We start from the raw sequence: 72,089 nt of genomic DNA on the forward strand, positions 1-72,089 counted from the left end.
TGTTATAATGATGTGAATAATAAGATTTGAATCCTTTAACATATTTGAACTCTTCATGTTCAGAAGATTTTTTATAAAACATAACCTAAATCCTTTGGTAAAAATCATTCCAGCTGTGTGTGGTGGCGCACGCCTTTAATCCCAACACTTGGGAGGCAGAGGTAGGAGGATCACTGTGAGTTCAAGGGCACTTTGAGACTACATAGTGAATTCCAAGTCAGCCTGGGCTAGAGCAAAACCCTACCTCAAACAAATAAAAAATAAAAAATGAAACCTTATTCCAGGCTGAGGAGATGGCCCAGTAGTTCAGAGCACTTGCCACTTAAGTGTGAGGCATTGGGGGACTGGAGGTTTCTAAAGTGAACCCTACAACCCCTGTAAATTCGGGACATGGCCACGGACTCGGTCTGTGGAGGTGGGTGTGGGGGATGCACAGACTAGAGGATAAACAGGGTTTCGCTCCTGCAAACAAGCTCATCGTCTAAGGAGCGATCCCAGCTCCAGGAACTAAATGGATGAGCAATAGAGAAGGGCACTGAAAGCTCTCCTCTGGCCTTCACATACATGCACACAGTATATACCCATCTGCACACATACCCATGCTATACACAGTAAGCCATAGAACCAGCATGCATAACTGTACACACACACACATACACACACACACACACACACACACACACACACACACACACACACATTCAGACACCACATTCAAACAAAGCAATCATCTTTTCAAATCCTATGATGATGTTTAGTTACTCATTATAGATTATCCAAGTCCTATACTCTATGTTTTATTGCCTGTGACATATTTAAACTTGTATCTCTTAAGCTCAATGGCTTTCCATACTAATACAAATGGTATCAATTTGTTTTATATTTGAAACCCTGACTTTCACTCAGATATTTTCATTTTGTGTAAAAACTTTTGCTCTCCATAAACTACAGTTAAAACATTCATATTTGAGATTGAAAATGTGTTTACTGGGATAGGTAGATTGCTTAGCACTTAAGGTACTTGCCTGCAAAGCCAAAGGACCCAGGTTTGATTTTCCAGTGTCCAAGTAAAGCCAAATGCACAAGATGGCATATGCATCTGGAGTTTGTTTGCAGTGGCTAATGGCCCTAGTGCATCCATTCTCACTTTCTGTTTATCTCTTTTTCTCTGCCTTTCCCTCTCTTCAATAAATCAATAATTAAAATAAAGAGAAATATGAAATATGTTTGTTAAATTTTCAAATTTGTAAGCTATAAATCCAAATCCAAGATGGGATGATACCATATGAGCTCTCATGAGTATAGCATTGTAGAAGATATCACAATAATGCAGATGTACATGTGTGTGTGTGTGTGTGTGTGTGTGTGTGTGTGTGTAAGAGAACACATGGTTAGATAGGAGACCACAAAGATTAAGAGACCAGTATTACCATTTTTATAAACTCCAAGTTTCATAGAAACACCATGTCTTTCATGGATGATATCCTTGCTGACCTAGTCATCCCTCATTCTTCACTGTCCTTTTACAATCTCACACTTTCATCCTGAACACCAATTTTCTATCATGTGACACTTTGAGTCACACACACACACACACACACACACACACACACACACACTATACCAATAATCTTGGCTCTTCAGATATTTACTTCTCATGTTTTTTTTGTCCATTTTATTTATTTGAAAGTGACAGAGAGAGAGAGAGAGACAGAGACAGAGAGCGATAGAATGGGCACACCAAGGCTTCCAGCCACTGTAAATAAACTCCAGATGCATGTGCCACCTTGTGCATCTGACTAATGTGGGTCCTGGGGAATTGAGCCTCAAATCAGGGTCCTTAGGCTTCACAGGCAAGCACTTAACTGCTAAGCCACCTCTCCAGCCCGACTCATATGGTTTTATATTAAACTTTTCCATAATATTTTCTTCATATCTTTTTAAATGCTTAAAACCATTTGTTACATATTTGTACATTTATATATTAGGATTTTATTTATTTATTTATTTGAAGGAATGAGAGTTAGAGAAAGAGACGGAGAGAGAATGGATGCACCATGGCCTCTAGCCACTGCAAAAGACTGGACACATGAGCCACTTGTGCATCTGGCCTTACATGGGTATTGGGGAAGCGAACTTGGGTCCGTAGGCATTGCAGGCAAGTGCCTTAAATACTTAACAATCTGTCCAGCCCTGTATATTATAATTATAACCTGAATCATTCTTTGCACTAAATATATTTAAAGAAAGAATCAAGATTTTCTATCAAAGGAGTAAATAAATATTTCTTCATTTTAAAGTAATATTTAACATATCACACAATTTTGAACTGAATATCTTAGCTTGCTCTTTCTGCAGATCAAAACCATCATTACATTAAGTATAAAGACAAAGCAGTTTTCCAAATTTTTAAAAAAATCCTTGTAATGTGACCTAAACAATCACATGGTTTCCATGGTTTTAAAATAAATGAGAGCATTTTGATGGGCTGGTAGATTGTAGCTTGATATTTCTGTTGTGATTGCAGTAACAAGATGCACAGACTTAACAATTCTCATGACAGTTGGACTCCATCCATCACTGGCTAAGTGGGTACAAAAAAAGTTACTTTTTACTCTGTCTCCCCTTTGTAAATTGTGATTTTTTTTTTTTTGTAAAATCTTACTGTGATGGAGGGAAGTTTGCTATAGGCTATGTGCATGTGAAGTGTTTATCATATATTTCACATCTGACATATCTCTTCTGTGAGTATCATTAATTCCTACTAGGACAATTTGTCCATCTCAGAATTATGGAAATGAGATTCACTTCAGAGAAAAAGGGGTTTACCTTCTCCAGAGAGGCAACATGCAATATTCTATGTATGCCTATAGGGATTTAAGAAAATTCCCTATTGGTATGCTGTTTATTTATAGAAATGAAGAGTTCATTCGAAAATAAACCATGAGTTTAAGTTAAATGTCAATTTTGAGAGAAGTACTAAATGCCTTCTTATGAAAAACAACCAAGATTTTATTCTCAAATGTTGTAAATGTGAAGAGATAAAATTATAACATTAAGTAGAAGTCTGTTCCACTGCTAAAGCTTCACTATCACTGAAATATATAAGAAATGAACATTGCCATCCCTTAACAAACTTGACTAGCTGCTATTTTAAAAATAATTATCTGCTCTACTTCAGATTACAATATAAGGAAAATCTTTAACATTTAGTTACTTAATTTTCATTTACGTATGTTACATCCAATTTGGGGGAAGCATATGCTCATTAATTACTTTAAAATCTGGCTCTGGCTCAAAGAATCTAAGGCATATGGATCAGAACTGAGAGCCTGACTCTGTAGTGCTCTTCACATGACAGAACTTGGATCAATATGCTTGGAAGTTTTAATTCACATCATCCATATTCTTCCTGCCAGCTGAGTACTTGTGAATATTCAGAATAGTATGGACATTATTATTAATTTTTTGAACATGGGCATTTTTGCTGAGGAAGGAGAATTTATACTGTGTGTTTTGACATTATGTTAAAATCCTCTAGCAATCATAGAAATAATTATGCCTAAATCTGTCTCCATCTTATGATTAGTGGCACACACAATGAGAAGTACATATAGTCACATTTACAATATATTTTTCTTTTTTATTAATTATGGACATACTCAGTATGTAAACAGCACATGTTTGTACCATTCTTTCCCTCATCCCTGCCTCCCTCTAACAAAAGGACCCTCCTCATTGGGGATGCCAGTCAATCCGGTGAGGATCGTGGGTCATGGGTTGTGGTGGCCGGAGGCAGTTTTGGGGAAGAGGCAATGTCTCTGTGATATTGTCCCAACTTGTGGCTCGAACAATCCTTTTGGCACACTTCTGCAAAATTCTCTGGGCCATGTTTGGTACATTTTAAGTCTACTTCAATGATGGGCTCATAGAAGCCTATGCAACTCTGGTTTGGTAGGTGTTGAGTGTCCTCACTGTCTATCTCCTTCATCCTTGTGCTCATATCTGGTTCACTGAGAAAGCAGCAGTCTTGCTCATTTCCCCCTTTCTCCATGGTTTCAGCTGGGTCCCTGGTGAAGTGTGAAGGATCAATTCTCTCAGGTCCACTTCTGTCTAAAAAAGAGAAGCAGATTCTCCAATGGCGAATAAAATCAGCACAGGTAAAATGGGATAACCATTACTAGTTTAGAAATAATTTAATGGTTGTAGACCCTCTTGTAGCCCCAAATTAGTAGAAGCTGGATATTGAAAAGCAAACTCATTATGTGGATATGATTCTGGCTTGTTCCAGAGATAGGTTCTTTTCCACTGAGCATATCTGTTAGCCAATCCAAGAGCAGCTGATTACCCACCATGGCTGTGTGCCACTACTGCACTTGTGTGAGCATCACATCAGGTTGTTTGCTCCTGAGTAGCTTAGACCTCCAGCTGCTAGGACAGATTGCTTCCACTTTCCCCTGGTAGCTCATGTAACACCTTCTAGCACTAGAAGGGCTATCTGTCCTTCTGATTCCATGTTCCATACTGACAGCATATGGTACCTTCAGCAGTAGGGTCTTACTATTAATCTCTGTTGATAATTAAGTGCTCTGACAGAAGTCTGCCTTGTTTTAGGAAACCTTGTAGGTCTCTCCTCTGATCAACAGCTCATTGTGGGTATTAACCGCTTTCTGCTACTGGGAATTACAGGCCAGTGCCAAGGGAAGAGGAAGAAGAAGAAGAAAGAAAAAAGAAGGAAGGAAGGAAGGAAAAGTAGAAATTTGAGGTTAGACTTCATCTCACCCTCTCCAGGGCTCTTCAATTCAGATTCTCCCCCTGCGGTCCTGTTTAGGGTTCAACCTTTTAGACTGTCTTCCAGGATACAGGATTCTCTGGTACCCATTCCATTTGGGTTCAGTTTTGTGTCCCTCCGTCCACCCTTACCCTCTCCTCAATCCTTACCTTCCCTATTGTCCAGGCTTCGGGATGCCTATTAGATGTGTCAGCATCTTGGGCTGATCCAGGTTAAGAGCCACAGTGAGTGAGACCATGCAAAAATTATCTTTCTGTGACTGTGTGTTTGCTGAGTTATCTGTTTCAAGTTTGACCACTTTCCTACAAATTTCATAGTGTCATTTTTTTTTCTAACTGCTGAGTAGAGTTCCGTAGTATAGATAAAGCACATCTTCATTAGCAATTCATCCAATGATGGGCACCTGGGTTGATTGTAGTTCTTAGCTATTACGAATTGAACAGCTAAAAACATGGTTGAGCAAATGTCTCTGAACTGAGGCATGGAGCTTTTATGGTAAATGCCCAGTAAGGAAAAAACTGTGTGTATTGCTCACTCTATAGTCAACCTTTTAGGAGTCTCCATGCTGCTTTCCATAATGGTTGTGGCATCGTATATTCCTACCAACAGGGCATGGAGGTTCCTATCTCTCCACATTCTCTGCAACATTTATTTTTATGTGATTTTTCAATGTTTTCTATCCTTACTGGGGTAAGGTTGAATCTCATAGATGTTTTTCTTTGCATTTCCATCATGGTTAGGGATTTGTACATTTTCTTAAGTATGTGTTCGCTATTTGTAATTCTTCTGAAAAGTTCTCTGCCTCACTTTGTGAATGGGTTGTTTGATTTTTTTTTTTATTGTTTAGGTTTTTGTGTTCTTTGTAGATTCTAAAATTTAGGCCTCTGTTAGTTGTATAGCCAGAAAAAAATTTTCTCTTCTATGGATAATCTATTGGCTCTACTTATTGTATGTTGGTCTATGCAAAAGCTTTTTAATCACTTCTCAAGTTCGTTGTTCTACTAAGAATCTAGCCATGAATCAGAGCACTATATTTGTATTGCTTGGTTTCTTTTTTTTTGAACTTTGTAAGTATGCAATTTTTTTATATATTATTATTCTGTGTATCATTTTGTATGCTTTCCACTGTTTCTTCAGTACTATTTTACTCCCTCCCCTCTACTCTGGCATTATTTGCACAATTGTAATGTGCAGTTTCACATTACTTCACATCCTTAAGGATTTGTTAATATTCTCATTTTTTCTTTATGTTTTCCTTGATTAATAATGAGAAGTACTCTACATTTATTTAACAAGTGCATATAAAAACTCAGAGTTTCAAATTTTAGATAGGGTTTTAGAATTTAGATCCTTATTATTTAGTTATAATTCTTTAAGTTATTTGTTGTGTTTTATTTATTTTTTTGCATATGCGCTTGTGTGTGTAAAGTAGAGCATGTGTAAAATAGTATGCAAAGTCTATATAGCTTATGCACAGATGTGTGCCCTTTGTAGATGCATTTAGACAAGAATGTCAGAGGCCCTCTTTTTTTTCTTTGTTTTGTTTTGTTTTGTTTTGATTTTCAAGGTAGGGTCCCATTCTAGCCCAGGCTGACCTGGAATTCACTATGGAGTCTCAGGGTGGCCTTGAATTCACAGCGCTCTGACTACCTCTGCCTCCCGAGTACTGGGATTAAAGGCATGCGCCACCACGCCTGGCTCTGAGGCCCTCTTTTATCATTGCGTATCCATATATTCTGTGGGATGAAGTTGCTCACTCATGCGGAAGCTACTGTTTTCAGAAAGTGAAGGCAGGCCGGGCGTGGTGGCACACGCCTTTAATCCCAGCACTCGGAGGCAGAGGTAGGAGGATCGCCATGAGTTCAAGGCCAACCTGAGACTACAGAGTTAATTCCATGTCAGCCTGGACCAGAGTGAGACCCTACCTCGAAAAACCAAAAAAAAAAAAAAAAAAAAAAAGAAAGTGAAGGCAGAAAGATTCTCTGGTCTTCACCAGCTGCAGAACTAGGGTTACAGAAGTGTGTGGGGAATCAAACTCAGGCATCTCAGACACTCTGCTTGATGCAAGTGTCCCTCAACCCCAGGCTCTGCTTTATGTCTTAAATGATCTTTTTTGATGCCCCAGAGGTAATCTTGACTTAATTGACATCCCTTTTCTACTTGCTTCTTCGATGAATACTAAAATAGTAATTTAGTACTCTAGACTAACAGCCTGAATGTCTATTTGTTTTTGGCTAGACAGTATTAATGTATCTTCTTGATATTTTATATTATAGACAATGTTGGACAACACACTCAATTTTATGAATATTAAGATATGTAATTGAGATGTTTATTAGTATTCTATGACAAATGTCATTACTATCTTTGTCCTTTGCCAATACTTTTTCCTCTGGGCTTGAATGATAAACTGTAGTCTTAGGGAGGGCAGCTCTAATCTCATTACTTTTTTTTTTAATCATTAACTGAGAATTTCTAGTTGTCTTTTAAATAGACTGTGTTTCTAAGATCATACATAGAAAACAGTACTTTCTTTCTGGGATTACCCCTATGCTGAAGACCAGCAATCACCTAATTGTGGGGATTCATGCCAAATTGTGAGTGGATTCTATTTACTTGTGTGTTTTTAAGATGATAACCTGATAATTGAAAGTTGCTTATGGAGCTTATACATTTTATAGTGATTTCTCCATTTATGGTGTTTTCTAATGTATACTACAGCTGGCATATTTATTTTTTTTGGTACTAGAGATTTATCTGAATATCTTATACACATTAAGTAAGCATTTTACAACTGAGCCACATCCTGCACCCTGGGGTAGTATACTTGTTGTGTTTTCATCTCTTTATCACCTTTTAACTTGGAAGTAGGTGCATTTTCCCTGATTGTTTATTTGTGTCTTACTTTGCAAGTTAGAAGTAGTAAATTATTTAGGGGGAAATTACATCATATATTAGACAAATTTCTCTTCTGAAACTATCCATAGGCTAATATTTTATCTCTTTATTCATTTTATTTACATAGGCTTAGATTCTACCTCAGTTCTTTCTTTTCATTTTTCATATTTTTTTGTTAGGCAAGCTCAACAGACTGGCTTTTTATGTGAGACAGAGAGGACAGGGAAGGAGAAAGGATGAGAAAGTGAGAGAATTGGTACACTAGGGCCTCTAGCCACTGTAGTCAAACTCCAGATGTGTGCACACTCTTTGTTGAATATGCAACACTGTGTGCTTTTCTCACTGTGATTCTGGTTTATGTGGGACTTGGAGAGTTGAACATGAGTCCTTAAGCTTGGTAGGCAAGTACCTTAACCACTAAGCCATCTCTCCAGCCCATCCTCATTGGTTTCATAGCCAAAGATGACCCTGCTTCATATTCTGAACTTCTACTATCCAGTATTAGGTATTAGCACATGGCCTTAGGAAGAAAATGGAAGTGAATAGTAGGGAGAGTTACAGCATTGCATTCTTTTTCTTTTAAGCCTGTAAAGATTATATTAGTGGGTGACTTTTGATTTCCTTTTGGACATTCCATATATAATGCACTTGTAGCTGTCATAAAAATCAGATATGTGAATTTCGAGAATGGTTCTACACTTTTGTTTTTAGGTAAATGTCATTGAAACACTTCACTTTGATATGAACCAAAGGACAAAAATAAGATGAGTTTTGAGTTTTACAAGTACTAGTGCTAAATTGTAAATTATTTACTATCCAGCAGCATACAATAAAACTGCACTTAGACTTAAATAGCTAGTAAAGGGAAATATTTCTGTTATTATACAGCAGAAAACATTTCCCATGGGCAGTTTATTCTGAAGAACATAAAAGATAAAGTTTATTTGAGGGCATATGTTCTTATTCACAACACTTCATAAGCTAAGAAAATTAAAAACACTCATTTTAGAACTGTATAGTACAAAACACTATTTTGAAGAGTGTACAGATAAATGGCAAAAGGTTATCCCACAGTGAAAATAATTGGATGCCCCAAAGGTTAGTATGTTTTTTTTTCTATTTTTGAACTGATATGTACTTATCTTATTCTTAGCCTATCTCTAAAACCCTCTTCAAAATAAAATTATCAGCACTGTGATTTTAAGGAAAAAAATAAGTTTAAAGAGAATGTGTGTAAACTAAGTAAAAGGTCATTATAGTTTTACTGGTCTCTGTATTTTTTTTCTCTTACTTTTTGGAATGTGATCATTTGATGAAAAAGTAAAATGTTTTGGGCTAGAGAAATGGCTCAGCAGTTAAGGCACTTGCCTATAAAACCTAATGACATTGGTTCAGTTGCCCAGTACCCATGTAAAGCCAGAAGTACAAAGTGGTATGTGCACCTGGAGTTCATTTGCAGTGGCTAGAAGCCATAAAAATCCTATTTTCTGCCCCCCCCCTCAATTTTTCTATTTGTCCTTGCCAATACAATCTAATTAAAAAAAATCTTGTCATTTTTTATTATTTGAGATAGGGAGAGAACAAAAGAGGCAAATACTGAGAGATTGGGCATCCCAGAGCCTCTATTCACTGCAAATGAACTGCAAATGCTTGTGCCACCATATGTATCTGAATTACATGGGTACTAAGGAATTGAACCTGGGTCCTTAGGCTTTGCAAACACATGGCAAAACCATTGAGCCATTTCTGCAGCACTTTAAAATTTTTTATTTATTTATTTGTGTGTGTGTGAGAGAGAAAGAGAGACAGCGAGGAACATCAGTAACTTTTGCAACTATAAAAATATCCATATGCGTGTGCCACTTTCTGCATAATTGCCCTTATATTTAATAAAGAAGAAAAATTTGCTACTGGACACATACAACCATCCTATGCATTCCAGAGCATTTAAAAAATGCACTGCATTCATTTACTATTACAAACTTATGTTTTATAACATGACTCTAGGCTACTACAATCTTGGACTACCAAAATACACTTAGGATAATAAATCAAGTATTTTTTTTATAAGTATCATTATCTTCCCAGGCTAGTGGGGTGGCTTCTGCCAAGTACTCCCATGAGTATTCTATGCCAAAACAGGAAACATAAGGAATCAGTTCTTATTGTCATTCTAGAAAAGTATTAGCATATATTCATTGCTGAAGTCTTATCTGTTCCTTAGAGTTATTTTTAAATGATTTGATGGTCTGCAGAGATAATTTAGCTATTAAGGCCCTTAGCTACAAAACCAGAGGACCCAGGTTTGGTTTCCTTGTACCCAGTTAATCCAGATGTATAAGGGGGTTCTTGTGTCTGGAGTTTGTTTACAGTGGCTACAGTCTCTGGCATACCAATTCTCTCTCCCTCTCTCTATCTGCCCCCAATAAATAAATAAATAAATAAATAAATAAATAAATAAATAATACAAATTAAATGATTTCATGATATAAGTCTTTCATAGGGGCTTATTATATGCTCATGAATCTGGAGCTATAAATGCAAATATTTTAGTGTGAGCTATTGGTTCAGGCTTGGTGATGCATGCCTTTAATCCCAGGACTCGGGAAGCAGAGTTTGGAGGATCGCTGTGAGTTCAAGGCCACCCTGAGAGTATATAGTGAATTCCAGGTCAGCCTAAGCTAGTGTGAAACCCTACATTAAAAAAGAAATTACAGACTTACTAGGTGTTTTCTGGCTATCATATTTCTAGATTTCTTTCCCCCCATCCCCAATCTGATTTCATAGTTTTATAGGATAAAACTGTTAGAAATTGTGAAACATTATATTTTTATTTGTAAGTGAAGAATGAACTAAAGATGTTTTTCTGTCTTTGTTAATTTGGTATGCCACAATTCTTCATTAATGTGAAATGCATAATGACCATTTCCAAATAGTGAGACTAAATGAAAAGTTAATGTTTACATTTGCCATATTCATTGAACAAGAGCTCAGGATGAGGGGGCTGGAGAGATGGCCCAGCATTTAAGGTGCTTTCCTGTAAAGAATAATGTTCAAAGTTTGATTCCCAAGTACCCACATAAAGCTAGATGCAGAAAAGTGAATGCTTTTGGAGCTCATTTACAGCAGATGGTGGCCCTGAAGAGCCCATTCTCCAGCTCTCTCCCCACTCCCCTTTGCAAATAAACAAAAAATAATAAAAAAGAGGCCAAAATGATAAGTACACCTTTTATATTCAAAACCTACTTGGTCAGGCAATTTGTCCCAGTAACCCGAAGTACCTACAATATTATCAATAACTTCAGTTATTCTCAGTGAGGAATAATTTTACTTCCATTTGTCAATGTCTATTTCCATTTTCCTTCATCAGAACTAGGGAAGAGAATGCTACTGTCATCTTGCTGGTCTGGGTACAAATCGCATTACACATTTGAGAATGTGAGGTTATTCCTACACAGCAAGAATTATCTGTTACAAAGCACATAGAGTTATCAACACAGACAGGGAGAAATAATGTCATACAAGCTTCTCCTTCATCAAAGCACTGTCAATGTAGACATTTTTCAGATTTATCTGGCTTCAGTAGAGCAGTGTCCTGAAGACAAAGGATTCCATTATTATGAGAAAGGCCAGTGTGCAGTGTTTGAATGTGGTAATCCCATGACCCTGTCCTTGTCAATGCAGAAACATGGAAAACTAGTAGCTACTACAGTGAAAAACTTACTGCTGTTTTCTATCACAGAAAATGATAAATAAAGCATGGTTCTGTCATAAACTGAAAACATGTGAAGATCTTACATAGGAAAAAAGATAAGACAATTTAAAAATGATACCTGGAAGTTTCAATACTCCTCTTTCAACAATAGATAAAATGCACACATGAACACTAAAGAATTTAGAAGGTCTGAACAACACTATAAACTATCTGTGCTTAAGTAAACCTGCAACAACTCAACTTAAAAGCTTCAGAAAATATGAATAACTCAATATAAGATGTATTTGAGACCAAAATTATTGGAATACATTTATAGTGATTATAATCAAATATGATGTGCTGTCCTGAAGGTTATAGAAGTGAAAGTCAGTAAAACATGTTTTTTTGGTAAATTCACATGTATTTGGAAAATAAACCACATATCAGAGAAGAAATCATGTGGAATATGTTTTTAATTCACAATATAATTCATAAGGGTACATCAGGTGTTCATTTCTTCTTTTCCCTCATAAGAACTCATCACTGAAGTAGATCTAAAACCCACCAAATATGTTTCAGGGAATGTTGCAAAAGAGGGGAAGAAGAGGTAAAAACAATGTAAGAGCCACAGGTGAAACAACATGCCTAGAGCCATTCCTTCCCCACTCAAAATAAAAAGAGAATTTTTTCTTGAAAAAAAAAAAAAAAGGCAATGACCCACATACTTCAACAAGGAGGGGTCAGAGGAGGGGGTAGGACATGGATGAGCCTAACAATGGTACCAACTTGACTGTATTCACTGAGTACAAAATTAATTAATAAAAAATAAATTAATAAAAATAAAATAGAATTTTTAAAAAGTCAATGAAAGGGAATAAGTCATCAGCTGAATGGAATTGTGGCTCTTGAAAATGATCCTATGTTCTTCACTTTCATTGATGTGAAATGTCCGTAACTGGTGAACTCCTGACAACAGAGAGCACACCAGTGGTGAAAGGCTGTGGAGAAGAGAGAACTTGGAATGACTCCTGAATATTGGATTTCTTTTGTGATAAGGTAAGTGATCTTAACTTCAGGTGAGAGTCGCACAACTCTATGAGTACGTCTTAAGGTTGAAATTTTTGTGTATATTGATTTTACATCAATAAAGCTATTATTTTCAATGTCCACAGTACCAGAACTGAGACACCGTCATTTATTTTATGAGAGCGCCTGAAGACATTTTCACAAAAGTGACATGTGAGTTGATACTTGCTATTATAAAACTCCTTACAGATTTTTGAATTAGATCATAGATCAAAGAGAAAGAGAAATGGGTGGAAGAAGAGATAACATAAAATAAAACATAAAACTACATTTTCATGCTGTTTGTTCTGTTTTATTTACTATCTGTCATAGTCAACTCCAGGCTGCTTGGATGAATCTCCAAACTGATATAGTTTATGGGAGGAAGGGATTTATTTGAAGCATACAGATACAGGGGAAGTTTCTTAATGGAGTCAAAAGCTGACCTCCTTTTCACAGATCCATGCACACAGAGAAGACACCGCTACCAGCAACACCAAAAGCATGCACACTCCATGATCCCCAAGCAGAGTTTAAGCACTGTGCATACATTTAGGCTAGAAACAGTTCTGCCCCGGTAGCATCTTATGGCTAGACCCTCTGGATCCCCCCACAGAGACACCTTTTCCACTCAGGTGGCTGAAATCCAAGTTACAGCTTTAATAAAACATTTGGGTCTGTTGGGGGGACATAAATTCAAACTACCATATTACCTAACCTGATTGAAGAAAATTACTAGTTCTCTATTGTTGAGGTTTAGAAATGTGAAAAGACATATCAGAATCTCAGAAATATTAAATGTTAGAGCATGAGGTAATGCTAAAGTGTTTATTTCCAGTGCCACATTTGTAATTGAGTAGAGACTGAGTGGGTTGTCTCTGAAGACGGTAGATTTGAAAGGTAGTTTGAGGACAGCAGATGGCAATGCACTGCAGTTAACCAGCTCCTTCTCCATTTGAGTAAAAGAGTGGGAGAGGAAGAAGGGATGTTAGTTGAGGCATGTAGGATTTCAGCAGGGTTAATATTCCTTCATTTAGTTATTGTGCTTAATTTCTCATTCTTATAATAAAGAATTATATTGCTTAATATGTAAATATGCATTACTTAATATACATATCAGACACTATAATCAATGCATAGGTATGTATGTGTATACACACACACACACACACACACACACACACACACACACACACACATATATATATTATATATATCCTTTTGTTAATTTTTTAAAATTTATTTGAGGAGAAAGACAAAGAAAACAGACATATGGCCGTGCCAAGGCCACTGAAAACTTTAGATGCATGAGCTACCTTGTGCATCTGATTTTTATTGAGTCTTGGGGAATTGAATCTGGGTCCTTTGGCTTTGCCAGCAAGGACCTTAACTGCTAAGCCATCTGTCTAGCCATGTATGTATGTATGTATGTATGTATGTATGTATGTATGTATGTGTGTATACATATATATAAAATTTTATAAAATTTATATATATATATATGTATATATATATATAATTTATTTTTATTTTGAGGGAAAGAATGGGCATTTCAGGAACTTCAGCCACTCCAAACACCTCCAGATGTGTGTACCACCTTGTGCAAATATGCAATATTGTGTGCTTGTGTCACTGTGTGTCTGGCTACTTGGGGCATGGTGATTTGAACATGAGTTCTTAGGTTTTGCAGGCAAGCAAATTGACCACTAAACCATCTCTGCAGCTATATATATATTTTTATGGGAGTTTGCATCAGCAAGACATGTGATATACCATCAATGCTAATGCCATCTAGATACATCTGACTCATGGAGGGTAAGCTACAAATCACAGTCATTTCAGATTTCCCAGATCAAAATAATTTTACTTTATTGTTATTTGAATCAATATATATATAGTTTGACAATAGAGCCAGTTTATGGTGGTTATTGCAGGAGGATAGCTGTGGCATGGTGAATATTTTTGATTGTAGTAAATAGGGATAGTCAGCAAGTTTGAAAAATGCTTTGGAAGGAGATATTTGGTAGATAAGGTATTTCTAAGGTCAAGAATAAATCAAAAATGACTGTGACTATTTTTGCTGAGACATGGTTATAACCATAAAACTGTTCATTGTAGTCTTCTGATAAAGAAAATAATGAGCATGGTTATAACTGTGTTAGATTCAAGTGTCCACTGTACATACATGTGCAGATATCATGCAGACTGCCAAAAAAGATGAAGAAAATGAAAACATATAGATATTAACTTTCCCAGATTTCTACAGGTACTTTAATTTTTTATTAATTTTCTTTTTATTGATTACTTGGCCGTATAACTTAGCTCATAATATACCTTATGACATTTGTTATTCCATATTGTATATATCTGAATATATTTTATTTTAAATGGCCTACTTTGTGAGTATGATCTTGTTATGTTATCATGTTTTCTTAAAACATAAAACTGTCATCTTATTACTGATCTATTTCAGTTAATATGGTTGATTTGTCACTATAAAAATGAAAATATATTAAGCCCATAATGCCAAAAATATCTCTACTAGTTTTCTCAGGGAACTTTGTGGAAGAGGGGGCGGAAAGGTTGTTAGAGCCACAGGTTGGGACATTATACACGGAGACTGCTTCTTCCCATACCTGATGGCTAACCTCACAATGCACGACCCACATTCCCCAGTAAGTAGGGTGCCTTTAGAGCGGGGGACAGGAAGGAGGCCAACGATGGAACCAACATGGCTGTATTCAGACTGCGTACATAACGAATAAAAAAATCTCTGCTAGTTTTCTGAAGTAGAAAAATCTCTCGTCTGTAGTTTTCTGTGCCTCTTCTTTTGAGAAATTTGGGATTGCTCCACCATAATTTATGTCAATGTTTGGCAATGTGCTATTATTTCAAAAGTCTTGTAAATGACCTTGAAAGTTTACACTGTTCCTTCAATTAAATGATGATCACAAGCATCCTAGAGATAGTGACAATGCATTTATAATAACTGTGACTGATGTTCCAACTCTTGATAATTTTTTAAACTGAACTCTCCATAATACTCTGATTAAAGACATGGAATTTGAGGACATGCCAGAATACAAATGTGAAATGCTTCCAATGCTATACTTTTCTATGAAAGAGTAAAATATTTACTTTAGCAAAACTAAACACCATTTTTTCAATATTATTTATTGTACTCATTTTGTAGCTTCTAGTTATGCATTTGTTTTACTGATCTCTCTCTCTCTCTCTCTCTCTCTCTGTGTGTGTGTGTGTGTGTGTGTGTGTGTGTGTTGTTGTATATGTGTATAGGTGCATGGGTGCACATGTGAATGTCAGACAACCTGAAATGTCAGTTCTCATCTTCCACACCATTTTGTGTCAGGCTCTCTTCAACACTGCATGGGCTAGATTCCTGGCCTGCCAGCTTGCAGGGCTACTCTGGTCATCATCTCCCATTTCATCCTAGGAGGACTAAGACTGGAGGCTTACTCCTGCGACCAGCTTTCATGGGTGTTCTGGGATGCGTACTTGGGTGTCATGCTCAGGAAGAACTCACTTTCACCGATTTAGCCATTTCCCTAGATCCAAGCTAGATATTTAAAATTTCATTTGTTTTCAAAGAGAAGGGAGAGAAAGACAGACAGACAGAGAGAGAGAGAGAGAGAGAGAGAGAGAGAGAGAGAGAGGGAGAGATATTCCAGATTCATGAGCCACTTTTATGCATCTGACTTCTTGTATGTACTGGAGAATTGAATCTGAATCAACAGGCTTTGCAAATAAGTGCTTTAAGTAAGAGCAACCTCTCTATCCCCTATGTTAGATTTTTTTTAAAAAAATGTTCATTTATTATTATTATGATGATGATTATGATGATGAAGATGAAGATGTTTGGTGTGGATACATCATGTGTTGATACCCTCCTTTTCCTCATCCCTGTGCCCATTGGGCTGGGGACGCTCCTCACTGGGGTTGCAGGTATCCGTATGGGACTGTAGGATATGTATTGTGGGAACAGCAGCCAGTTTTGTATGGGAGGCAATGACTCTGGGCATGATGTCTCAGCCTGTGGCTCTTGCAACCTTTCTGTTCTCTCTTCCATAAACTTTCCTGAGCCATGGTGGGGAGTTTTAAGTCTACTTAAGTGATGAGCTCTTAGGAATCTCTGGATCTCTATAGATTTTGAGTATCCTTGGGGTCTGTCTGCAACACCCTGGCACTGATTATGTGGAACAAAATGGAAGCAGCACTCTTGCTCATCTCCCCATTCCTATGTGGATTCAGCTGTGGCTTGGCTGAAGTGCCAGGGGTAGTTTATCTTCTCTGACATCCCGACCTTTGGGACCTGATATCCCAGAAACTGGGAGAAGCCCAGCACATCAGGTATCTGGCCTACTCACCCCAGGCCTGCTGAGTGCACCCCTGTGCTAGATTTCTAATGTGAACAATCAGTAAATATAGAATAGCTTATACCTAGAATGTATACAAACTAACGGAAATCAATAGCGTACACAATTTACTTGAGATTTCATTATGATATAGTCATGACCTATCTTTGTAAAAGATTCAGCTAGTAACGTACTAGAAACGCAGAATGAAACAGACACACACACACACGTTGTATACTGGAAAAAAATAATAAAACAGGTGAATTCTATGCATCTCATTCCAGGTAAAATAAGCTCAATAAAAATATGGGATAAAAACTTTTAAAGTTCTTTACAATTTATTCCCCCATTAATTAGATTACATGATTGTCATGTGTCCTTAAATATCTTTCAAAACATGAAGTAATGCTAGTCCATTGTGATAGTGCCTTAAGGTGCTCATTCTGTTGATGTGGATGCCTATTGTATAATCTGTAATGGTCCTTATTAACACTGAATACCATATGCTTTGGCTGAGGTACAAGGGAATTGATCCTAAATCATACCTTAAGGTATATCCTATGCAAAGATAAGCAGATACCACCTGCAGATCCACAGATGGTAGCTTTAAGTGTGATGAACAGTCTTGTTACCCATGCAGCAAACAACATCACAAATAACTAACTTAAATGAAGAAATGAAGTTGCTCTCAAAAATGCTAACATTAGAGATGACAGAAACAGCATCAAGCTAAAACAGATAAATAACTTCATGGCCTTTCAGCATCTAACTACTGGACACAAGGAGGAACTCCAAGCAGAGGCTCTGTGTCTTTCCACTAATAGGTCCCTCTGTGACCATACAGGGCATGCATACTGGGGAGTGAACTGTAGATAAGTCATTTTCCTGCTCTGTCCACATACCCTGCATTGCTTTGTTGGTCCACAATTGCCAAAGCATTCTCTCATACTTCTAGATATTGCATCCCTCAGGGACTGGAGCATAACACAACACAAAAATAGTTGTACTTGATGGAAATAACTTCCTTTTTTTCAAGAAATAGTAAGACAAAAATTCAATAAGACAGTGGGATGATCATACTAGAAAGAGTATATGCCATCTCATATCTAATACTATACAAGGATGTTTTAAAAATTCATGATGTTCTTTGGGAGATGAGTAAAAAATAACAATAAAAACTTATAAATAATAAAATAAACTCAATAGAATTTATGTAAATATTTGACTAGCTTTGTACACACACTACCCAGACCTAATGTTCATAGTTCCGGAGGGCAGGCATCTTCCATATGTATCTAGCACGGTATTTTATTTCAGTATGCTCTGTGACCTTTGAGATAGGTACATTTGATGCTTTAGCAACATGAAATGTCAGCATCTATAACTTGGAGACATTAGAATATCTGAGACCTGCCAGCTATGGTGGCACACACCTTTAATCTCCACACTTGGGAGGCAGAGGTAGGAGGATTGCTACAAGTTCAAGGCCAGCCTGGAACTACAGAGTGAGTTCCAGGTCAGCCTGTGCTATAACGAGACCCTACCTAGGAAAACACACACACACAAAAAAAAAGCAAAAACAATCTAAAATCTACATTTATTATATACAAAGTCAGAAGATAGAAGACACCAAGTAAGGAGATATAGGAAGGAACACTAAACATAGCAAGCTGCATGTACAGTACTATTTGTCTCCTGCAAACTATGAAGTTGTGAATGTGAAATTAAGGCACAATAATTTGATCACTTCAAGCTGAAACATATGCATACATACCATCATAACATGTGGATTGTAGGGAAACAAAAAGAGTCCATCATTACTCTCTGTGTACATCATGAAACACTTTTTAAAATAAATATTTTATTTTTATTTATTTATTAGAGATTGAGGAGAGAATGGACACATAAGGCCTCCAGCTCCTGCAAATGAACTCCAGATACATGTACATCTGGCTTAAGTGGGTCCTGGTGAGTGCCATCTCTCCAGCCCATGAAACACTTTTGATGGCACTGCTGTCAAAGTGCTGAAAATAGCATGTTAGAATGTTACTGGGGCATGGGCTTGTATAATATATATTGGATGTTTTATAAAATGTGAGTTTCAAGTGGAAAATATATTTTGTATGTATGCTTCAGCTTTGAAGAATTCTGAGAAATAGGTAGATAGCTCAATTGAAAGTTTAACTTCTTGTTGGTTTGGAGGAAATTATAGAATTTATGTGAATTGATTGGTATTGGTATTTTAAATAATATTCTTCATCTTTAATAATTTACAGAAACATTTTAAAATGTTCTAAATATGCACGATTCCTACACGTTATGACTTGTTAATTGAGTGATAGTCAATTGCTTTTTGTGTTCAAAATATTTAAAAAATGCTAGTAATAATAACAAATGTGAATGTTGTGGATATGGATAACTCCCACAAAAGCAATGTGGATTTACAAATATGTAGTTTATGTAATACTATGTGACTACTCCAAAAGAATGTGTGTTGTTGTTATTTCTGGGTAATCTTTGCTTAAACCTCACAACACCCAGACCGTGCTCCTTCCTGGCACTCCTCCAGCTCGTCAGAAGCAGATCTGCATCTTTTATTTGAGGGTTAGTACAAGATATCATTATGTAACTTGCAGTGGCATTGCGCTCACCACCCTGCAGCTTTAGCTTCTCGTCAGCAGTTTTAAAAGTGCCACTCCTCATACTGGCTTTATTTTCTTCATAATGCTCACCACTTTTAAGTATTTCATACGGATTTATTTTCCTCTCACTGTCCATTTTGTTTCCGGCTACATCCGCCCTCATGGAATAGAACCAGAATATAATTGACAAGTCTGTAGCAGCTCATTACACTTGTATCTGTGCAGACCATGCCCTCGTCTGTCTCTCTCTCTCTCTCCCTATCATTCACCTGCTAGACTGTTCTTTTGGGAACATCTTAAGTTTTTCTCCATTTTTCATAATATCACTACCCTTTCCTCTAGTGTGAGAAGACAGGACACAAGTCCCTTTAGGTATTTCTTACAAACCAAAATTAAAACAACAGTATCTGATAGATTCTCTGGTACTGTTGGTTTAATCTTCAAGAAATATCTCTCTTCTTAAATTTCTTAAAATAAGCTAGTTTGACCTTTAACTGAATGATATAACTTATGACAAATATTTTAAGTCTTTTTAAGTCAATTATTGATACTTATTATTATATTTTTAAAATTCTAAGAATACAGTGGATGTGTGACCAAATTTGTCAGTCTATGCTCCCACTTAAAATTTTCTACAACAATCACATTTTATAGAATTACTGTCACAGATTTTTTTTTTTTTTTGAAGACAATTTAACTAGTGCCAGGTTTGTTTGAAACTGTGAAACTAGATACATGGCCTCAGGCAACATTCTAATGATTTCAGATTTTAAATGACGCTTCCACTTTATAATACTCACTATAACTTCTTAAAAATCTACTACATTCCCCTAGCACCATTATTTCATCCACCACTTCATGAAATTATGCTTGCCTTTAATTACCTCAAAGCTTGATGGAAATCAATGTCTACATTTTAAAAATATGGGCTTGCAAATCAATAAGAGATCTAGAATGATATTTACCCTGACTAAAAGCACTATTAAAGATATAAAAGGGAGATTTAGGGCAAGAAATGTCTTTCATTTTGTCTGCTGTCTCATTGCTATGACAGCAGTGTCACTGGACTCTGATATGCACTGGCACTGATCTGTGGACATGCCATGACTGTACCCCAAACAACCTCCAGCTTTTCAGAAAATTAGATTTGTCACCACTATTGAGTTGTGTGCCAGGGTGCATAGCAGATGAGAATGAAATATTATAAGTTAGGTTCTTAATGTCCTCTAGAGGAATTATTATTTAAGTCCATGAGGCATACACTTTCCCAAGTGTGTGCTCAGAATGCTATTGCTATATTATTTATAAATGGATTATGATGTATCACGTTTACGTTTTTAACTTTTCTTTCAGGCAAGAACAAAATATGCTTAGAGATTTTGGAAGCATGGTTATTATAAGAAGGAATTTGTGAATTCATATTCAAAAAATATCGTTTAAAACAGGAATCCTGGCAGCAGACTAGTGATCTATTGTAGAACCGGCAAAACATGTCATGCATTTGACACTGGCTTTAGATTCAGCTTAATAATAATTTTCAAGGTGGAAATGATATTCAGCACTGTATTGCTTACAATATTGATGGAGATAATTCATCATATTATTGCTAATTGATTTCATATTGGTGAAAGTTAATTGAGGCAATATCTAGTGAAATAAGTAGTATGCGAATGTCAGTTATGTGAACTGTTATAGACATTCTAAATTCTACAAGTCTGTTGGGTCACAAAAAATAGGCATAGTTACTATATTGTAATATTAAATAATAGGTATCATGCATTATACATTAACATAAATATGAATATTTATGTGTGAATAGACATGTTTCTGGTTGGTATATGTATATATATAATACATATCATGACAAACAAAGGTGAGAGCTCATGAAATAAAATTTCCTCCTGACTTAATATTAAATACAGCCTAACTGTTTCATTTGGAAACTTGATAGAGTGTAGAGCTTATTAAAGGGTGAATTTTTACTATCATTATGGAGACTAAATTTTATTGCACACACACACACACACATATACTGATTGTATATTTATTTTTTTTAAATATTTTTTTAATATTTTATTTATTTATTTGAGAGCAACAGAGACAGAGAGAAAGCTAGATAGAGGGAGAGAGAGAGAGAATGGGCGTGCCAGGGCTTCCAGCCTCTGCAAACGAACTCCAGACGCATGCGCCCCCTTGTGCATCTGGCTAACATGGGACCTGGGGAACCGAGCCTCGAACCGGGGTCCTTAGGCTTCACAGGCGAGCGCTTAACCGCTAAGCCATCTCTCCAGCCCCCTGATTGTATATTTAAACTACTTTAAGTATGCTATTTTTTTATCAAGCCAACAGTACATAAGATAAGTAGCATTTGGAACAATACATATTAAAGAAGCACATATATAAAATATTAACTGCTTAATAACTATATTTTCATAGTTTGGGGGAATTAAATATATAAACATATTGTAAATTGGTTTAATTTCCATAGAGTTTTCCTATATTCACTTTCTCCTGCTATAATTTCATTGAGGGTCATCCTCAGTGGGGTTATTGATAATGGCTGTGGGGTCATGAATGTAGCAGTCACTTTTTGTGGGGAGGACAATGCCTGAACTTATCTTTCCATCCTGTTGTTCTGACATTTTTTCTGCCCCTTCCTTCATTATGTTCCCAAAGTCTCAATGCGTGTATTATAAGTCTCCTTTAGTGTTACATTCTCAGCTGCCTCTTATTTTCTACTTTGATAGGTTTTCAGTCTCTTCAGTATGTACCACCATCTTTATGAGGAAGTTTCTCTAACTAGCAGTGAGAGCAGCACTCATATTTAATATGCAACTCTCTTAGTAATGTTCCCTGGACCTTGAAAATGTAATAGAGATGACTTGTCCAGTGCTAGACAGTCAGATTTCTCTTCTTGTCATTTTGATGAGTCTTGGGTCTCTCTAGCATTCAAAGTCTTTTGTAAAAGGCAGGTTCTCTAATGATGAATAAGAGCAGAATTATTCAAAAATGGTAAACATATGCATATGGAAGGCCTTTAGATGGCCATAATTTTCCATTTTCTCTTATCATGTAACTTAATATTACTAAGTCCGCATTTGAATATGGCAGCGTGAATAATGATTTATTATCTGTATATCCACTCCTTGTATTTGACAAGACCTATCTTTTATGCACTACTCGTGGCTCCTCCACCACTGGTACATTTTCTAGTACATACTATACAATGTCCAGGGTATCTTGTATTTTATTACCTCTGCTGCTTTCATGGAACAATTGAGGATGTGAATCTTGGGCATTTGTAACTTGAATCCTACAGCCAGTTTCTGCTGATACATCACAGATTTTGAGATTTTATAATATTCTACCATCAATGTTATGAAGGACATATGTTCAGTATCTTGATCTTCACAGATATTACAAGAAAATAATCTAAATGGGTGGCTCATACAACTGATTGCTTTCTCTTATTTTTATAAGATACAAATCAAAGATTAAGGATGTGACCTTAGTCAGAGGGTCCTTTTCTTTTTAACCATCCAGCTGTATCCATAAATGAAGGGCGGGAAGGATGAGGAGAGGGGGGAATGACAGGCCCAGTGAATATAAATAAAAGTAATCATGACTGCCATATCATTTTGTGCTCATCTAAACCCTAAAACCCTCCAAAGGAGACCATCTTTAAAATATTATCCACTGGTGTATAAAAGCACAACATTAGTTTTGGGGGATACTGATGCTCTACCACACACACACACACACACACACACACACACATAGTCCTGAAACCATGGTATGACAGACCTTTTTATAATGTAACTAATTAAAGTTCAATTTGAAAACAAATAACTGAATTGCTCATTTTTCTAACTTGTCTGGCATGTCTTGAATACCAGGAGTAACCACCAAAATAAAAACAGTAAAGTATGTCTTTGAAGTTTGTGCAATAATCTACATTATGCTTGAACTACATACTGACTGACAGTAAAGTGGGTAGTGTTTCCTAGAAGGCCAGGTTCAGAAAGAGCCTTATACATTGTTCCCTGATTTATTTGCTGTTGATGTAACTAAAACAGCATAGACTTGGTGACAAACTATTTTTTCCACAGTTGTAAATACTGAAAGTTTTAGATATAGATTCTGGAATATTCAAATTCTTTGCGAAGCTGTGTTTCTTGATTTATAGTTATGCAATTGCCTTTTTGTCATACCTTTATATGTTGTAGAAAGCACATAGAAAATCTAAACACTTAGGTCTCTCTTTATATGTATATTAATAATATTCTTGAGCATGGTATGTTCATGAATAAATTATATTCAAACATTGCATCTCCTACTACTATAAAAATTTGTATGAGATTTTCATCATAGGAATTTTGGAGAGAAATAAATATTCAATCTGTTATACCCCTTATATTGCCCATAGAAGTAATGTAGGGTGATGAATCCTAATAGAACAAATGTAGAGTTTCACTTATATTGTTGTGGTGCATATGATCGCTACATGATAGGTGGAAGAATGCAGCGTTTCTAGAGTTACTTAGAAAAGGTGAAGAATCGTTAATTGTTAAATGGTGACGAGTCCACAAATCAGGGATTGTGCTGTGCAGAATCCTGTACTCCTCAGTTCTTACATTGGCCTCCTAGATCACCTTACCTGCCACAATCTTTTCACTTTGGCCAACCAAACTAATTCTGATAAGAATGAAGTCTTATAGTACTTTGTTTATTCAATGAAATTAGTCTAACTGGGAGCTGTTTTAATAGGAAGCCCTTAAGTGGTTGCTGTTTTTGTTGTTGTTGTTTTGTTTTGTTTGAAGAGGATGATTGAAAAATGTTCCATGAGGGCTGGAGAGATGGCTTAGAAGTTAAGGCATTTGTCTGCAAAGCCTAACAACCTGGGTTTGATTCCCTACTAACCACATAAAGTCAGATGCACAATGTAGTTCATGCATTTGGAGTTTATTTGCAGGGGCTAGGAGCCCTGGCATTCCCATTCCCTCTCTCTCTCTCTCTCTCTCTCTCTCTCTCTCTCTCTCTCTCTCTCTCTCTGTCTCTCCCCACACCTGCCCCTCCCTCTCTTCTCTCTGCCTGAAAATAAATAAATAAATGAATATAATATTTTTAAATGACAACACGTTTCTTTTAAATGGTGTATCACAGTGTCTTGTTGTGTGCTTATGCAAATATGAGCATCTGTTGAAGGGTGGGGAGATCTATGAGCACCTTCTCCTGTGGTCTGATGGTCTTTTCTCCTGCGATGCCCCCTGTATGCTCCTTTCCTTTGCTAGGTCCCAGAGCTCTCATTTCCAAGAACCCCCAGTCCCCCATGTCACTGCTTCTACTTCCAGTGACCATTTCCTGGATCTGTTTTTGCCAGTAACTTCTAATAGTTTAAAGAGAAGAATATTTCCTTTTCCTTGAGAAGGCAACAAGACCACACAGATTTCTCCCATTTCACATTCCTTCTCATTCATTTCGAACTTGTTTCTGCAGTATATTTTCAGAAAGCCTATGGACATATCTTACCACTAGTATTAAAAAAAAAAAAAACAAACAAACAAAAAAAAAAAACCTACTTACAAAGTTAGAAAAAAAAAAAAACTGCTTCTGTGCCAATTCCATTTAATTCTTCCTAAGTCTTAAAGTATAGGCATATACATATATGTGAGTGTGCACATGGGTGTGTATGTACTTTTTCTATTCCTTATAGCATTTTTCATACTGTACCTCATATATAAGTTTGAGGGTATTCCAGAAGTTTAGCAAGACTGTTTTCAAGGCACCAAATCACTGTTGTGGGATTGCTTGTACTTATTTAAATTTAAATATTGCAGCAACTCTCACACTGATTAAATTGAAACATTTTAGCAGTCCTTTAAATTACTGTAGCATCCCATGGTTTATCACCACTCTACAGAGATTTTTCTGCTCATATTCAAATTGCTTACAAAACACAGACATGCACACACACACACTGGTTATACTCTCTTATCCCCTCACCCCTGCTCACATTTCTCTGGGGCCCTCCTCAGTTGGGTTATAATATTCACTGTGGGGCTATAAAAAGTCTCAGTCAGTCTGTGGCTCTTACAGTCTTTCTTCCCCCTCTTTTTCCAGTGTTCTCTGGGCCATGGCAAGTCTGTTGGCAGTCTGATTTAATGTTGACTACTCTGTAACCTCTGGATTTCTGCTTTGTTAGGTTTTGATTGATTATGTGTCTGTCACCATCACCTTGGAGCTGACTGTCAGGCTAGAAGTAAGATCAGTATTCATGTTGTTGCTTCCTCTGCAATTTTCCTTGACCCTAGAAGCTCTTGTAGAAGTGGCACATCTTATGGTGGACAGTCAGCTACCTTCGTGCCATATCAATGGATCTTGGTTCTCCTCTGTTTTCTCTGTCATCTGTAAAATAAAACAGATTGTCCAAGCAAGAGTGAGAGTGGTTTGGGTTAAAGGGGATATGCAAAGCTATTTGAGAGACCTTCAGGTGTGCAAGGCCACTCTTGTTCTTCAGAGAGAAGTGGGAGCCATTCCCTGAAGTCTTTATGTTTCCTGACCATGGGATTCTGACTTGGTTTCCAGTGCCAGATTTGAGTTTACTCCCATTGAGTGGGTCAGAGAGCAGGTGGTTACATGCAGGGGCTGTGTGTCACTATTGCACAAGTGTGCACTTCTTGTCTGGCTGGTTGATTTCATAGTATGCAGGGTACCTTGCTTATTTGCACTGCTGGTGACCACTGTCTTCCAGCAGCTCCCACAGGGCTCTCCAGAACTATGAGGCTAGCCAGGATGGAGCTACTGCCCCTTTCCATTCCAGAATGTCATTGTGTCCCCTGATGACAGTCTGTGGTGTCTTCAGCAAAAGGGTCTGACCTTTTAGCTCTGACAGGTAATCAGGTGTTTTGTTAATGACCTGTGTTGTTTTTAGGACCTCATGGGTCTCTCTGGCCAACAGCTACCTGTGGGGTTAACCTAATTCTTCTTTGCAAACAGTGGCTATTCTCTGGGCTCAAAATGACCCTTCATTTTTATTTCATCTCAGGGAGACCTCTATTGATAATTTTTAATGTGGCAAAATCACAACCAAAATTAATTCCCTGATTTTGATTTATAATAATATATACATCACAGTGTGTATATGAGTGATGGACAGAGAAACTAAGCAGAGTCAGGAACAATAAAAAAGGCTATAGTTAGGTCATGGGATCAAACAACATAAAGGAACTCCACGATTCTTCCCTGTTCTGACACTCTACCAGCTGCCAGGTCCCCTGGCCTCTGATTTTCCCAGACTCCTCAAAGGAATTGGGGGAAATCAATTGGGGTGGTGCATCAACTAAAAGTACCATTAAAGACATTAACTGACTAGAGAGAAGAGACGATCCTGTCTCCCTATATAACTACCTTAAGCCAAAGCCCACCCTGAAGACTCCCTGCTCAGGGGCCCTTCAATCCCAGCCTGAGATTTTGCTTTGTTTTTGTTGTTGTTGTTTTTGTTTTGTTTATTTGAACTTTACTTAAATAAAATATGCTTGTTTTACTCTTATCTCCTATACTCTAACTTATCATTGTACTGGAAGGGCCAGGTGATTTCTATACCAGGATTTTCTGCAACATACACACACTCAAAACTGACTGCATTACATATCTTCTTAGCTATGTCACAGGTACCCCATTTTTAATACTTGAAACATTCTTGGTGACTATGTTCTTAAATTTAAATTTTTTCAATGTTATCAGAATCCATTCATTCTGTAACCTTTCCTAACATTCTAATGAAGAAAGTGTTTTTCTCTATAATCCATCCAAAATCCAAATCCCCAAATCAAAAAATGAGAATATCTATGTTACTTTATTTATGTACAGCTCTTTCATCCACTAGAAAATTCTGTTTTCTTAGAAAAAACCAGTGCCCACAATTTAAAAAGTCACAACTTAACTATCTAATTAACCAACTAAGTAAAATAAACTAAGTAATTAACAGCAAACTCTATAAAAACATTAATTGTAGCTTCTTGTGCCCATACCTTACTCCAGTTTGTTGGACATAATAAATTACTGAGACAAATTATCCAAGGTAACATTACATGGAAAGGTTTATGTTAGCTAATGGTTTCAGGGTTTTCATTCCAAGACTGGCTGTGTTACCTTATTTGTGGACAGTGGGAGATAGTACATCACAACAGAGAAGTGTGTGTCAGTGGAGAGGGTTCAACACATGGCAGGAAAAGTGGCAAGAATGCCAAAATGTGTCTCATTGGCAAACTTCATTTATTTACCCAAACAGTTGTTACTGCTATTGTTATTACTTATTTTTATTTTGGCTTTTCAAGGTAGAGTGTTGCTCTAGCCCAGGCTGACCTAAAATTCACTATGTAGTCTCAGGGTGGCCCCGAAGTCACAGTGCTCCTCCTACCTCTGCCTTCTGAGGGCTGAGATTAAAGGCATGCGCCACCACACCTAGCCTTATTTTGCTTTTTACTTCTATGAATTTACGTTTCATGTTCCACATGTAGGTTCCAGTGCTGTATTTGTCTTCTGTTGCCTGGCCTACTTGTATAACATAATTGTATTTACTCCAAATTCATCCATGCTATTAAAAAAGTCAAGATTTCCCTTTCTATTTAAAGCTAATACTTCATCATAAATATAATACACATTATATCTGTTCCCCCATTCATAGACAGATATGAATCTCATGTCTTAGCTAAAGTGAATAATTCTGTCATGATGCTTTCAATGTGCATGTCTTCTCAATATTTATTTCATCTCCTATAGCTTTATGCCCAATAGTGGGATATCATTGTTTAGCTTTTTATTTTTTATTAGTTATGGTCATACTTAGTATGTAAATAGCATATGTCGATACCATCCTTGCCCTCATCCCAGCCACTTTTCTGAAGGGACACACCTCATTGGGGATGCCGGTCACCCCAGGGGATTGTGGGTCATGGATTATAGGAGCAGCCATCAGTTATGTGGAAGAGGCAATGGCTCTGTGCATATGTCCCAACTAGTGGCCCTAACACTCTTTCTACCCCCTCCTCTGCAAAATTCTCTGAGCCATGTTGCGTTCGTTTTGAGTCTGCTTCAGTGATGGGCTCTTAGGAGCCTTTGGATCTCTGGTTTGGTAAGTGTTGAGTGTCCTTGGTGTTTATCTCCTTCACCCTTGTGCTGATTTCAGGTTCACTGAGAAAGCAGCCCTCTTGCTCATTTCCCCAATCTTTTGTGGTTTCAGCTGAGGCCATGGTGAAGTGCAGTGGATGGTTTCTCTCCTCAAGTCCAGCTCCCATATGAAAAAGAGAAGCAGATTCTCCAATGGAGAGTACAGTCAGTACAGGGTGCAGGTTAAATGGTATAACTGCTGGGTGTGGTGGTGCACACCTTTAATCCCAGCACTTGGGAGACAAAGGTAAGAGGAGCACTATCACTTTGAGGCCATGCTGAGACTAATTCCAGGTCAGCCTGAGCTAGAGTGAAGCCCTACCTCAAATATATATATAGTGGATATATGTATATATGTATATCCATTATTGGTTTAGGGAAAATTTAATGGGTGTATACCTTCCTGTGGCCCAAGATTAGAGGAAGCTTGATAATGGAAAGCAAAATCATTTTCTGGATATGATTCTGACTTGTTTCCCAGTTCCAGATATGGATTATTTTCCACTGAGTAGATATGTTAGCCAATCAAGAGCAGTTGGTTACTCACCATGACTGTGTGTCACAATTGCACTTGTGTGATCATCATGTCAGGTTGTTTCCTCCTGAGTAGCTTAGACCATGAGTTGCTCAGAAAGATGTTGGCCACTTTCACCTGGTAGCTCATGTAGCGCCTTCCAACATTAGATGGGCTGTTTGGGGACTGGCTCTCTTCCAGATTCCAGCCAGTTCTCTCCATGTTCCATACCAACAGCATATGGGATCTTCAGCAGTAGGATCTTACCATTAACCATTTAAATTTCCATAGAATGTCAGGATCTTCATTCCTTTTGCCCTTTCCAGTTGAAGTGATCTTTCATCTTTTTCTATAGTCATCCTGGCAGGTATGAGGTAACATCTTTACTTTTACATTGTTAATACCCCCAAAATTAAATTTCATTATCACACTTTCAACCATTTTATGGAGGTTTCCTCCTTCTTACTTCCCTGGTGCTATTCCCTCTACATAATCTTATTGTTGATTCAACTTGCATGTCCATGTTTGATAGTGGTGTGATGATTACTTTTCATGCATCTATTCTGATATTTGCATATATATTTTCAGAACAGTTTGCACATGTTCATTGTCCATAAATCAGACAACTCATTTTATTTATATTCTGTTATTTGTTTTCCCTATATATTTATAATATTAACTCATCATTATATATATGGGTTACAGATACTTTTCCCATTCTATAAATGCTCTCAACACTGTTGAAAGTTATTTTCTGACACAGAACTTTTTAGTTTAATGTCATCCTATTTGCCCTTTGTTGCTCCTGTTTCCTGTACTTGGCATTATGTAAAATAATAATAATAATAACAATAATAATAATAATTCTCACAGTATACCCATTCCACTGTTTTCCACTATGTTTTGTATCTTTATATCTTACAGTTGTTTATTTGTCAAATGCTGATTAGATTTTTTTTTATGTGATGTGAGATAAGGGACCATCTTCATTCTTCAAGAGGGTAGCAGTTTGCTTAGCACTACTTACTGAAAAGACTATCTTTACCTCATGGTGCTTTCCTGACACCTGTTTCAACAATCAGTTGAAACTAAATGCATGGATTTGCTCTTTTGGCAATGTAACATCATTGTTTGTGCAGTTGAACAAGTATACTTTTCCAAACTTTCCACACCATCTTTATCTGAGAAATCTTCTCAACACTCAGCCTATGTCTAGACAGAACACTGGCATGATCCGTGAGTACTGCTCGAGTCTTTTATACGTTGCCTGATACCGACGTCAGCAGGTGAATAGAACTGTGTGGGTGAAATAGAAGCTTTGATCTATCATAATGGACTTATTTAGTCAGTGTGAGTAGTTCTGGAGCCTTGGGCCATATTGGCCATTTGGATATTGTCTTTATAAGCCCTCCCACCAATCCCCAGTCTGTAGTCTGCAGGGACTTCCCAGGTTCAGGAGGAATGCTGGTCCTGGGCATAAGGAACTGTCCAGGCACCAAGAATCAATATGAAGTGGACCCAATGGGTTGTTCGTGAAATCTGCACTCACTGTTACTGAGCTAATGTCAACCCATAAATGAGATTAGGTTCTGTGTCCACTGTGACTGGCCCATGGCTAGGGTGTTGAGATGATCTTGAAATCATAGTTTTGTTTGGTATTTCCAGCACTACTATCTCCTTCTTTGTGCCTGTACCTTGTGCCCACTGAACACCAGGATCAGAGAAACTGACTAGAGGTCTGGAGATGGATGGAATACGTGAGAAGAGTGGGTTCAAAGAGGCTAAACTGGAGCTTAGGACTGCAGGTGCTGTAGTAGTGCCTGCAGCTGAAAAAGCTTCCTTGGAACTTGAATCTACAGTGATTTCTTGTCAGATGAGTAGACAGGTTCTCACCTGGAGACTGAATTTATTTGTGCTGGTCTAGAACTTTCTCCTCCTTGTCCTTCTACTTTTTTGAGAGAGAGAGAGAGAGAGAGAGAGAGAGAGAGAGAGAGAGAGAGGAATTGGTGCACCAGGGCTTCAGCCACTGAAATAGAACTCCAGACACTTGTACCACCTAATGGGCATGTGAACTTGCACTAGCCTTACTTTTGTGCGTCTGGCTTATTTGATCTGGAGAGTCGAACATGGGTTCTCAGCTTCACAGGCAAGTGCCACAATCACTAAGCCATATGGCAGCCCTAGTCTAGAACTTTCAGTCCACAAGAGAAACATGCTTGGGGACAGTATGAACTATAGTCATGTATCTGATCCATAGGTCTGATGCATTGCGAGCTGTTCTGGACACATTCTAATGAAGGTTGCTATGTCTGATGTGACACATGATTGTTCTGGAACCTGAACATGATGGGGGTTAGCTTATAAATATTCTGTAGCTTCTTAGTTGATGGTAAAAGCTGGTGTATCTAGAGCGGTGCTGACTGTGGTGACTGGAGTCTGAGTATATGTGGACAGGTATGCCACTGTGTCAACCATATCTTGGGATCACTGAAAGGAGCTTGGAAAATGAGTTTACCAGGTGTGTCTGGGACATGTAGGTACTGAGTTAAGCATGTTGTAGGCACGGGGGCAGAGCTTCTGTTGGGAGCATTACCAACAGCACCAGGTTTTAGGATGGTAAATGCAGTGTTGCTGTTGCAAACAAAGATGGTACTCACTTCTCTTTTTTTTTTTTTTTCTGCCACACAAACAGGTGACTCTTATTCCACTGTGCCGATCAGGCAATGGTGTTGCAGCTAATGTAAAACTACCTTCCCTACCTTCGTTGATGTGACGTTGCTTACTTGCTACAGAAGATGATATAAATTCTCATGTGGTTTTGTTAACCGTAGTGGGGTTATATTCGCATGAAACCATTATAATGAGCATAGAAAGTTCCTACTCAATCATTGCCAATACAATGAAATGCTTTCCATAGCCTCATGTTTGTGATTAAATCTCATACTTAACCTCAAGCAGATGGAGACTTTTTGAGGTGGAGACATGCCGGAAATGGAGTTTCACTGGATGTGCCCTTGGGATTTTATACTCCAGCCTCACTCTTCAATGCTAGTGAGCTCACGCTTGCTGTTTCCTACCAGTTACACGCTAAGATGTGATGTCCTGCTGTCTTTTTCTAGCCATGCTTTCACTGCCACGATGAAGCATCTCCTAGAAACTGCGATCCAAAGTAAAACCCTCCCCTTCTTTAAGTGGCTTCTAGTAAGGTGTGTTTTTTTAATATTTAATTTTTATTTATTTGACAGAGAAAGAGGGAGAGAGAGAGAGCCCACTAGGGCCTCAATCCACTTCAAATGAACTCCAGACGTGTGTACCCCCTTGTGCATCTGGCTAAAATGGGTCTTGGGTAATTGAACCTGGGTCCTCTGGCTTTGTAGGCAAATGCCTTAACTTCTAAGCCATCTCTCCAGCCCCCCAGTGAGGTGTTTTGTCCAACCAATGAGGAAGTAACTAGTACACTATGTAGCTTCTATCCCAGTGACACACATTCCTTTTCTATGAATATAAGCATTTTCTTGAGAAAAAAGGTTCTTATTCATTTCATAAGAACATATGTTATTGATAATGCATAAAATAATTGCTTTTAATTATTAAATTGTCACCAGCATGCATTAATAGCAAAAGAAATTTATATGTTATAAATGGAATTGCAAACTTAACCACTCTGGCTAGTATTTTCTGATGGAAAATCATTATTTTGAAAAGTGGGAAATTCTGGGTGTTGTGACAATGTGTGGAGTGAACTCTCTGCCTTGGTTGAAGCTAGGATTTGTGGCAGTGTTTGACTTTCCAGGGATCATGGAAGTGCCAGTCTCAGCTCATTAGCACCTCTTACTTCATGCTAGTGTGGCTTTATTTCGATTGTCACTGAAAAAAGGATTCATTAAACTGGAAAGGAGTACTTATACTAATGAAGATAGAAGGGATCGGCACTAATAAAAACTAAAATAAATAAAATCATATATAAGTAAGTAGTAGTTAAATTGTGGGAAACATAGAATTTAATGAAATTTAGAGCAAAAGTGTAATGACAGTGTCTATTTTTCTATGGTTTTCTTAAATTGAGTATGCATTCATCTGAGTAATAAAAGGTATCTTCATAACTTAGTGACTTATAGCTCACCATGGATACATTCATTTTCCACTTATTGCATGAAAGGTTAAATGTTTCTCTCATATTAAACCTAGGTTGACATTTTATGATATTTCTTTAAAAAGAGGGAAGTTGGAAATAGTGCATTAATGCAGTGTTTATGTTCAAGATTCATGTGATTTAATCCTCCCCCAGTTGCTTTTATATAATTTTGTTTCTATAAAATTGCTGTAACATGCTAGCCAAAATAGAATCTTATAAAATTGTAAAGTGTAGGTCATTTTTCTTTTAACCTAACTATAGTTATATAATTGCTGCTAATGTAAACAATCTAATTAAGTTTCCATGTGAATTATACTATTAAACACTTTATATTTTTAATTTTGACTTTTGATTGGTAATATAGAAGTTCACGTTACATTTTGTAAAGCATTGTTTTTCTTCTTTTCAAGATTATTAACCATTATTTCCTGAAACCTGGTGTATGTCTGTATGTCTGTCTGTCTGTCTGTCTCTCTCTCTCTCCATATATGTATGTATGTATGTATGTATGTATGTATATATATATATATATATATATATATATATATATATATATATATATCACTATTGGATGATAACTTCTTTTATGCCATTGAATAAGATTTTGTTTTAAAATTTGTATTGTGTATTCAAAATAATGTCCTTTTCATTATGGGAATTTGTTGAAGTCTAAATGAGTAAATATTATGAAAGCAAACTTCATAAAGAAATGGTAGATTTGGGCTGGAGAGATGGCTTAGCGGTTAAGTGCTTGCCTGTGAAGCCTAAGGACCCTGGTTCGAGGCTTGATTCTCCAGGTCCCACGTTAGCCAGATGCACAAGGGGTGCATGTGTCTGGATTTCATTTGCAGTGGCTGGAGGCTCTGGCGTACCCATTCTCTCTCTATCTCTATCTCTATCTCTATCTCTATCTCTATCTCTATCTCTATCTCTATCTCTATCTCTATCTCTATCTCTATCTGCCTCTTTCTCTCTCTATTACTCTGAAAGAAAGAAAGAAAGAAAGAAAGAAAGAAAGAAAGAAAGAAAGAAAGAAAGAAAGAAAGTAAGTTAGGAAGGAAGAAAGAAATAGTAGATTTAATACAACTGAAACATAAAATGATAGATTAAATTTAATTACAGCATAGTTACTTCAAGAGTTAAGTTTAATGGTAATAATACCAGGGTCTGAGAAAACAAAATTTACATGTTGTATATGATTTATAGAGTGATTTATCTCACAATATCAATGCAAGACAGAGATTCTGGAGACCCGTAACCATTTATTTCAATTTTAAAATTAGAAACTGAAATTAGTGAGGTTAAAACATTTGTCATGTTTTACTGTGGGCAAAAAATATTTGGGAATAATTAGAATTTAGATTTTCTGGTAAGTAATATGCCTCATATTTCTCATCAAGAATGAATATTTATTAAATTTTAAGTTAGTTTCTTTGTATATGATGTGATAGAGTAATACTCATAATTTTCCACAAGGATCATATTCAAAGGCACAAATGAAATTTTCATGTCATTTTAATTAACAGATACATTAAATATTATTCAACCAAGAAGTTATACTATTATACATTTATTCTCTATTTTAATACATATAAACTATCAATAGCATGGGGTATCAAGACGAAAGAAAAGTAGAGCAAATTGAATGTGAGGGAAATCACAGTAAAACAGGTAAAATTGCAACATTGGGAAAAGGATGGCATGTAAATAAAAAAATTGCCATATTAAAGAAAGAAATCACAGTTATATCTAAAAGGTTACCCAACATTCTTTTTATAATTTGTAGTGCAGTTCTTAATAAGTATATTAGATAATGGTCATAACTGGTACTAAAAGTTAAAAATTCTAAAAATCTTTCTGTTAGTATTATACCAAAAATCATTTACATTGGTCCTATTTTATTTCAGTGATACATGTGAGATACAATCTAGATTTCACATTCTGAATGTATGAAAACTCATTGCAATACTAGCTTCAAGCTATAGCATGTGTCAATGTATAATTAATACTTTTTAAAAATGCATCATATTTGTTGAGTGAAGAGCTAATGTATTCTCCTCATCAAAAAGTTGTGTGAAGAGATATATGTGTTAATTAGTTTGGGGTGATAATTATTTCTCAATATACATATATTAAACATCAAGCTATATAATCATAAACTTTTGTAAGAATGAAATTAAGTAACCAAAACTGATATCAGCATGGGTCAAAAGACTTTAACATTGACAATTTAGAAGTCTTTGTGTTGGGCATACCCTATCTGTTTAATCAAACAATAGTAGAAGCTTCTTTCTAATCTATAAACTTCCAAGCCATCGGGTTCTGACCTCATATCCAATCAGACAGCAGTTGATTACCCTCAGAACTTACTCACCACTATTGAAAAGTAGCTATATCTTATCTGAATGGTTGCCTTCATACATTGTACAACCCACTGCTTAATCAGACTGTTGGTGACTTACACCCCAGGCACTAATTCTGTAGTCAGGTCTGACCTTGAACTTGTAGAAATCCTCCTATCTCTGCCTACTTATTACTAGATTATGGATGTGAATCAATATATTTGGATTAGATTGGCATTTAATTACATGAAATATTGTTTTTTAATAAGTAAATAATAATAAAAATACATATAAATAAAACTATAAAATAATAGCACAGTGAGAGACAGGAAATATCCAGAAGATTGTGGCCACTAAAGCCTGGGATGTGCTACAGCGAGAAAGAAACCTTTTTGTCAGCTGAAGAAGACTGATGGATGAATCAGGCCGGAGCTGAGCTAGAAGCCTCAAAGTGCTATAATGCCTACTGGGGAACAAAGGTAACAACAGTCTTAACTAGTGTAGATCCCTGAAAGTTACATATTTGGTCAGCCTGGCAGGATATTCATTAGTGCAATAGTGAGTGTACTTGGATAACCAACTGTCCAACAGTTGACACTGAGGATGGCTCCGTGGGAAAAACATCAGGACTAATAGGGAAGACCTACTTAAAAGTCAATAGCTGGGAAAGTCCTAAGTCCTAAGGTGAAAGTTCTATTGCTTTGCTAAATCAATACATTATGTCCACTGAATTCCCTTGTAAATATTTATGTTTAGGCTCATTTAATAATAACAATGCTATTCTCATTTTACACTAGAGCAGCATTATTTCTGAAATGGGAATAATTACTGAGGTGCTTCACAACTTGTCAAAGTGCTGAGAAAAAGAGACAGTGGAGTGTTCAGCACTGACAGAGGCATCTCTGTCACACCTTCCAAGCTCAGGGAACATTGCAAAATTGGTGGTGGAAAGAATGTAAGAGCCAAAATATGGGGAGGCGTGCTATAGAATACTGTCTTCCAGACTTGAACTAGGGGTTGTTTTCACAATCTCACAGGCTTTCTTTACTGGCATAAAACCTACATAATATTGGGTCCATCAGCAGGTTGACTTGGCTGATAGAGGACATCAAAATAGGAATAGTTATAAAGAGAGAGTTCGGTGATGGACTCAAATAAGGCATAAGGTGAGGAATGATACTCTGGGTTGGCTCTGTCCTCCACACACATGTTATGGCACCCAATTGCCACACTCACAAGCATATGCATGCATACATACGAATCATATATTTATATACACAGTAAGATTAAAAGTCTTGAATTTAACATAATGTGTTTGATTTTACAGGCAAGCATCTTAACTGCTGAATCATCTCTCCAGCCCAACTTTCATCTCCTTTATAGACTGCATTTGCTAGATGTTCAAGTTCATAGCAAAATTCAGAAGTCTGTATAGAAACATTCCATTCATTACCAGAATGAATTGTGTATAAACATTTGTATATTCTATTTTTAAACCTTTGTGCTACTTATAATCATACAATGATATCATTTTTGATAATAGAGTAGCAATATTACTTCTACATTAACTGGTAGAAAATATGCACTTCAATGAACTACATTCAGTATAATTCCCTGTAATCCTTGGAAAATAGTAGTTCTGATAAAAGACGTCACATGAAAATTTGTAGTATGAAGTTACATGTATTGTATGTACTAAAATAAAAGACCCCAAAGTAGGAACACTTATGTGCATCTTCCTCTACAGGAATGCTTTTGCACTATGTTCCTGGATATTCCTAATAAAACATATGCACTGTACAAATGGTAATTTTCAATACAAATCTTCTGTACTAGAAGATAGTCATAAGCCAACATTGCAGCATCTGATTCTTATTAACAAAAGAGAAAATTGCTCTGGTTGTGTGAATATTGATTTTCCATGCCCATGAACATCTCAGTAACTATAGAGCGATATAAGTTCCAAAGGTGAGAATGTTAGTCCTATTCTCTCTGTAGAAGAAAGGAAATGGGAATAAAACATATTTGGGTATCTATGAATATGGAGCAGCATATACATGAAAAAGTATAAATTACAGAGTAGCCAGGAAATTATTCAAAGTTCCATTTATGAAAGCAAAAAGAAAAATGTGTCTAAACAAGTACCAGTTTTAAAAGGATTAGGCATGCTAATTATTAGCCATAAGTTAAAATAAGAGAAAATAATTTGCTTGTCATTAAACTAGTTATGTATCTTAGTTTACTGATTTTTCTTTCATAAGAATATTATGAGGGCTGGAGAGAGGTTAAAGCACTTGCCTAAGAAACCTGAAGACCCACTATCTACTTGTCAGATGCACATGGTGGTGCATGCATCATGAGTCTGTTTACAGTAGTTAGAGGCCCTGGTGTGCCCATTCTCTCTCTCTCCCTTTCTCTCTCTCTCATAAATAAATTAAAATATTCTTAGGGCTGGAAGGAAGGCTTAGCGGTTAAGGCACCTGCCTGTAAAGTTGAAGGACCCAGGTTCAATTACCCAGTACCCACATAAGCCAGATGTATGAGGTGGCAAATGCGTCTGGAATTTGTTTGCAGTGGCTAAAGGCCCCAACACACCCATTCTCTCTCTATCTTTCATGACCATGAAACTATAGTTCTAGGAGGCTATATTTACCAAGAAAAATATTTATATCTTAGTATATCATAGTCAAACTATCGGAAACCAAAAAGAGAAAACTTGAATGGAAAGGCAGAAAAATCTGCATTTGTACAGATCAAAAGATAATCTGATGCCTTATCTCTTTGTCTAGTTCCCTAGACCTGTTTTTCCACAAACAACCTGGGACCTTCTTGGAAGGGATGTCTTTCCTAGGAAACATTGTGGTTGATCAAGTTCAGTCCCCAGGTCTTGGTGTCAGGGCTAGCTTCTTCCTGAGACAGCCACTAGGCCTAATCACCCAGTTGTCCTCTTGGTTCACCTGAGCTGAAAAGCAGTGCCCACCACCATAAGGTTATAAATATCTTTGCAAGGGGAGGGCATGCTCTCTGAGCTGCCTCACCACTTGGGAACTTTCCATTGTTGATGCGTACCTTGGCAGGGCCTGGTTTTGGGATCTCCAGTCATGTGGGTTCCTTTCTTTGGCTCTGTACTTTCCTCAATAAATATAATAATTTGATAATTATACCTCTCAGTCTCTCAGACTGAGACCTAGGATTTAGGGTTCAGTGACATTCCTGAACCCCAAGCACCCAGTTACATTTTGGTGGCCTGTTTGGGGAATATCTCAAGGAGGAAAATTAAGATCATATTATTGGAGAAAATGGGAAACAGGTTTTCCAGCTATGGGCATGACTCAGGGAATTTCTCTGCTTCTCTCCTCTTGGGCTCTTCTTCTTACTGAAGGTTATGATCATTATTTTACCTGACTAAGCTAAAGGGAATGACTGGCAATGGTGACTGCTGCAGTGCCCATTTAGACAGATGGGCCAGATCTCTCTTCAGACGCGGGTCTCTCTGCCAGAGTCCCTACCCTCCAGGACACACATGGACATCTCAGGCCACCTGGCCCCAGTCCATCCTACTAGGCTTGCCAGCCTGAGCCTGGTTGGGAAAGTACGCTATTGGCTAGGGCTGCTGGAATTGTGTCAGGTGGGGGTCATCTGTGACAGTGGTCTGGATGGTGGAACATCACCTTGGAGCTGTCATGAGCTATAAGATTGCGGGTTCCAGGCTGCCCTGGTCCATCCACCAGACTGAGACAGAAGCAGAAATTGGCCCAGCCAAGCCTCAAACCTAGGCACTTGGCTGGGAAATTTTCTCCACCAGCTCCCTATGAATCCACATTCAAGCCCATACACCCACCATTCAGCCCTCAGCCATGGACAATGAACAGCCCCGGATTTCAAGCCACGTGCCTCCTCTCCACCATGGAGCTGAGGTCGACTGTGTCACATGGGCTGATGGGGAGGGAGGTATCCCTCAGGAAATGTAGAGATACAGTTGGGGAGGACTTGCCTAATTTTGCTAATTGCTGTGATTTTCTGCCAAATTTCTCCATGATAAATATACATAACTGCTAATCATTTATTCACAGGTATTATGAAAAATAAAATGAGCAAGGCCTTAGATGACACAGGCCACTTACCCAGCTACTTGAGTGGCTGAAACAGGAGTATCAGCAACTCAAGGCTCCAATGTGATAGCCTGTCTCCACCTTTAAACAAAAACATGTGACTTTTAAATTGCTTGGTAAAAATAAGTACATAATTTTAAAGCTACATTTTCCAAAATTCTTAGTTATCAAAACCAACTTATTAATAATTACCTGTTTTTTCTCTTTTCTTTAGGCTTTAAATAAATAAGATTTTATTTATCAATACTTTTTAATTTCTTTATTATGTGTGGTACATTACAGTTGGCTTTTCTATTCCAAACAGTCCAACAGATCTCTCCGGAAGTTTTTATTGACATTCAACTTATTTTTATTCAAGGGTTTTTCTTTTTTCTTTTCTTTTTTTTCTTTTGTCTTTAAAAGTCAGATTTCACTGAAGTCTATAGTATGATGAAATTTTATATAAACAGGCCATGATTTGTGCATGGTATCCTTAATATAATTATTCAGTTTGTGTTCTAGATCAACTTCAACCTACATAGAGAATTATTGCAAACAACAGAATTTTCCCCAAACTGGTGGCTCATAATCTGCTAGGTATTTTTAAATATTCTAATGTCCCATCAATTAAAAAGGGGAGGCAACTCACCTAAATTCCAAGTTAACCTGCCTCAAAAAAACAAAAATTGGCCTTAATTACCCCTAATGAAATCATTTCCAAGTGTGTTAGAGGTGTTGATAAAAATTACCCCCAAAATAGATATCATATTTTAGCTGTATTCATAGGCTTATAACTTTAAAAAATGTATTTTATAGAATTTATTAATAGGAAATGTCTCAAATCAATGGGTTATATATAAAATTTACAGGTATATATACTCATAGTATAAGACAAGCCTGATTGTCATTTTTCTTAAATTTTATATAAAATGTAAAAAATTTTTGGGGGGGGGTTGGTTTTTCAAGGTATGTTCTCACTCTAGCTCAGGCTGACTTGTAATTCACTATGTAGTCTCAAGGTGGTCTCGAACTCATGGTGGTCCTTCTACCTCTGCCTCCTGTGCCCAAAATTTGTGATAATATAACAATAAGTATATTCTAAATTTTCCTGCTCAGATGTTTAGCAACAAATTTCTAACAATAAGACTGCTAATTAACATTGTGAGACTAAACTACTTGCTTCTCTGTCAGTTGATAATAAGATAAAACAATTTGGTGTAGTATCTCTTAATAGTATTATAAGAAAGATGGTTAAGTATGGGTTGAAATGAGATGAAGAATCTGGTAAGGATTTTTCAATTAAAATGTTGTTCTTTTGAATGGAACTTAGATCAAAATGTTAAAATATATGGATGAAGGTATGCATATGTAGAAAGGATATAAGAAATCTAAAACACCAAATTTTACCTAAAGTTAATTTTTTTTATAAGGAACAAAAAGATAATTTTCAGACTAACCACAGATAAACACCATGCCTAAAATCAAGGTTTTTAAAGCTGTTTATATTCCCTTAAGGATACTCTAAAATTTTATAAAATACAGCTTTATTTTAGCAATAAAGATTTGGGAATTGGAAATTTTAAATGGTTATATTATGTATAATATATTATTCATACTTACATTATATTATAAATATATATTATATTATGATAGGATAAATATAAATATTTATAAAATTTATATTATATGTAATATAAAACTTATGTTAGCTTAAAACACAAAATTGTAAGAAGAAACAAAAAAAAATGTATAAGTATACGTATGTAACATTCCTGAAAGAATTGGAGACAAAAGTTATCAAATATTATATAAATATGGTTAAAATACCCAAATAATATATTGAGATGTGCAGTTTCAAATTCTCATAAAGGAAATTAATCATCCTAGTAAGACCCATGAAGATAAACCAACCCTTGCACTTTAATCCCTGTATTTAAGGTAATGAAGCCAGAGATTACCTTTAAAATAATGCCCTTTAGTCCCTAGACAAAACTGTAACATTCATAGACCACCAGGGAGGACCCATATTCCAGGATCCCTCATAAGGGAGAAGGAAAAGGGATCCCAGGAACTCCCTCCCATCCCCATAGGGCGTTTAAGCAATCAAGACAGGAGTAAGGGCAGAAATCTTCACACTTGGACTAAAAATGTCAGTGGCAGTCCTTATATGCCATGATATAAGGCATGTGCAAGGGGCTGATGGATAAGTCTACAGGAACTTGACCTTGGGAGCTGGCCTTGTAGGATATACATAGATATCCCAGCTTGGACCTTCCTTGCTCTAGGAGGTACATAAAATGTGCTACTATGTGTCCATTTGTTTTTGTTTATTAGTTATGTACATTCTCAGTGTGTAAACAACCATGTTGGTATAATCGTTAGCCTCCTCCCTGTCCTCCCCGCTTCTAAAAGGACCCTCCTCATTGGGGTTTGTGGGTCATGCATTGTGGGGTAGCCATCAGTTATCTGGAAGAGGCAATGTCTCTCTGCATAATGTCCCAACTTGTAGCTCAAACAATTTTTCTGCCCTTCTTCCATGAATTTCCCTGAGTCATTATGGGTTCATTTTAGGTGTACTTCAGTGATGAGGTCTTGGAAGCTTCGGTGTCTCTGGATATCTGCTTTGGTAGGAGTTGAATGCTCTCTGTATCTATCTCCTTCACCATTGTGCTGATACCAGGTTCACCAAGAAATTAGCACTCTTGCTCATTTCCCCAATTACTCTATGGTTTCAGCTGGGTGAAGTGCAATGGACTGAATCTCCCCTCAGGTTTTGCATGCATCTAAAAAAGAGAAGCAGATTCTCTAATGGAGATTGAAGTCAGAACTAAATAAATGGGATAACCATTATTATTTTAGAGTGAACTTAATAGATATAGGCCCCTTTATAGCCCAAGTTTGGTGGGAGCTTGATAATGGAGAACAGAAACAATTTTTGGATATGGTTCTGACTTGTTTCCCAGTTAGCCAATTCAAGAGCAGTTGGTTAACCACCATAGTTGTGTGTCACTATTTCACTTGTGTGAGCATCACATCAGGTTATTTGCTGCTGTGTTCTTTAAACCATTGTGTTGCTTGGACAGATGTTGGTCATTTACCCCCAGTTGTTCATGTAGCACCTTCTGGCAATAGACAAGCTAACTGGGTAATGACTCCCTTCCAGATTCCAGCAGGGCTCACATGTTCTGTACCAACAGCAAATGCTGTCTTTGGTGGTAGGGTCTTACCACTAACCTCTGGTGGGTCATAATGATACACAGAGACAGTTATCCTACCCATAACTGTGGGTTAAGTCCACAATGCATGGCCCATATACCTCAACAAGGAGGGGCCAGGGGGAGGGTATAGGACATGGACGACCCTAACAATACAGCTTGACTGTGTTCACTGAGTACAAAACTAATTAATTTAAAAAACGAAAAAAAAAAGTGTTATGACAGAAATATATCTTCTTTATGGAAGTATTGTAGGTCTCTCTGGTCAACAGCTCATTATGGATGTTAACTGCATCCTGGTACTGGGAGTTACAGGCCAGTGCCAAGTAGAAAGAACAAATATATATATACACACACATACATACACACACACACACACACACACACATATGTATGTATGTAATATGAAAGATAAAGAAAGATCTGGGACTGGTGGCACACACCTTTAACCCCACCACTGGAGAGGCAGAGGCAGAGGTAGCAGGATCGCTGTGAGTTTGAGGCCATCCTGAGTGTACACAGTGAATTCCAGGTCAGCCTGAGCTAGAGCAAGACCCTACCTCAAACAAACAAACTAACTAACAAAAATTAAAAAAAAAAAAAAAAAAGATAAAGAAAGATAAGAGAGAGACAGAGAAACAGGAGAAGATTAAGGTTAGCATTCATCATACCCTCTGCAGTGCCCTGTGATTCAGGTGTTCCCACTACGGACCTGATGTAGATTTAACCTTTAGTCTACCCTCACCTCCTGCCCCACCCTCCCTATTGTCCATTCCTCAAGATGCCTATTAGGAATGTCAGCATGTATGGAAGATCCAGGTTAGGAGCCACAGATGAGTGAGACAATGCAACAATTGTCTTTCTTTGATTGGTTGGGTTTGCTGAGGATTATCTGTTCCATGTTTGAGCATTCTTCTTTAAATTTTATTATGTCATTTTTTTTAAACTGCTGTGTAGTACATTATCATGTAGATATGCCACATATTGGCAATCCATTTGTCTAATGATGAATATCTGGGTTGATTGCAGTTCTTAGCTATTATGTATTGAGCAGTGTTAAACATATTTGAGCAAATATCTCTGCCCTGAAGCATGGAGTATTTAGGGTAAGTGCCCAGTAAGGGAATAACTGGGTCTGTTGGTAACATTATAGTCAACCTATTTAGGAGTCTTCATATTGCTTTCCATAGTGGTTATACTATCTTACATTCCACCGACAGTGAATAAGGGTTCCTATTTCTCCACATCCTCCCCAGCATTTGTTTTCATTTGATTTTTTCATGTTTGCTCTCCTTACTGGGATAAAGTGGAATATAATAATTATTTTAGTTTGAATTTCCCTGATGATTAGGGATGTTAAACATTTTCTTAAGTGTCTGTTTGCCATTTGTTTTTCTTCCTCTGAGAACTTCCTGTTCAGTTCTCTATCCCATTTGGTGAGTGGATAGTTTGACTTTTTATTGTTTAGGTTTTTGAGTACTTTGTAGATTCTAGAAATTAGGCCTGTCAGTTGTATAGGTGGGAATTTTTTTCTCTCATTCTATGGGAAACCTATTGGCTGTGCTTATGGTTTGTTTGTCTGTGAAAAAAGCTTTTCAGCTTCATGAGATCCCAATCATTGAGTGATTGTTAAATTTTCTGAGCTGTTAAGGTTTTGTGCAGGAAGTCTTTCCCCACTCCCATATCATCTAAAGTTCCTCCTCTTTGTTCTTTCTAGTAGTAGCAGAGTTTTCAGTCTTATATTAAGATTTTTGTTGTTGTTGTTCCATTTGGACTTGGTTTTTGTGCATGGTGAAATGTATGGATCAACTTTCATTTTCCTGCATATGGTTATTCAGATTGTCCAGCACCATTTGTTGAAGATGCTGCCTTTTTTCTCTAGTTTACATTATTAGGGGCTATGACAAATATCTAGTAGCTATAGTTGCTTGACCCAAAGTCTGAGTCCCTGATTCTGTTCCATTGGTCTATAATCCTATTTTTTTTTTATCCAAGTACCATGTTATTTTTGTTAGTATGGCTTTGTAATATAGGTTTAGATCAGATATCATGATGCCTCCAGAGCTATTTCTTTGGCTAATGATGTGCTTGCATATCTGTGGCTTTCTGCCATTCCATATGAATTTTGAGACCATTTTTTTCTATCTCTGTGAAGCAAATTATTGGGATTTTTAATTGGTACTGCATTATATCTATATATTGTTTTTGGTAAGATTGCCATTTTCACAATGTTAATTCTGTCTACCCAGGACCATTTGAGTCTTGCCTTTTTCTCAAGTCCTCCTCAATTTCTTTCTTGAGTGTTTTTAGTTTTTTCTCTTTCAAACCATATTTTCAAGGGTTATATTAAAGGTCAGTTGTGTTTGCTCAAAAGTAACCCAATTCTACTGTATTATGTGTAATCAAATAATTTAAATTGATGTTTTGCTTAAATGACTGTCTCAATTTTTGATATCAAAAGTCCATTGCTTATAAAACATAACTCTCAAGACATATTGCATACTTTATGACATAGCCTCATGCTCAAACAATGGTCCTCATCTGACAAAAATAATTTCAAGCTCTGTGGTTCTGTTTCAAATATTCACTGCGTAATTTGTACCCAAACAGATATCTAGACTAATTAAAAATGTTTTCAAACACAGGTGCCATGACTTTATGCTGTCTTATTTGTCTTTTTGCTGATAATTTCTATGTAAAGTGAATTGGTTTAAATTTGTGTTAAAATATTGTTTTCAGGACTGGTAACAGGATCTCCTTGTATTTATAGCTATTAAATATTTAAAGGATAAGACATGCCTGCTTTCTATGCTTCAGATATGGTCCATGCCATTACAAGATAAGTAAACTTAGACAAAATAACTTAAAACACTCATGATATTCTTTGACTAGATATGTTTTACTAATCAAATGTGCTACATATTTACACCCTTAAAGGTTGATGTAACTTCCTTTCTATGTGTTCTCATAACCTGTGTAGAAGTCAAAGTCAATTTGATTCATTGACACTTAAAAGGCCAATATTTTAGTCCCCACTTCCAGGTCTTAGGTCTCATAGATGATGGCATACTTATACACTGGCCCCTATGGTAAGTTACTTGTCTTGCTGATCAGGGAGAAAACACAGTCCCAGAAACAAACAAATGGAAAAAAAAATAATAAAAAGATGCACAATCGGAAACAGGAGAATCATAAATGAGAAAAATCAGTCCTCCTGGCTTCCCAAATGAGGAAAAGTCACTTGGCAAGCATAGCCCTGACTCATTCTCACAGAAAACACCAATGTCAAAGGAGCTATAAGGCTCCTCCCTGGTCTCTAAAGTCTTGTTTGGAGAGCAGTTGGTGACCTCCAAAACTAATCCTTGATTAAATTTTGGCTAACTTCTTGGTCTTAAATACTCAGAGAGAAATGTATAACCAAAGATAAAGGATACCTCACATATTATATGAATGGCCTATTAAATAACACAACAAAAACATTCAAAAAGGGGAAACAAACAAGCCGTTAAGACATTTTGACCTCTTCTCTAATTGCTCTGGTTCTGCAATAAGAAAAAAAGATGTCAAAATGTTCATTTTCAAATCTAAAATATGTATGGATGACTCTGACCAAAAGTTTCTTAGTTCAGAAGACTTCCTTATACTGGCAACAATGGTGAGGCCCATTTATCTTGTGCCAGGATATCTTTACATAAGTCCTGAAACAACAACAACAAATATATATATATATTTACAGTACCTAATGGCACCCAGTGACTTTATGGTACCAACCTTTGGCCCCAACTACCCCCAGAACTTGGTATAAGGGCTGGCCTCTTCCTGAGACCTCATCTATCCATAGCCAACCAGACTTTCCTCTGGTTCACCTGGGCCAGAAGGTAGGGCCCACCACCATGAGGATAGAAATGCATTTGAGAGCAGAGGGCATGCTCTCTGAGCTGCCTGATGGCTTGGGAGTTTTCAGCTGTTGGGGAGTTTTCCCTAGGCTGGACCCAAGGCCGGCAAGTCTGAGCTGAAGAGATGCCCCCTCATCCTAATGTTGCACTTGGACTCTTTACTTCCTCTAGCTCCCCACGTGGCAGGAGCTCTCTTCCTCCACCCCATGGTTTCCCTGGGAACCTCCATGTGGGATCTCTAGCCACATGGGTGCCTTTCCTTGGCTCTGGACTTTGCTCAACAAATATAATAATTTAATAATCATCCTTCTCATTCTTTTTATTCAATTCTTTGATTAGAATTAGAAATGAATGTAGGTTTGGGGTTCAAGGACTTTTCTGAACCCTGAGCATGCCATTACAATTCATTGCCAGCAACATTTTCCCTGCAAGATTTTCTTAAAAATATCTTTTGTCCTTTTTATTTCTTTATCTGAGAGTGACAGAGAGAGAGAGAGAAGGAGAGAAAGAGACAGATAAGAGAGGGAATGGGCGTGCCAGGGCTTCCAGCCACTGCAAACAAACTCCAGATGCGTGCTCCCCCTTGTGCATCTGGCTAACGTGGGTCCTGGGGAATCGAGTCTCGAACCGGACTCTTTTAGGCTTCACAGGCAAGCACTTAACTGCTAAGCCATCTCTCCAGCCCAACATTTTTTGTATTATAAAATTAAGAAGAAATGCTATTGTATCCTATAGGCCTATATCTAGAAAAAGTAATAAAAAACATTTCAAAAAAAGAGGGTTAAATTAAATATATTTTGCTTTCTTTTATTTCATGTAAAATAAAATTATTCAAAAAAATCAAGAATTGGGCTGGAAAGATGGCTTAGTGGTTAAACGCTTGCTTGTGAAGCCTAAGGACCCCAGTTTGAGGCTCAACTCCCCAGGACCCACGTTAGCCAGATGCACAAGGGAGCACATGCATCTGGAGTTCATTTGCAGTGGCTGGAGGCCCTGGTGCACCCATTCTCTCTCTCCCCCCCCCTTTCTCTCTCTCTCTCTCTCTCTCTCTCTCTCTCTCTCTCTCTCTCTCTCCCTCTGCCTCTCTGTCTGTCACTCTTATATAAATAAATTTAAAAAATTAAAAATATTTTTTAAAAATCAAGAATTGTCAATTGTGTCTGTGTGGGTGGGTGGGTGGGTATAGGTGTGGGTGTGAGTGTGGGTTTGTGTGTGTTTTTGTAATAAAGAAAATAGAGGAAAATCCATTTACTGTTGATGTTGGTATTGGATATTTATATGCAACAATTAAAGTTAAATCTCTTGAAATTAAAATAGGAATTGACAACCTTCAATTATTAAAATTATAAATATGTTTTATAAACAACCTACCCTGACAGAAATAAACATGTATGTGGAATAAAAGCATTTGTATACAGGAACAAAATGAATTCTTTAGGCTCGGGTATAAGAAAACATGCAACCTATTTAAAACTCAAACACATGCTTTCAAGGGACATCTCAGATGATAAATCAAAGATAGCATCTAAGCATATGAAAAGATGTCCCATATAATTTACTGTTTATGATTTGAAGTGAAATCAACAATGTAGTAACAGTTTATGTCTACTAGCAAGACTATAATACAAAAAAATGGACATTATAATGTGGTCATCTGAAATAACATAATCCCTCTTGACTTGTTGGGAATATATATCTTTTAGGGCTGATATCCCTCTCTTTCTCTCTTTTTTCTCTCTCTCCCTCACACAAAGATGCACACACAGAGAAGTACTAGTGGCACTGCTCTTTTGGGAGGCATTTTGCCTTTTGATGTACATGTGTGCATCTATGTGGTGTGTGTATGTGTGTCTTCCTGGCGCATGACTACTGGTCCACATGTGAGTATTCATATGTTTGTGTGTGCAAATGTTTACATGAGTTGGTGGAGATGTCAATATATAGTGTCTTCCTCAATCTCCACTTTTTTTTTTTTTTTTTGAGATAGAAAAAGAGGGAAAGAGAGAAGGAGAGGGCATGCCAGGGCCTCTAGCCACTGGAAACAAACTCCAAACGCATGTGCCACCTTGTGCATCTGGCTTACATGGGTATTAGGGAACCAAACCTGGGTCCTTTGGCTTTGCAGGCAAGCACCTTAACTGCTAAGCCTTCTCTTCAACCCTCCACCTTATTTTTAAAGATAAAACTTGAGTTCACTGAGATGAGCCTCCAAACCAGGCACAGTTAGGGAAGAAGGGGTTTATTGAAGCTTACAGACCAAGAGAAAGTTCTATATTCACAGAAGAAGGTGGCCCACTTTCACAGGTTCAAGCAGAGAAAGAGAGAGAGAAAGAGAGAGAGAGAAAACCACAAGCCACACCAGCACCATAAAGAAACACACTTAGGAACTCCAAGCTAAGCCCATGAACTTTTAGTTCTTCTAGTCTTGAATTCCAACTTTTTTTAGTCTTGAATTCCAATTCCACCACCACACCTTAAGGCTGGACCTTAGGATCTGCCCAGTGACACTTCCTCCAGCCAGGTAGCTGGAAATCTAAGAAGCATAAATAAAAATCTTGAGTCCATTGTGGGACAATCAAAACCATCACAATCTCTTACTGAATGTGGAGCTCACAAATTCATCCAGTCTAGCATGTCAATAAGTCCTAGGGATGTTTCTAGCTCCACCTCCCCAGTGCTGGGGTATTAGGCATGCTAGAAGCACTTTGCTGGCTGACTTATTTATCCAGGCCATCATTACTGCTTTCATAATGCTAAGCGCTAATGTTCTTAAGGTGTAAGAATTATATTCCCAGAAAATTACGTGATGGATATGAAGTTTAGCCAGACAAAACATGCACTCATGTTTTTTTTTTAATATTTTATTTCAATTATTTGAGGGGAAACAGAGAGAGTTAGAATAGGCATGCCAGAGCCTGTAGCTACTCCAAAGGAACTCCAGATGCATGTGCCACCTTGTGTATCTGGCTTTACATGGATACTGGGGAAATAAACTTAGGTCCTTTGGATTTTCAGGCAAGCTCTTAAGTGCTAAGCCATATCTCCAGATCACACTTATGTTTCAATAGATGATATCTTCATGTTTGTCAAGATTGAAAGCAAAACCAAGGTCCACCATATATGAATGAATAAAAAAATAAAAAACTCCAGAAGGCTTATACAATGGAGTAATATTCACTGGTGAAAGAAAATGAACTATTGAGCTATGTAGAGACAGGTAAAAATCTTTAATGTAGATTGTTCAGTAAATACATCATTTTGAAGGTACAGCATACTGTGTGATTGCACTTACATGATACCCTACAAAACACAAAAATTGCTGAAGCTGGTAGAAATGGAATGTAATTAAATATATAAAAGAAGGAAGTTTTAGGGGCATGACTCTACTCTTAGGCACTATATTTGTGAGTACTGACTGTGTTATTTCTCAAAACTTTCTGTTTTTATATCATATAATATGAACATTGACACACATAAGTTATATAAAATAAGTTTGAAGTTTAGTGAACCCAGAAAAAGTGTGTCATGTCTAAAAATCTGTTCTTTTTAAATTTATTTTTGGTAAGCGTATATCTGTGAAAATTATTCTAAATATCTAAGATAACAGTATAGATAAATATATAATACTCTTGATGACTATACATTTTCACTTTTCCATATAAACATAACAGCCACATTTCAGAAAGTATTAGTAAAAAACTTAGACTTAGTATTTTCTTAAATATTTTAAGTAGTAAGTCTTACATACTGCCAGATAATAGCAAATTCTCCTATAGACATTTTTAATGCCAATAAGCATACAATGTTGAAGGTTGCTCTAGCAGTTCTTTGCTAATATATCCAAGTTAAAACAGCATCATGGATTATGTACCATGCAAAGCAAATTGCTGCCTTTGGTAAGCTCTTTCCCATGTAAGGCAGATGATGACTTTGTATGTTATTAAACAAGTTTTAAAGATAAAACTTCTTTCCATTTTCTTACATATGTGGAAGGCATATGTTTGGAAACAGAATTACTTTATAAAAATTACAGATAATTTTTCATCATGTCTCTCCCTGAATATATCTAAATTTTCTATCTGATTTTACAATTCTTGTAAATCTTTCAAAACCATTTAACAAGTGATAAGCAAGTTCAGAAAAGGTTTTACTCTTAAAATTATTCTTATGAGAGAAAAACACATTTTTTTATTTGCAAATTGCAAATGAATTATTGCTGAAAGTTTGTATTGGAGTAAAATGCTATAAATTTAGAAAATAGTCCAACATAAGCCCAGTTAACCATAGTTCTAGATGATTATAAGGTTAGTCATAACATGATAACTAGAGTTAGCAACTATCATATATTTTACAATTGTGAAAGCAATACATTTTATAAATTCTCACCATAAAACATCTCTAAAATTATGCATAACTTAACTAGTTTTATTTAGATATCTACAATATAACATTAAATGATAGCAAATACTACTGAAAACAGGATGATACTGTGCTTGAGTATATTGCCTCATTATAGTGTATAGAATGATATTGTAAAAGAAATCTTGTAATGACATTTTCTAAGCAGTCTGTGCCAATATTGTTAAGCACTCAAAGAAATGCATATGGTAGTTATAAAAAGAACATTACAAACCTTACTATTACTGGGTACTCATGGATTTGGAATGTACTTTCTTCAAAAGTACAATGTGTGATTTAAGTGCTGTATCTGAAAGTGTTCAGCATGTGAGAGAATGATGCACTCTACAAACTGAGAACACTCCAAAATTGGTTCAGTGATAATCTAATATATTGAATCACTTTACTAAAAAAAAATCATGAAATTTATGGGAAATTTTGTGCTTATAAATTAACTTTTTGGCTAAGTTCAGATCTTGAAATATATACTTAAATTAGTAGCAATCATTATATGTAAGATAAAATAGTACCTATAATAATTTAAGCCTTGAAGTTTAATCAAATATTTTGCAACTTCATTGCTAGGCATACATCCTATGTCAGCCTATATTCCCATTGTGAAGGAGTATTGTTGGAATTTTTTATTAGTTAATCTTATTTCCACTTTTGTGTTGAAATTCAACATGTTAGTTATGCTCAGCTTCAATCAAAGTGAATGTGCAAGAAGCAAATGTCTGGTTGTGCATGACTCTGAAACCATGTTCCAAAAGAAATCCTGGGACACAGCTTCCACTTAACTATCCATTACAGTAGAAAGGCATCCTATAAGAACTGTATGCATTCATGACTCTATTGATGGTGGGGACAACTTTTACTACTGTAGCAGACAGCTTCATGTTTAGTGAGATGAACTTTCAGACCAGGCTCAGTTGTGGAGGAAGGGATTTATTGAAGCTTACAGATCCAGGGAAAGTTCCAGAAGTGGCAGAAGAAGCTGGGCTGCCTTCACAGGACCAAGCAGAGAGAGAGAAAAGCACTAGCCTAAAGGTCAAAAACCACAGCACACTTCAGGAACTCCAACTAGGCACACTTTGCATTTGTTTTAAAATATTTGGCTATCATAACATGCAGTTGTTTGTTTGTTTGTTTAGTTTTTCATGGTAGGGTTTCACTCTAGTTCAGGCTGACCTGGAATTCATTATATAGTCTCAGGCTGGCCTCGAACTCACAGTGATCCTCTTACCTCTGCCTCCCCAGTTCTGGGATAAAAGGTTTGTGCCACGATGCCTGGCGACAAGTAGTTTTTAAAATTCCCTTTTCTTAATTTTGGACATATGCAAAATCTGTATGACAAATGATCAGAAACAGAAATGCTTATAACTTTTAGTATAGAACATATTCAAATAATAAAATTTAGTCCATTTGTTTGGTACAATTCACTGCTTTATGTTTTCCAACTTAGTGCATACTAAGATTCATAGCTATATTTAATTTTCATATTCTCCTTTTTGAGAAAAAAACCATGACAAAGATACCAAACCTCTTTTCCTGTTTCTTGTCCTACACTTTCTCTGTTTTTGTCCAAATCCTGTAGGTATGTGAAAACTGCTAATGTATTTGTGATTAAGAGTGATTAAGTATGCTTAATAAAGAAAAGTAGTCAATTATGAATCTTTTCTAAAAAAAAGGGAATATTGGGAATGTGAGTGTGAGTGCGAGGATGACAAAAATGTCACAAACATTCTCTCTCCTTAAATTGAAGGTACCTACTAATTATTTACACTGATATAAGCTTCAGCATCATAGCATAAGATCAATTATTCATAATGATGAAAAATATTCTGCAATAGTTGATTTGTTGGTGAGAAAAATGAGTCACAGGGAGATACTTCCTATCTCCTCTGTTTACCAAGCAGGCAGAGGGGTATACTCACTGCTGCTCTACAAGATTTTTTCAGGACAAACACACCATGGCATATAAATTAAGAGCATATCATGAATATGGGACATGCCATGAGTCAATACAAATGAAGAGATATGTTGTATTTCTAATGTGTGGAATAGAGAAGGCATGTCCGAGTTCCTGTCATTGTAATGTTATCACAGCTGGCTGGCCATAATGTTACTATTTGCTGGAATGATGAAAGATCATTACTGAAGAGATTCATTTCACAAATACAACATGCTGCTTTCTTTAAATATTTTATTACCTAAGGAAGTGATGTCCTTAGGAACCCAAAAACCCCAGAGCCAATAATGTCACTGTTGGCAATGAACTACCCAAGACTGACATGAAAGAATATTGTGGACCATCAATTTCCTCATAATTCCTTTGAAATATGAGATTAATGGGAGTTCTCAGGAGATACAGGTCAGAGTTGAAATGCAAACACATTTTATTTGGGATGCATAACAGTGACTTTACTGAAAGTGAACACTTCTTCCTAGCCATAAGGGAAAATATACAAAAGCAAATGGGAAATGTGGCATACACAAAAAGTGATCTTAATTTAAAAATCTTTTAGAAAAAGTCGAGAGGCTTGAAAGATGTTTGAGAAGTAAAATGAGCTTCCTATGTAAACATGCAAGCATGACAGGTCTGGAACTGCCTGAGTTTCAGTTTCCAGATCCCACGTAAACTAAACAGCACAGCATGGTCATGACCACCTGCAAACCTAGTACTACAAAAAAAAAAAAAAAAAAAAAAAAAAAAAAAAGTGCAGAAATAAGGAAATGATCAACACTTTGGTATTAGTAAAGATCCTGGCTCCAAATAAGGATGGACCATGGTCATTTCCACCTGTAACTTCTGTCCTACAAATAGGATCAGGGAATCGCTAGCACTTTGTACTGGTAAGAGACTACGGTTCCAAGTGAGAATGGGCAAAATAATGATGAAGCCTGATAACAGGAGCTCTGCTCTGCTGCGACATTGCAGAGCCCCTGCTGCAGACAAGCGCATGGGGCCCAGCAAGGGCATATGCGAGTGAATACACCTGGAACACCACTCTGCAGCACACCACACAGACTCCCTGCCTCCCACATACAACAATGCATATACGTATAAACAGCCCCCACAAAATTAAAGGAAATAAGCATATAGAATTTATCTACTTGCTAACCCATCCCCAAATCTCATTTGATATTAGTGTGTAAAATATACTACTAGGAAAAAGGCACTTGCGAGTTGTAGTAACCAAACTTTCCTCACCTCATGGATCAGCATTTCCTTTTAGATTTTTAATTTCTTTTTTGGGTAAGTATTAAGAAACATAGAAAATGTATGATAAATAAGCATAACATATTTTGAGGTATTGTAAGATGGATTTCTCATGTCAGTGTAATAAAATCACTACAGAAAAATGCAACTGCATTTCATCAGCAAATGATAATTTCCAACATACTACTTGATATATTTAAATACACTGTATATAAATAACATTAGTTTTATTGTTCTTCAAAAGGATCTTTATACAATTAAATGCATACAAATCACAATAATAATGGTTACTAAGTTTAATTGGTGAAAATATTCCAATGGATCAAATCAAATTACATATAATTATTTAAAAATAATATTTACTATCTACATTTAATATCTGCATTAGGTTGATGTTAGTGAATACAGCAATTTTTGTTTGATATAACTTGGATAGACATTCCTTTAAAAAATCAGCAATAAACGTGGTTGTGCAAGTATCTCTAAGAAAGTGGAAAGAGTTGTTAGTTTATATGCTTAGGAGTGCTATAGCTGGATCATATGGTAAATCTGTTTTTAGCTGTCTCAAGAACCTCCACATTGATTTCCACAATGGCTGTACCAGACTACATTCTTACCAATAGTGTAGAAGGGTTCCCCTTTTCTGCATCCTTGCCAGCATTTATTGTTTTTGGTTTTCTTGGTGACAATCATTCTGACAGTAGTGAGAAGGAATCTAAAATAGTTTTAATTTGCATTTTCCTGATGGCTAAGAATTTAGAGCACTTTTTAGATATTTATATGCCATCTGAATTTCTTCCTTTGAGAACTCTTTTTTTAGTTCTGTAGCTCAGTTTTTAATTGGGTTGCTTGATTTCTAATTGCTTTGTTTTTTGAGGTATTTGTATATTCTGGATATTAATCCTCTGCCAGATGCATAGCTGGCAAAGACTTTCTCCCATTGTGTAGTTTGTCTCTTTGCTCTAATCAGTGTCCTTTGCTGTACAAAAGCTTTGTAATTTCATGATATCCTAGTGGGTGACTAGTGGTTTTATTTCCTGAGCCATTGGAGTGATATTCAGACAGTCATTACCTATGCCAATATGTTGAAGTATTTCCCCTATCTTTTCCTCTAGCAATTTCAGAGTTTCAGGTCTGATATTAAGGTCCCTGATCCATTTGGACTTGATTCTTGTGCATGGAGAAAGACAGGGATCTATTTTCATCCTTCTACATATAGATATCCAGTTTTCCCAGCACCACTTCTTTATTGCTGCTCTATTCACAATAACTAGAAAAGGTAACAAGCCTTAAAGTCCCTCAACAGGTAAATGAATAATAAAGATGTGGTACATTTACACAATGGAGTTCTATTCAGTGGTAAAGAAATATGAAATTATGAAATGTTCAGGAAATGACTGGATCTGGAAAGGATTATACTAAGTGAGGTAACCCAGGCCCAGAAAGCCAAATGTCACATATCCTGTGTCATATATGGACACTAGCTATAAATCTTTAGACTTATGTGTATACTGGAACCAAAACCAGTAGCAGAGGCCAGTAAGCTAGAAAAAGGTTATAAGGGATGGAGGAGAGGAAGGGACTTTAGATGATGTTGTTGTACATATGTAAATAGAAGAACAGATTACAGGGAGTGGAATGGCCTAAATAAGGCCAAGGAAAAAGATTGAATAAGAGAAATATAAGGGGGCCTCAATCAAAATTCAAGATATTCTGGATAAGGCACATGAAAGCCTACTTTTTTGGATAATGGCATATGCAGAAGCCATAGATTGCTGCTAGAGAATTTTTAGTGCCAGGAATGGGATATCTTCCAATCAGTTGTTGGCCAGGGAGGTCCCTGTTGCCTCCAAAATATTATAGGATATTGCAAAATCCCTTGGTTTCCCATGAGTAACAGATATTAAGACCCTATTGCTGAAGATTTCACATGCCTGGGCTGCAAGGTCTCTGAGAAATAAAGCTGGTGCACAGCTAAAAACCTTCTCCCTGTAGACCAGCCAACTGTAAGCTGGAAAAAGCTGTGCTGCATGCAGCCCTATGGGAACGGAAGTGATCAAGGTGAAAACAGTGGATACTGGAAGCCTCAAGTTTGTCCAGAAAAGCCAAATGACAGAATGGGTGCAATAGTGGCATGTCTGCTCTGGGAGAAACCAACTGCTCTCTAACTGGGAGGGAATACATGCCTAGTACTGAAAACCTACTCAAAAGCCTATGGCAGGAGAGGTCATGAGCCTTAAAGGTATAAAGCCTACTTGTCTGGCTAAACATATATATTATTCTCACCAAACTGCTCTGTAAGCACTACACTTAATGTTCCTATTCTTACATTAATGCTACTCTCACTTGTGGTTAGAGAAGCTTCTCTGTTCAGATGGTGATGACCACTGGAATGACCCCAAAGACAACATATTGCTGAGAAGTGACAGAGGAGTGTCCAGCACTGAAACATCTCTATCACACACCCTGGCCCAAAGCTCAGGGTCCACTGTACAAGAGGTGGGGTAAAGAACGTAAGAGCCAAAGAAACCATACCACTCCTTACAATGCAACTTTCCAGACAGAAATTGTCCTTGATATCCATGACCTCGCAGTATCTAGCAATACCTACACAAGACCCTCGTAACAGGAGAAAAGGACAATGACATTAAAATAAAAGACTAATGGAGAGAGGGAGGGGATGTGATGGAGACTGGAGTTGTGAAGGGGAAGGTGGGAGAGGGGAGGGAATTATCATGGTTTATTGTCTGTAAGTATAGAAATTATCAGTAAAGAATTTTTTAAAAATCAGTGTATTCTTCCTTAATTAAAAAATATTTGAAAGAGAATGATACATATAGAGAGATAATGTGCATGGCAGGACCTCTAGCCACTGAAGACTACTCCAGACACATGCTACACCCAGTGCATCTGGCTTTATGTGTACACTGAAGAATTGAATGTGGGTCTTTTGGCTTTGCTGGCAAGGGTCCTTAACCACAAATCCATCTATGCAGACTCCTTAATATTGACCTTCAGTTTTGGTTTTTCTTTGTTTGGTTTTTGGTTCTGTGTTATAACTAATGATGTTTGGGTGAGAGTGCTTTACTTTAGAAATGATTGAGACAAATAGATGATTTGAAATTTGAAACCATGCAGATGTGTGAATAAATTAATTGAAAGATTTATATCAATAAACTCTTGCATATTTGTGTGATTAATGTGCTATTATAATTAAACAATTGAGTGCTTTAGGTACAATTGTAACCCATCTTGATGGAAATGTTGTCACGTCCTTAGTATAACACTTGAAGAATCACTTTGCAATGTGTAATTTCATTCTCCAGAATTTAATTTAGTGTTATCAAGAATATAAATGGCAAAAGCAAGGCATCATTCATTTAGTGATTATTTTTACTCATTATGAAGACATCAGAGATTCCTTAGGGATTTTATTATATCTTAACATTGAAATATTTACTTCCTAGGATACATAGACATTTTAGAATATTCCAGTAAATTGTTGGCATTTACTGTTCTACTACATCTTTAAAACATATTTCTTCTTTAATTAGATTTGTGCCATAAAAAATGCAGTAGAAAATAACAGTATTTTATGTGGCCTTTGGGGTATATTTACTTTTTGGCTTGGGGATGTTCATTATAGAAGACCATTTCCATAAATTCTACTATGATATAATATCTTCCCAAAGCACCTACATATAGCCTGAATCGTGTTGCAGTATTGTTGGCATAAAAAAAAGACCAGCTCATTAGAGTCTGGTTTATAATTAGCTTAGCAACTCTAATTGTTCGCACTTTCTTTAGAAGTTTTGCTATTCCAAAGTGTCTATTTGTTGAAGATGTCCTAATTCATATGTTGCATCGAGACTCTTTCCAGGATGCATTCTTTTATTTATTTTTGATCTTTCCTCATAGATAAGGCACTCTCATCTTAATATGAAATCTTAGTACATGTGTCATGTAATAGTCATGTGCATGTGTGCCTCTAATTTGCACATATCATCCTCTTACCATTAAACTGTTTTGATTCAGCTGGTCCCCTTTCTCTTCTCAATTAGTTCCCTGATACTATTTTCTGGTTTAATATCTGTATCTACATTTATATTTCTATATATATTGATCTACATATGTATCTTAATCTTGAATACAAATATGCAAGAAATGTGTTATTTATCTTTGTGGGTCTGGATTATTTCACTTATATTATGATCTACTGTCTTGGAAATGTCATAATTTCTTTCTTATTCATAGCTGGACAAAATTTCATTGTCAATCTTTTCCCCACTAAATTATCTTCTGTAAAAGAGATATAATCAAGCAAATCCTTTACCAAATAACTCCTTTGATCATTTACTAAATGTTTGAATACAGTGATCTTCACATATATTTCTATTATTCTTTCATGTATTGCTATTTCCTTTAACTTGAAAGGATTTTCTCTAATTTTGTCATGAAAATCATGAATGATAATTCATGGCACCATAAGTTCATTTTTACTGTGAATCTTTCCTGATATCTTAATAGATATGCTTCATATTTACTATTACATTTTTAGTGTAATAATGGTGAACTTTCTTTCATAGCATAAATTATTCAGCATATTTTCTCATCAATGATACATGGTTGATATTTGATGATATATGCCCACATGCCCTAAATTGTGAGAGGCTTTATAATGGGAAGTTTGTTTGTTATCCTTTATTCAATGCAGAGCATTTACAAGTGCTGGACTTGTAATGGGCGAAGTTGAATGGGCAAAGTAACTGACTTAATCAGTATAGTTCAAAGCACACAGATGAAAAGGGTTTGTCCAGCATGCGGAAGGTGCTGGCTAAATCTGCAGCACTGAAACACAGAAATAACAAACAAATGGGTAGATGAAGTAATAAACCACTTAGAGTATAAATTCTAAAGACATGTTCAAGTTGGTAAAGACTCAATGCAACAAACTGTATTATAAATAATGGAATGTTAAGACAAACAGACTAATCTGTATTAAAGCAAGTCACTTAGGGATGATGGATATAATTTCAAGCAAATTATTTAATAATTATGACCAGGCTTTATAGATAACATAGGTCAGTTTATGGCAAAATTCAAAGGTTATTACTAGTGCAATTTTCTGGATATGAATATATTACCAAAAATAGACTTAAGATAGAACTAAAAATACATCTAAAGATAGACATATAGATGTAATGGTATAAGGCTTCAATGGAAATAGAAGACTCAACTCTTTAATACAAGCTGAAATAACATGGTGGCTCAAATTTGTAATGCTATCATTAGAGTCAGGTAGGTGAATCATGAGTGATGGCTTGCTTTGGCTACACATAGAGATCCTATCTCAATAAAATAAAATTAAATTAAAATAACATAAAATAAAATAAAATAAAAGGATAAAACAACAAAACCACACGTATACAAATGAAACACCAACAAAGAGTGAATCTGGAAAGAGATCGTTTCATATTTTTATTCAGCTTACCAAGCTATTACATGTGAAACTAGGCTCAAAATATTCTAAGATGAAAAATAATAAATATTAATGTTTAATTAAATCAAAATTAATGAAATAAATAATAATAAAAATATCATCCAGACTAGAAACAGTTATCTATTTAGGAAGGCCACCTTACACCTACTTTTCAGGTTAATGTTTTGGTCTGTCAGAGTGAATATGTATATGCATGTCTTTAAGAGGTAGCCAAACCAACTTTTAGATTTAGAGGAATCTTCTAAATGTGTAAACAGGTAATAATAGCAACCATAGAATGTCAAATTAATAATAAATATTTAAATAAATAAGATAAATTTAAAAAAATAGTCAGAGCAAGCCATTCAGAAAATGTGCAGCCTTGTGATTGGAGAGATTGCTTATCGGTTAAGGCACTTGCCTGCAAAGCCAAATGACCCAGGTTTGATTCTCCAGGACCCACGTAAGCGAGATGCCCAAGGTGGCACATGTGTCTGGAGTTCTTTTGCAGTGGCTAGAGGCTATAGTGTGCCCATCATCTCTCTCTCTATGTCTGCCTCTCTCTATTGAAAATAAACAAATAAAAATCAAGTATTTAAAAAGAAAATGTGCTTCTATTAAAAAAAAGTCTTAAAAAATGTGGTGTAACTTTTCTTTTAACTGAGTTAAATTTCCCTCAGATGGAATGCCAGAATAAATTAATGTTCACAAAGACATTTACAAAACAGCAGAAGGTATATGATCATGATCTATTTTAAAAACATATTCTAATAAAACCAAATCATTAATATAGACAAACATAAGACAAAATTAGTTAGTATTATCATTATCAAAATCATTATTAATTCATTTTTATTTATTTTTATACTTAAAATACTGTTCTAACTCAAGTAATTAACTGACTCAGATCACCTTTATCTCCAGTGGTTATATTATGCATAATCCTGATATTATATGGAAGGTCTACTGCTTAAACTTCTCTGAAATTTACTCTGTTATCATCAAAAACTGAAAAGTATTTTTGCTTTCAATTCTGTCTTTTTTATCTTAATATATCTACTTCAGTTTCTCACTAGTGTAAAGCATGGCTTATTTTGCATTATCCCTTTACTATATCTAAAAGTTACATTGATGATAGATTTCTTACAAACAGGATTATCTAAAATAGTATTAAAGATATTTTATTAAATAGGTATATATAAAAATGTTATAACAGTGTTGCAATGGAGTTTTATAAACTGAATATATCAGTAAACTTTAGGCCTAAAGACAAAAATATGAAATGTACATGTAAAAGGTTATGTATATTCCTGACAAACCCATAGGGATTTAGCCACTTCTCCTTACCATATATAGTTAATAAACTTACTTTAAAGTGAATCCATGCACTAAATGTACTCTCCCTTAAGTTTTATGAAAAATTGAATGTAACTATTATTTTCACCCTAAGTCATGTTTCTTGGTAAATATTGGTGCATACATCCATTTATAGTCTTTGTTATTATAAACAATGTCAAAGACTTTGAGTTCTACAAGTTTCAGCTACAAATTGTTATTTATCAATTAAAATGAACTAAGATTCCTCTCACTAATGTTTGCAAATCCTGTAATGGATTATAATAACTCAAGTTTTGCTATCTAAAATGTATTTTTAAATATATACACACACACACACACACACACACACACACACACACACACACACATATATATATATGTATATTATTAGCAACTTCTATACTTACAGACAACAAAATGTTATAAATAAATTCCCTCTGCTTGCCCACTTTTCCCTCTATAACTATGCTACCCACCATATCCTCATATCAACTCCCTCTCTCCATTAGTCTCTCTTTTAATTTGATGTCATCATCTTTTTCTCCTGTTATGAGGGTCTAGTGTAGGTATTGCTAAGCACTGTAAGGTCATGGATAGTGAGGCCCATTTCTGTCTGGACAGTTGTATATATGGAATCCTACCCTTCCTTTAGCTCTTACATTCTTTCTGCCACCTCTTCCACAATGGACCCTGAGCCTTGGGAAGTGTGATAGATATTTCAGTGCTGGACACACCTCTGTCCCTTTTCTCAGCACTATGTTGCCTTTTAGGTCATCTCAGTGGTTATTGCCATCTGAAAAATAGAAGCTTCTCTAACCACAAATGAGAGTAGCATTAATATATGAGTAAGAACATTAAGTATAGTCCTTTCTGGGCAATTTATTGAGAATAATATAGGCATTTATCCAGACTATAGCAGGTTTTACACCCATGAGGCTCATGACCTCCCCTGCCATAATTTTTTGATTAGGTTTTCAGTACCAGGCATGTATTCCCTCCCACAGAGTAGGCTTTTAGTTCAATTAAAGAGCAGTAGGGGGGGGGCTGGGGAGACAGCTTAGTGGTTAAGTGCTTGCCTGTAAAGCCTAAAGACGCTGGTTCGAGGTTTGATTCCCCAGGACACACATAAGCCAGATGCACAAGGTGGTGCATGCATCTGGAGTTCGTTTGCAGTGGCTGGAGGCCCTGGCATGCCCATTCTTTCTTTTTCTCTGCCTGTCTGTCTGTCGCTATCAAATAAATAAATAAAAATAAACAAAAATATAAAAAAAGAGCAGTTGGCTTCCTTAGAGGAACTACTAGTCATTTGGCCTGTCTGGCCAAATGTGAGGCTTCCGTAATCCACCGTTTTCACTGCTGATGACTTCTGTCTCCATAAAGCTTCATACAGTGCAACTTTTTCCAGGTTTTAGTTGGCTTGTCTATAGGGAGAAATTTTTCAACTCAGCACTAGGTTGATTTTTCAGGGACTTTGCTGTTCAGGCATGTGAAGTCTTCAGCAATAAGGTCTTCCCCTCTGTTTCTCACGGGAAACCAAGGGTCTTGGCAATAGCCTGTAATGTTTTGGAGGCAAAAGGGACCTATCTGGCCAACAACTCACTGAAAGGTATCCTATCCCTGGCACTGAAATTCTTCTAGTAACAATCTATGGTTTCTGGAAGTGCCATTACTCAAGAAAGTAGGCTTTCATATGTCTTATTCAGAGAATATTTAATTTTGATTGACCTCTTCCCCCAACTCTTCTTTTATAGTCTCTTCCCCTGACCTCACTTAGGCCTTCCCCTTCCCTGTAATCTGTTCTTCTACTTAAATATATACAATAATATCTCCTTAAGTCTTTCCCTCTCCTCCCTCCCTTATAGTCTTTTCCTAGCTTATAGGCCTCTGATACTGTTTTGTTTTTTTTTTTTTTTTTTTTTCTCTAGCTGACATACAGGTCTACACATTTGTAGCTAGGATCCACATCTGAGACAAAACATGTGACATTTGGCATTCTGGCCTGGGTTACCTCACTTAGTATAATTCTTTCCAGATCCACCCATTTCCTTGAAAATTTCAGAATTGCATTTTTCTTTATTACTGAACAGAACTTCATTGTGTAAATGTACCACACCTCTATTATCCATTCATCTGTGGATGGACACCTAGGCTGGTCCCATTTCCCAGCTATTGTGAATACAGCAGCAACAAACATGGTTGTGAAAGTATCTCTAAGGTAGTGAGAAGAGTCATCAGGATATATGCCTAAGAGTGCTATAGCTGGACCATATGGTAAATCTATTTTTAGCTCTAAAGAAACTCCACTTTGGTTTCCACAATGGCTATACCATATTACATCGCCAGTAACATTGCACAAGTGTTCCCCTCTTAGCTCATCCTTGCCAACATTTATTGTCATTGGTTTTCTTGATGGTAGCCACTCTGACAGGAGAGAGAGGGGGTATCTCAAAGTAATTATAATTTGCATTTCCCTTGGCTAAGGATGTAGAACACTGTTTTAGATGTTTATATGTCATCAGTATTTCTTCCTGTGTGAAGTCTCTAGTTCCATAGCCCGTTTTTAAATTTTTTATTACTTATTCTGTTTTTTGAGTTCTTTGTATATTCTGTATATTAATCCTTGTTAGATGTGTAGCTGGCAAAGATTTTTCTCCTTTCTGTAGGTTGTCTCTTTGCTTTATCCACAGTGTCCTTTGCTGTGCAAAAGCTTTCTAATTTCATGAGATTCCTGTGGTTGATTAGTGGTTTTATTTCCTGAACAATTTTGGTTATATTCAGAAAGTCATTACCTATGCAAATATGTTGAAGGGCTTCTCCTAACTTTCTCTCTAGCAATTTCAGATCTGATATTAACATCCCAGATTCACTTGAATTTGATTCTTGTTAATAGAGAGACAAAGACCTATTTTCATCCTTCTACATATAGATAATAGTGTTTGATGAAATTGAGAGCCCCCATGTTAGGTGCATATATGTTTAAGCTTTTAATGTCCTCCTGTTGGAGTGTTTCTTTAATCAGTATAAAATGTCCTTCTTTATCTTTCCTCACTAATGTTGGTTTTAAGTCTATCCTGTCAGATATTAGCATAGCAACCCCTGCTTGTTTTCTAGGTCCATTTCCTTTAAATACCATTTTCCATCCTTTCACCCCAAGGCAATGTCTAACTTTTAGTCAGAGTTGAGTTTCCTGGAGGCAACCAATGGCAGGATCCTGTCTTTTAATCCAGTCTGCAAGCCTGTGTCTTTTGGTTGGGCATTGAGACCATTAATATTAAGAGTTATTATTGAAAGGTATGTATTTATTCTTACCATTCTTCTTATTTTATACTGTTTTCTGTTTTCCCTTTATTCGCTTGTTTTAAGTGTTATTTAAGTGCATTTTATTTTTCCTATATCCACCTGTGTGTGTGTTTTGTGTTTTCTTCAGCATGAAGAATTCCTTCAAGTATTTTCTGTAGAGCCGGTTTAGTTATCATAAATTCCTTTACCCTGGTTTTATTGTGGAATGTCCTTATTTCTCCATCAATTTGGATGGATAAAGTAATCTTGGTTGATAGTTGTTATCTTTTAGAAGTTGTAATACATCATTCCAAGCCCTTCTGGCTTTTAAAGTTTGTGATGAGTAATCTTCAGTTATTCTGATGGGCTTGTCTTTGTAGGTGACTTGCTTTTTCTCTCTAACTGCTTTCAATATATTTTCTTTGGTTTGCATGATTAGTAGTTTATTTGTTACATGGTGAGGAGAAATTCTTTCTAAGTTTTGTCTATTTGGTGTTCTAAAAGCTTCTTGTGTTTTAATTGGCATTTCTTTTCTGATTTGGGGAAATTTTTCTTGTATGGTTTTGCTGAAAACACCTACTAAGCCTCTGGATTGAAATTCTTCAACTACTATTTTACTCTAAATTCTTATGCTTGATCTTTTCTTAGTGTCTTGGATACCTTGAAATTCCCATTCATACCTCACTATTACCTTTCTTTCTCTCTGTTGGTCTGTATTAGGTTTGCCACCTGGTCTTCTAGTTTAGATATTCTGTTCTCTCCTTCAATCATCCTACTGGTGAGACTTTCCACAGAGGATTTTAATTTGGCTGACTGTGTTCTTCAGAGCTAGGATTTCAGCCTGGTTTTTCTTAAGTATTTCTATTTCCTTACTCATGTCTTAATGACTGCCTTATTTCATTAAACTGTTTTCCTGTGTTCTCTTTCAGGAGTTTGTTTTCATCTTTGATTCCTTTCATTTCTTCTTTGATTGCTTTGACTATAGATACAATCATTCTTTTGAACTCTTTTTCAGGCATTTAATCTAAAACAGTCTCATTGGTGATCATTTCTGATGGATTTATAACTTGGGTTGGGATTGTATTGTCTTCATTCTTTGTGTTTCTTGAATTATAATGTAGTGACTTTTGCATACTGAATTGATTTGATGCTTGGGTTTTCTACTTATCTGCAGTGTTTTTCGATGTGGCAATCTACCTTTATATACTTTCAGGATATAAGTTTAAGGTGCCAGGTGTAGCTCTTGCCACAGAAGTAATCCTGGATGTTGAGTTTGCTTGCTAAGCAAGTATTCTAGTGCACTGGGTGGAACAATTTACTGGAAAATTCTAAGCTTCAACTGAGCAATATACACAGTCAATATAAAAGCAGCACAGAGTATGCAATGGTGGGGATTACGACAAACAGATAGATTTAAAGTGCCAAAATTGCTAAGGGTATGTGTTGTTCTACACCCTTAATCTTGTCAGCTGGGAGGTAAAGATTTCTGTTCTGAGTTGAGTTCCAGGTCAGCTTGGATCTGAATCAGACCCTGTCCCCAGTAATGACAGAAGCAAAAGACAAAGGCCCTATAAGCATCAAAGGCAATAATATTCATCTCCCAAATACAGATTATTTGAAAATGGTAAAGCAAACCAAGAATAAGCTCCCCTGACATGGAAAGACAGCAGCTCTTCCCATGCAGGCCTGTGGACATGTTTTGTTGTTGTTGCTTATTTTTTGGTCAGTCGGCCTCTTTACCTTTTGGGGTGGCTTCTAATCTCACTGATGCTGAGTGCCTACCTCAATCCCAATGTGTTGTGCTGTGGAGCTGAAGCTCTGATCAGCTGCTCTGGCTGCACTGACACCATGGGGTGGGGGCTGAATGCTGAACATTTGCAAACTCCGATGTTTGGGGGATGGGAGAATGTAGACTCCTGTAGTACTCATGCAGTTCAGCCTGTATCCCTTTCAGCAGCTCCTTATATGGTTTCAACTGTCTTTCTTTCAGAGTTCTTAACTTTGCAAGAAGGTTGATGAAGTTAAGAAGTCCCCTTGTTTGGTTTCTGCTGCTGCCACGACTTGGCATGCCTGGTGGGGAGGTGCTGTGGGGGTGTACAGATCCCATGGGTGGGTGGGCTGGAAGTGCCTCAGTGGGGTTCTGGTCGATTTCCTCCTTTCTGGTGGATCTTGACCTCTCCTACTTCACTGCTGTGTCTAAGAATAATCTATACTACTTCACTTTTCAGAAGAAGAGTATATTTTGCTGTTTTGCTTAAAACCCTCCCTAGGCTGGCTTGGCATGGCTCCTATGCCACCATCTTACATCAAAGTCTCTAAAACTGTATTTTTAAAACTAATGGAACAATATACCTTTTTTGTTAAGAACTTTTATGAAAATAATAAAATGTATTCTTTTCAAATTCTAAAAAATAAAGAAATTAGAACAATAATTTTGTTGAAATTAATAAAGATGAGTGAATCACAATTTATTATAAAATCTTTATGTCAAACATAGTTAGACCTCATATATATAATTTGAGAAAAAAATATTCATCAAGTATCAGTTTACTTCAGAACATATGACAAACAGAGTTGGACAAAATGCAGTGAATTGTGTTCAATTTTATCCATAATACTGCATCTCAGTAAAACATATTTTCAATCATGAAAAACATTCTCTCCATTGTGCTTCTTTTGTTTTATGATTTATGTCTTCATTTTTATTTGCTAAATGTTAGCTTATTTCATTTAACATCTCCACAGTGAAGAACCTCTATTTTACCAGAATTATTTTGTTTTTTATATCAATTTTGTTATAGCTGATTATTTGCTGCGAACTCCCTGACCAGCAGGATAAGAACGACCAGCAAACAAAGATCCTTCTCGATCACACTTTATTGGAGAGCCTCTTGGTTAACAGGAAAGTTGATGGCGAAGGGGCCGGGGCGCAGGAGTGTAGCTGCTTTTATAGGGTGTAATACTACAAGACACCTACGGATTGGCTGCCACCTGCTCACCCACCACCCAGGGCCACGGGATAGGCCCAGGATGCATTACATCATGTGCACGCGCAGCATCAAGCAAGACTGTCGCCAGGATATGACCAAGTAGGGGGTTGTTCGTCACCACTCTCAGCAGGAAGTCAGCGCCATCTTGTAATGGTGTCTGTAGCCGCTCCCTGCAGCTCCTCCTTTTTTGTTTAATAAAATGGCCAAGCGTAAATAGAAACCATACCTTCCCGATCAGGTCCGCACCTCATGATGTGTTGACCGATCAAGGGAAGAAGTCCAACCTCCCCTTCCTTAGTGCAATGGGACAGGTCCCCTGAGAGTGCAAAGGCGGCGGTCAAACGAAAGCTACCATATTCCTGCCCATCCTCGTGCAATGGGTACTCTGAGACCCCGAGGGTGCAAGGGCCAGGGGAGCTATTTTCCCTTTAAGGCTGCCAGCCAGATTTGGGGAGAGAAGCAACATTCTAGGGCAGCGAGCGCTTGTGAAATGACCATTTTATCTCTCCTAGTTTGGGTTTGCAGGCGACAGACCAACCATAGGCAAAGCACACACCCTCCTAAGCAGCATACCAGAAACATTCCAGTTCCTACCCATTCCTTGAAATAGGAGAATGCAGATGATATCCAAGAAGTAAAGCCTTTTGCCAAGCTAAGATCCACTCGTGTGGAGTTAATATGTACTATAGCTTGTCTTAATTCCTCCAATTCCCTATCAAATTCCTTAGACCAATTTTGCGAGAGGGCCAGTGACTAACTATGAGACAGATTAACAGCTCTGGTGAAGTTTTCATAAGGGACACTAGTAACACACAATGCATTATACTTCCATTCACATCCCAGCTGAGCTAGCTGCCAAAGGATATCAACCTGTTCTTGGACTAAATCTATTCTTTGGTTTAAAATTTGGATACCACCCTTTAAGTGAGAATTTAAAGCTGTCTGAGTGTCTAAGGCCTCTGAGGTAGAAGTAGCCAAGTTATTTAAAGTTTTAGCCGTCTGTACTGAGGAAGCTATGGCCACACCCGCCGCAGTAGCGGCAGCAGCTATCGCAGCCATGGCTGCTATAACTGCTGCTGTGATGCCAAAATCCCTTTTATTCCTAAATAAAGTCAGCGTGCTGGGAGCTTCCACAGGCACAGGGACCCAGCGAGGGACCCTAAGGACCATAGCATTCTTAAACTTTGGAGCATCCCAGCATTGGGACAAGAGGCAGGAGGTATTGGAGCAACTACTAAAGGAGGAATTACTGAGGACAAACATAAATGGTGGGTGAACGCAAACTGGTGCCGGGGAGAAAGTAGTATTTCTTGCGTTAGTTTGGCACCCATGTCCAATGCTCATAATTCCCCCTGTGGTGTTGATAGTTTTGTATAAAGCACCCCAGTTCTCATCAGCTTCCTCCACCACCTGTTCCTTCTCACTAAAGACTGTAGTCACATTATTACAAGCAACTTGTCCTCCCTGTAATAACACAAAAGGTGTGAAATCAGTACAGCTTCCATTTGTTCCACACAAAATCCACTTTGAAAATGGATTATATCTTCTATCTTGTCTGAAAAATCCCCCAGTCCATAAGGCAGGATAGGGATGGGGACCCCTCATGTCCGGGGAGAAATTAAAGAGTTTTCCCTTACTAGTCCAGCCAAAACCGGTAGACTGACAGTCAGACCACGGCCAGGTTTCCCCTTCATCACTACCCCAACAATGAGGAGCAAGTCGTGGTTGGTATGCTTTGTCTGATATGTTTACACCAACCAGAAATGTTCCATTAAGCCAGATTGCCAATTCAGTATAGGTATAGTTACCAAATTTATATTGGGAAGTCTTATTCTCTGGACCATACCAATCATTACGTCTCTGTTGGTCATTTCTTTCCCAAATCATGTCCCTGTGGAACCAAGCAAAGGCTTGTTTCTTTAAGACCATACAGTCCTCATAAGTTGGATCAAGCATAAAGCACAATGTCCCTGATGCCTGGAAACTCCGCTGTTCTCCGATAGAAATGGAAAAGGTGTCTTTCCTCACCATGGGGAGACCCAGTTCCTTCTGTGTTGTAAAGAAACGGGGAAAAACCACAGCAGAGTGGTATACTGGCATGGGTTTGGGAAATGCAGACATAATGCCCCAATGCTGTTCTCCCCTACATTCCAGGCACAGGATGAGGATCATCAATAAGGCTCTCCTTTTCTCCATCCTTCTCTCCATCCTGGTAGGCATCTCTGTCTCCAGGAGCCTCCTGTTGGGGTCGGATAATTGTTTTCACCAAGCGAGCCGGAACCCAATGCGGAGAATCTTGGTCCTGTGGAAAAACACAAATAGCTCCCCTAGATCTTAATATCACAAGATCCGGTCCTTTCCATTTATTATCCAAGACGTCTTTCCACATCACCATTTCTTTCGGCACAGAAGTTAGAGATTTTCCATGTCTATCAGCTGCGCTGTCACCATTGAAATCCAAAATTAAAAAATTGAGTGTAAAAAGAGCTAAAGAGAGGATACTTAATAGGTTGATATTGTATATATGTAATTACAATGATTGTAATGGGGAGGTAATATGATTGAGAATGGAATTTCATACGGGAAAGTGTGGGGGTGGGGAGGGAGGGAATTACCATGGGATATATTTTATAATCATGGAAAATGTTAATAAAAATTAAAAAAAAAAAAAAGAGCTAAAGATATTCTTTCCTTGGGAGTAGCGTCCTCGGCTATCCCTTTTTTTTTTGTTTAAATTAAAGAGCTTTTAAGGTCTTATTAGCTCTTTCTACTATTCCCTGGCCCTGTGGGTTATAAGGAAGGCCAGTGGTGTGGGTTACCTGCATTTGAGTACAAAAGGCTCGAAAACCAGCAAATGTGTATGCTGGGCCATTATCAGTTTTTAAATGGCGTGGCTTTCCCCAAGCAGCCCAGGCCTCTAGGCAGTGAGTCTTTACATGAGAGGCCTTTTCACCTGCCAATGGTGAGGCGAAAATAATACCGGAGCATGTGTCCACTGAAACATGTAGGTATTTTAATCTTCCAAACTCTGGAAGATGTGTTACATCCATTTGCCAAAGGTCTCCAGGGCGCAGGCCCTGAGGGTTGACGCCCACATGTGGGGAAGGCAAAAAGGTAACACAAGATTGACAAGACTTTACAATGTTTCGAGCCTCGTTTCTGGAAATGAGAAATTTGAGTCTTAAAGTATTTGCAGGCACATGATATAATCTATGAAATTCTATAGCTGAAGCCTTAGGATCTCCTAAGAAAACCATGGCCAGCCTGGTAGCCTGATCTACCAGGTCATTAGCCTGTGACAGGGGTCCAGGCAGCAAGGAATGGGCTCGGATATGAGAAACATAAAATGGGCAAGTTCGTTGTAGAATTAAAGATTGAAGTTGTAAAAGAATATTAGACACTAAACTAGAGGAGCGAACTGAAGCTGCGATCTCTAAATTAGCCACTGCATTGGCCACATACAAGGAATCTGTAAACAAATTAAAGGAAGTGGGTAATGTCTGAAATACCTCCAAGACTATTAAGCATTCAACAATCTGAGGAGAGTCAGGTCTGAACATTCTTACTATAGGCTCCGATCCCTGTACCAGGTAGGCCCCACGACCAGACTTTGAGCCATCAGTAAAGATGGCAGGGGCTGATGTAATAGGCTCCTGAACAGTGATTTTAGGAAAGTAAACCAAATTGTTTTCAACAAAAGACAAAATAGGGCTCTTTGGGTAATGATTATCTATGACATTTGGGAAAGCACACATGAGGATGCTCCAATCATCCACAGTGCCAGACAAAAATTTTACTTGTTCCTTAGTATAGGGAATGATAAGCCTGTCAGGCAGCTTTTCAAAATGTATTAAACAATATTTAAGCCCCAAGCAAGCTTGTCGAGCGACCAGCTGTGGGAAATATTGGAGAGTGCGGGCTCCTAAAGAGTGTCTTGTTTTTTTTTTTTTTTTTTTTTTTTTTTTTTTAGCCATAATAGAAGCCCCTCCTAGCGGAGGCCAGCCGCAACCAAGTTTTTGTTTTTATGAAGCGGCATGTGTCTCTAGCAGAGTTATAGGGTGGGGGTGCAGACGGCTCTATTAATTGCAGAGATCCATCCCCTTGGGCCTGTTTTCCTTTTGTCAGTAGGGGTCGCCTAGACAGAGGTAAAAGATGCCCTCTTATAACTTCCTTATTTCCTTCCCCCCCCTTTTGTAATGGTTCTTCCTCCTCCTCCTCCTCTAGGTCTGAGTTGGAGGTGATTTCCTCATCTGTCTCTTCCCCTTCTGTCTCAAATACACTTAAACGTGCAAGCTCTTCAATAGGGGGATACAGCCTGGTAAAGGTCCCTTTAGTCCCTTTCTCAGGCAAGCGATGACTCATTTCCCCCATCTCTTCAAGCTCCTCCTGCAGGCTTTTATCTTTATCTTGTATGTTTCTCCTTCTTTATATCTTCCTTTTTCTTAGGCCTAACTTTTGACTCCCCATTTGAATCAGACTCAGAAAGACTATCCTGATGCCTTGCTAGAGCTTCCCGCCCTTTTTTCAAATACGGGTCTAGCATGACTGGGGTAACTTACC

This window comes from Jaculus jaculus, chromosome 11, assembly GCF_020740685.1.
Source record: "Jaculus jaculus isolate mJacJac1 chromosome 11, mJacJac1.mat.Y.cur, whole genome shotgun sequence".
Classification (NCBI taxonomy): Eukaryota; Metazoa; Chordata; class Mammalia; order Rodentia; family Dipodidae; genus Jaculus; species Jaculus jaculus.